The sequence below is a fragment of the Tenrec ecaudatus genome, chromosome 3 (genome assembly GCF_050624435.1).
Source record: "Tenrec ecaudatus isolate mTenEca1 chromosome 3, mTenEca1.hap1, whole genome shotgun sequence".
Taxonomy (NCBI): Eukaryota; Metazoa; Chordata; class Mammalia; order Afrosoricida; family Tenrecidae; genus Tenrec; species Tenrec ecaudatus.
This window is the reverse complement of record NC_134532.1, coordinates 40383271-40455359: the sequence shown is the minus strand read 5'-3', so window position 1 is coordinate 40455359 and position 72089 is coordinate 40383271. Positions and strand designations below refer to the sequence as shown.

Below are 72089 nucleotides of genomic sequence, written 5' to 3'. Positions count from 1 at the left end.
GAACAGTGAGAACGCAAAAAAATCCATCTGAAGAATATCTAGTCATAGTAAACCTCTGGCAGATCCCCTTGAAAAACTTTAGTGTCAGAGGTGATAGTTACCTTCATCATGGTGGATTGGACCATGGCATAACATGATAATTTGTCAGTTGACCCATCTCTTGATCCAACCTGATTTTGCTCCAAGGTGAATTATTTCTCACTTATTCCATGACGAATTTTTTTTGACTGAACTTTAAAATATTGATGGTAGTCTTTCCTTTCTTACTCTTTATTTTCATTTTTATCTTAATATTATTATTATTTTCTTCTTGCTGTTTTATTTTGGTTTTGTTTTTTGTTGTTATTGGGTTTCCAAATTTGTAAAGCACAGAAGGTGCAGATCCATAGAGACAATAACTGATGCAATGGTCTGTTGGGCGCTTTGGAAGCAGAGGAGTAGGAAGGGTGAGGACATTTTGGGAGCAAACAATGACTGTGGGAGGGGGAGGGAACATAAGAATTCGTTATGATATATATGCATATATTATATAACACTTTAAAAATATTTAACTATGTAAGTGTATGATATGTGAATATTATGTACATCTATTTTTAAAACAGAAAGCTTGACCAGTGATTGCCATGGGTGAAGGAGATAGGGTTGTTGCTTAGGGGGAAGTCAGTTTATATGAACGGTGGTGGGATAATTTTGAAAAGGATATCAATAATGGTTGTAAACATGAAGAGTATAATCAAAGACACTCAATTGTACGTATAATAGTGGTTGAATTGGAGAATGTTATGCTGTGTACGTTTTGCCAAAATAAAAATGTAATGATATGAACAACGAAGAAGAAAAATTTTAATCGATAGTGATGATGATTATATGCCCCCCACTTTTTTTAAAAAAAAGAATCATCTTTATTAATACAGTATTTATTTGTCTTCTCTCTGTCAAACTCTGAGCCAATTATTTTCCCCAGGCCGCCCGGGGAGGTGCAGGGAAAGGAACATATTGGGCAGACAGACGTGGGACAGAGAAATGTGGGGGGTGGAGACGGCTCCTTCACATGGCAAAAAGCACGAGGAAGGCCACCATCAGGCAGAAAAGCCCGAGGGCCTTCGAGAAGGCAAAGCCCAGGATGGCGTAGAAGAGTGGCTGCTTCAGAGAAGGGTTCCTGGCATAACCAAGGATGAGGCTCACAAACCCAGTCCCAATGCCGGCTCCAGAGATACCACTCCAGCTCTTCTAGTCCCGGTCCCAGTAAGCTTGGCTGCTGTGTCAATGTCCCTTGAGATTGTGCTGGTTTGGAAGCTGTGACTAGGGATCAGTGAGGAGGGAATGTGGGGCTGCCAAGATGCTGAAGCACTCCTCTGTCAGTGTCTGTGCTGTTTGTGCACCACAGACCAGGGTCACCTCATCAGCTGGGAGGCGCTTCTCACCAGGGGATGGGTGGAGAAGAATTCGGCGCTCACGAAAATTTTTAGGGGATGAGGTGTAGTGGCAGGCTAGCTGCTCCTACTGCAGAGAAGTCTGACATGTATGCCTCTTCTTGATAGGATTGAATTGTTGAATTGTATCATATGTGTTTGAAATTCCAATAACTGTTTTTAGAAAAGAAACACACCACCATCTGTTACATACACAGACCCTCAGTGTAGGGCTTTGGTTAACAGGCTCATGGCCCATTTCCTGTCTTTGTGAATAGCATTCTATTAGCACACATTCTATTAGCATTCTATGTCCTTCTCTACTGCTTGCTGTAGTTTTCACAATCAGTAAGGTTGAATAATTGTCTCCAAGACTATATGACCAATGGAATCATAAATTATGGTTTTCAGCGGTCTTTTTCAAAAAATAAATTTGTTGACCCCTGATCTAGGGGAAGAGTCTGGATGAAAAACAGCAAGGCGTCATGAAATACATTATTCTAAACTATGATGATTGTTCGACAGAATATAACTTTTTTTTGTAAAAATCACTGATAAATAGGTTAGGACTACCAACCCTTGTAGGACAGTGGTGACTTGCCTATCTGTTAAATGAAAATTCAATCATTCAGACCCACCAACTTCTCTGTGGGAGAATTTGTGGTAGAATAATCCCATAAGGAAATACAGGCTTGGAAATCTCATAGGAGCAGTTCTAGTCTGCCCTCTAGGATTACTATGAGCTGGAACTGATCAGTGTCAACAGAATTTTAGTTTGGGTGAAAAGCAACATTTTACACTATATTGTACTTGAATCAATGACACCAAGTTTCAAACCATCAACTTTACAGCCATTAGTTGAGTCCTTAACAGTTAGCACTACCCAGGCAATCCACTGAGTCTGCCTGAAAGATACTTCGACTGGCAGTTACATGATCTCTTGTCAACTTGCAAGGGGTGGAGTCTAGCTTGTCAATCAGGTCCCACCTTAATGACTTCATTTGGAGGTGCGAAGGAGATAAAAAATTCATTGAAGGCTAGATACACTCTCCCTGTGAGGCATTGCTGTTGACAAGCCACATGGAGTTATGCTAATGGCAGCCAGAATCTTGGAGCTGGAGGAGCCACGTAAAGGCCCACGCCAGCACTAAGATGCTTCTAATACCACTGGATCCACAAGACTTTCCACCCACTAGCCTGTGATCTTCTTGCACTCAGTGTTGTATCATCTGTTGCATGAGTTTGAAGAGAAATTTACAGAATGGTATCAGACATATGGGCTAATATTGGACTTATAGGCTTGATCTGGACTGGACTGGTATGTTTCCTCACTGTACCAGTGCTTTTTATGTAAAGCTTTTTCCTATACACGTAGGAGTGTCTATGAATTTGTTTCTCCAGTCTACCAGGACTAATACACTGACCTTTTCAAAATACATGCTGATCACGCCTGGAAAATTTCTACTCCCTATGGAACAAGCTCATTTTTGTTGGCTGTTTTTCTCTCTATGAGAATGTTTTCTTTTCTTACAATACAACTTTGAATTCACAGATATTAAGCGTAGGCACTGAATCATTAAAAAAAAAAACACATAAATTCCTAGTGGGAAACTGAGATGAAGAACCCTGAATCACAATAGAAATCCAGACTAGAAACTCCCTCTCCAGATGCTCATGAGTCACAATCCTTCCTTCTGTTCATGCCCTTACAGAGCCCTGCAACACTGCTCCCTCCCTGCATAGGAGGTTTGTATCTGTACTCATTCTGACTTCTCTCTGTGTGTCTTCCCCACCATTATATATGGACATGTGATTGACTTTTAGACTGTCCTTTCACTGATACAGTGTGTTCTTGGCAATGTCTCTGGAGATGGTAAACCAGCTTTCATGGAATCTGTATACCATGGGATATCAACAGTACTAATAAGACCCACTGCAGGCCTGGAACTTGGCTGACACAGGTCATGGAAGAGCTAAGAAAAGTGAATCCAGAGTTTGCACAGCAGAATCTCAAAGATGTCTTATGCTCCCTCAGGTCTCCTTCAGACTCAACCAGTTGCACATAACAGTTGACATTTGCAAACACTGTATATGACAGGCATGAAAACCATCACACATCTCAAATGCCTGCCACTCATACCCACTCACACACACTTGCTCTCAATAAAATTACTTATTAAAATAGCTGTCTGAAAAAACGAGCTTAGTACAGACTCCATGATGATTCTGTGTTCATACACATTGCAGAATAGGGACTCTTGTAGATTATGGTACTGAGAATCTTCTCCAAGAACTGTATTGTTGGGATTGGGGTGCTTTTTATCAGCAGAAGGAGGGCCTCTTTGCAAATACTGCTCCTGGAGAGAATGAGCCATGTGCACAGATAAAGCAGTCGCAAAAACCTCTTGTTTCAATCCCTGAGTGTTTTACCTCTAAGAGTTGCTCCCAAGAAGAGGAAGAAACTGACATATTGGCAGCGAGGCCTATTATCCCAGGTATATTAATCAGAGTGTGTAAGACAAATTTGAATAAATACATCATGAGACTATATGCGATGGACTATGTGGAGATTTGCATGTGAGTGGTAACTTTGTAATAAAGCTTAAAAGGAGTCAATCTGGGATGAGAAAGTTGGCTTCTCCCTCAGAGAACAAATTCCCTTCCATGATTTTTCCATTCTTCAAGACCAAGCTCCTGTTCTTTCAGGCCACAGAAAGTGATGAAGAAGATGGTTGAGGAAGGAGACATGAGAAGATTGAGGATGACTTTAGGAATAAAGGCAGTGGTCCTCTACTCTCAGGGACTTACATCTTTCTAAGACACTCAGATCAAAACCAAGAATACTTAAATTGTCAGATACACATTTTCTCTTCTGCAATAGATTATGGAAAATTATTAGACATTTAAAAAGTTTGAAGGCCAGTTGAATCCAGCAATCTCATTGAATTCAGTCAAAAGTGACTCCCATTCAATGTGTGCTCTAAATAGGAATGGCTTTTGTGAGTCACTAAGAAGGAAGAGATTGTCTCCTATCTGCACCAGTGAACAACCTCTGCTCTATCCAGACTTGCAAGGTAGAATTCGGATCTTGGTAGTGGGTTGGGGGGTGGGGGGTGGGGGCGTGGGAGGAGGAAGCATTTAGGAACTGGAGGAAAGCTGTATTCTTCATTGGTGCTACATTGCACTCTGACTGACTCATCTCTTCCTGTAGACCCGTCTGGGAGGGGATCTCCATTGGCCGACAAATGGGCTTTTGGCCTCCACTCTGTACTTCCCTCTTCATTCACTGTGATAATATTTTTTTTGGATGATGTCTTATACCTGATCCCTTCGACACCTCATGATCGTACAGGCTGGTGTGCTTCTTCCATGTGGGCTTTGTTGCTTCTGAGCTAGATGGCCGCTTGTTCACCTTCAAGCCTTTAAGACCCCAGACACTATCTCTTTTGATACTCGGGTACCATCAGTAGCTTCGCCACATTTGCTTATGCACCCGTTTGTGAATAAAGAGATTTTCATTGACAACTACACTCCTACATCTACTCCAGAGTCATTCTAGTGAAGAAAGAGTACATGCAACACTGAAAAAAAGTTACCTTTGACACAGAAAGACATGTATTATCCACAAAGTCATCATTTTGAAGTTATTCACACCTAAACTTGCATTTTATACAGGATCTTATCCCAAACTATCTGAAATTCCACAACTAAACTTGTGTGTCAATGGAAACTGGTAATGTCTATGGGTTTTGCTACATTTATAATTGAATTATTAATTTTTATTGTGGTATTACAGAATTCTCTAGATTTTAGATTTAAGTTGTCCATTGCTTAGGATTGTTTTCTAGTCTATGGATAGCATTTTGTTCTCTTATTGGATATTTTGATTCAAAAAATGTTCTTATTCTTAGTAAGACTGGCCATTTATTTTGTCTTCTATTGTGTGTATTTTCTCTAATATGTGTTATAATATGTGTATACCTCCAACTAGGTCCTTCTGTTTGTACCTATTGATGATTTTTATAGCTCTGGATTTATGTTCAGGTGTTTTAAAAATAATTTTACTGGTGGCTCTTGCATCTCTTATAACAATCCATACATCCTTTATGTCAAGCACATTTGTACATGTCGCCATCATCCTTTCAAAACATTTTCTTTCTATTTGAACTCTTGGTATCAGCTCCTCATTTTATTCCTCCCTGCCCCATCCTCCCACTCTCAGAACTCTTGATAAGTGATGGTTATTATTTTCATATCTTACACTATCCACAGCTTTCTTTAATCCATGTACTTCTTGTTCATCACCCTGGGTGGGGGGTGTTGCACCTCCATCTTTGCGATAGGTTTCCAATTTCTCCCTCGGCCTTCCCCCCACCATCATGGTAGAGTTACTCCCATTATGGTACCTGAGGGGCTTATCTGTCCTGAATTCCATGTGCCGAGAGCTATTAGAGATCACTGGTACAGATCTCTGTGTCTAGCCGGTACATGCTGTGGTCTAGCCGGATTTGTAACGTAGAACTGGGGTCAGGAAAATGTGTGTGTGCATGCAAAGCATCAAAGAACTAGAGGAATGAACTGGAAGGGAAAGGACATTTATAGAGTTATAAATACAGGTGCATATATAAAAATATATTTATATATAATGATATGGACATAGATCTATGTGCATATATTTATATTATTAAGGTAGCAGATAGATATTGGTTCTCTACTGAAGTATCCCCTCAATAAAATAGCACTTTGTTATAAAAACATGGCATTTTGTGATGCTCACTTTCCTGACACGATCGCTGAAGACAAAATAAGTGCAAAAACAGTGTGATGAATAAAGCAGAGGGTGCCCGGATATTCAAAGATAGAGCATCTGGGGTTTTAAAGGCTTAAAGCCCACATGGAAGAAGCACACCAGCCTGTGTGATCATAAATTGTTGAGAGGATCAGGTATCAGGGATATTTAGACCAAAAACCAACATTAATGGGAATGAGGGAGGTTGGAGTGGAGACTCAAAGCCCATCTGTAGACAATTGGATATCTCCTCACAGAAGGGTCACAAGGAAGAAATGAACCATCCAGTGTACAGTATAGCACCGGTGAAACATACAATATTCTTCTGGTTCTTTAATGTTTTCTCCCACCCACTATGTATAAGTTGTTTTTGTCTGGTGTTTTTTTTTATTAAAAAACATTTTATTAGGGGCTCATACAACTCTTATCACAATCCATACATATACATACATCAATTTTATAAAACACATCTGTACATTCTTTGCCCTAATCATTTTTTTTAATTTTTTTTAAATTTTAACAATTTATTAGGGGCTCATACAATTCTTATCACAGTTCATACATATACATACATCAATTGTATAAAGCACATCTGTACAGTCCCTGCCCTAATCATTTTTTTCTCCTCTTTTCTTTTTTTACATTTTATTAGGGACCCATACAACTCTTATCACCATCCATACATATACATACATCAATTGTATAAAGCACACCCATACATTCCCTGCCCCAATCATTCTCAAAGCATTTGCTCTCCACTTAAGCCCCTTGCATCAGGTCTTTTTTTTTTCCCCTCCCTCCCCTTTCCCCCCTCCCTCATGTGCCCTTGGTAATTTATACCTCGTTATTTTGTCATATCTTGCCCTATCCGGAGTCTCCCTTCCCCCCTTCTCTGCTGTCCCTCTCCCAGGGAAGAGGTCACATGTGGATCCTTGTAATCAGTTCCCCCCTTCCAACCCACTCACCCTCCACTCTCCCAGCATCGCCCCTCACACCCTTGGTCCTGAAGGTATCATCCACCCTGGATTCCCTGTACCTCCAGCCCTCATATGTACCAGTGTACAGCCCCTGCCCTATCCAGTCCTGCAAGGTAGAATTCGGATCATGGTAGTTGGGGGGAGGAAGCATCCAGGATCTGGGGGAAGGCTGTGTTCTTCATCGGTACTACCTCGCACCCTAATTAACCCATCTCCTCTCCTAAACCCCTCTATGAGGGGATCTCCATTGGCCGACACTTGGGCCTTGGGTCTCCACTCTGCACTTCCCCCTTAATTTAATATGGTATAATATATATACATATACATATACACATATATACACACACTTATATCGTTGTTGTTGTTTTTTGCATGATGCCTTATACCTGGTCCCTTGGCACCTCGTGATCGCACTGGCCGGTGTGCTTCTTCCATGTGGGCTTTTTGGCTTCTGAGCTAGATGGCCGCTTGTTTATCTTCAAGCCTTTAAGACCCCAGTCACTATCTCTTTTGATAGCCGGGCACCATCAGCTTTCTTCACCACATTTACTTGTTCACCTGGTGTTTTTTTTTGTAATCAGTCTTGAGTTTGTTGTTGTTTGTGGGATGAGGTATGCGTCCTGTGTGATTCTTCTGCAGATGGTGGAGATGAAATTTGCAATCACCATTTGTTGAATCGAGAAATTCTTTCCCATTCAATATTTTTTGGCCCTTTGTTGAATGTTTTTATATGTTTTCCAAAGTACCATGCAGTTTTGACTACTGTGGCTGTTTTTGAGGCTGGGTAGTTGGAGGCCTCTTACTTCATTCTTCATTTTTTGCAGTTTATTGCTTATCCTGCATATTTTCCCTGTTCATATGACGGTGATAATTACTTTTAACATTTCTGTATAGACTAAAGTTGCTACTTGGTCATTATTTTGTTGTAATTAGAGATTGTTTTCAGTGACATTTATATTTATATGATACTGATCCTTCTTATCCATGAACATGAGCTATTCTTCTATTTGTGTAGGTCTCTTTTGGTTTCTTGTTGTTCTTAGGTGCCGTGGAATAGGTTTCTGACTTATAGCAACCCCATGCACAACACAAGGAAACACTATGTAGTCCTGTGCTACCCTCATAATTGTTCTATTGTTTGAGCCCATGCATGCAGCTACTGTGTCTCCATTGTGTTGAAGGTATTCCACTTTTTCACTGACCTTCTTATTTACCAAGCATGATGTTCTGCTTCAGCAACTGTTCTCTGCTGACAACATTTCTTATATGTGTCAGATAAAGTCTTGTCATCCTTCACTCTAAGGAGCATTCTGGCTGCATTGTTCTATAGTTTTGTTTGTACACATATTTTATTTCTCTGGATTGTTTTTATCCTGGGTATTTCATTTTTTGTGTGGCTATTGTAAATGACCATTTTCTTTGTTGCTTTTTTTCCCCAGTGCTCTCTTCATTGGTTTACAGTAATATTACTATTTTTGTGTTAATCTTATATTTTGACATATTGTCACACAAACTGTCTCATCTTTGTTCATTTATGCATTGAATATTATGTCTGTGAATAATGAAAAATTTACCTATTGTTTGCCCAGTTGTATTGTTATGTAATATTTCTCACTAATATTTCCAGCACAAAGGTGAATGAGAGTGGTGATAGGGGACATATTTGTCTGACTCTTGTTTGCAAGGAGAATGCTATTAGTTTTTCCACAATTGAACTCAATGTTTGCAGTAAACCAATGGTACATAACAACGATGAAAATGTTCACAACCAAATGTATATATTAATATTATATATATATATATATACACTGGTATATATGTGAACATAAGTTTCTACAAGGTTACAGAAAACTTTATTAAATAAATGTTTTTAATCTTATCCTTATTCAAGGCCAATATATATGTGAACTCAGGGTCTCTGTCTTTTAATGTACTGTCACAAAACACAGATTTTAAAGATTAAAGAGCAATATGGTCAAATCCAGGACTAACGTGAACCTGATCCAAGCAACCAGTACTACATGGAAAATCTCATATGCGTGGGAAATCTGTACAATATTTAAAGAAGACTGATACAGAGTTTATCCTTATAATTAGGTATTGGGGGAATATTGAGGATATCAGTGACTACCAGGATAGTGATAAATTTCTGTGTTGGAAGAAGTACCATAAGAACATTTCTTAGAAATTTGAATGTTGACAGATCAGAAACTGCTCAAGATTTCAGGAGGGGCCAGTCCCTGGAGAATGACATTTTGCTTTCTTATTAGAGGATAAACAAGATGGATTGACACTGTAACAATGTGATAAGACATGCCAAATATGATGAAGATTTAGGATCAGGCAGTGTTTTATTCTGATATACATAGAAACACTATAATTAAGAACAAATTCAATGACACATAACTATTTGGTTTGGATTGAAGAAATGTGATTTCCTAACCAGTATAATGTTACCCAAAAAATTATTGCTAGAAAAAGTATGAAAAATGAAGGTTTAAATAATGAACTGAATTACTGTCCTATGATAACTCTCTTTGTCTGAGAATAATCAGGATTTACAAAAGACAAGCACTAATGTTCATGTCTAAGGTTGTTGCTGAGTGTGAACAGTGAAGAGTGAGATAAAAAAGGAAAGCTTGGATTTCCTCTGCAGCTGCTCCCTGCAGTCTTCCTTTACTACATGCAAGCTGAGCACCAGCTGCAGGTCCACCCCATTCCTGCTGGGGAGGTTTGTGTCTGGGCTCCCTGTGACTTCCACACACTGTGTCCCTTGTACAGTAATACATGGCTGTATCCTCTGCTTTCAGGTCTGTCATTTTTAGAGTGATTGTGTTTGTTGGGTTGTCCCTGGAAACTGTAACTGTTCTTCAACCTGATGGATAGTACCACTGAGTACTCTCCACAGATCATATGCAGAGAGGTAGTTAGAGAATATGGAGGTCAGTGGCTGTGTTAGTCTGGGTACATGTGAGAAACAAATGCACAGAGACTCATGAATAAGAAAACATTCCAACCCAATGCTGCCCAAGCCCACAAGTCCAACATTAGTCCATATGTCTGACACCAATCCACTAAGTCCTCATGATGCCAACTGAATCAGTGAGCGTGTAAGCATCTCAGAGCTGGCAGGGGTCTCCATGTGGCTGCTCCAGCACTCCTCCTTGATGTCTTGCAGGAAGTGAGCCTTGCCAGTTGAAGCAAGGAACTGGCTAAGGCGCTGCTGGTCCAACCATCAGAAAGCAAGAGACCCGAGAACTGGAAAGGCGAGGCTCACAGAGCCATTTACCTCTCCGCCTTTCAATTAAGCTCACATGTGTTTATCAGCCAGGTTGGTGCAATAATTGTTAACTGTCCCAGTGGTAGAGACATTTTCTCTGCAGAAAAGGAAGTAGGTTTTGTTTACAAAAACAAATTCCTCTTAATGCTCCTATGCATTTTCTTCCCTGTGGGTCCCTATTGTCTTTGGATCTTGGGTGATCCCTCAAGCCCAGCCCTCTCCCTCCATTGAGGTTTGTGTCTAGGCTCCCACTGTCTTTCCTTCTGTGTGTGTCTGATTCAGAAATATGTGATCATAACTATAGTGGTCGTAGAGCTAGCAGAGGGAATTTCAGTCCCTGGCATGTCTCTAGAGAAGGATAGTCTGATCTGGAGTGATGTTGGAGGTCCTGCCATCCACTGAACATGTAGGGCACCACTGGATGCCCTGAACTGAATAGGACTTGTATAGTCCATGGGAAGGGGACACAGGACTGGAAGGGAGGTGAGTTCTGTGGATGCAAATTGAGATTCAGAATAAAAGTGTCTGTCTTTCCCTTCCCACACCTGTATCAATATTTACAATTACTAAATGAAACAAAAAAAACAAATTTGAATTCAGAGAAATGATTGACTCTCAAATGAGTCTGTGGTGAACAGGGACAAACAGGTGTTGTGAATTATTATAATGAATGAACTTAGGAAAACTCCTGATTGCATGGATGGAGACAGGATGACATGACTTTGGATAGGTGTACTGGTCTTAAGCTCTTTTAGTGTTCTTTGTCTGAAAATATATAACAATAATAATAAAGTTAGATCCTGCGCAGCACAGGTACAGGAGCAGAATTGATTGTAAGGCATAAAGTGATTGAGGAAGCAGATGAGATGAAGAGAATTCAACCTAGACATAGGAATTACCAATGAATATGGGAAGTTTAGGGGATTAAAGGTGAAAATCATCATATCGTTACAGGGAGGTTGGCTCATAGTGCTGACAGAAGTGAGGAGATCCACAATTTCCCTGAGGGATACTGATATGGACAAGAACCCCTAGACAAAACAGGAAGCCAGTAGTGATGCTCCACCACTGAGTCTTGTACTGTGTGGGTCCTGAGAGCCCCCTGCAGCCCAGCCCCTCCCGCTAGGGGACATTCGTGCCTGGGTTAACCTCTAGTTCCACTCACTGTGCGTCTTTTGCAGTCAGACATGGCTGTATCCTCGAATTTCAGGTTGTCCATTTCATATTGCATGTTCTTGCTGTTGTATCGGGAGATGGTGGATTGGCCCTTGAGTCTGTCTGGGATGTCCTACCAACAGTATAAATATATGAAACCCACAGCAGCCCCTTCTCTGGAGGTACGCAGACCCAGTGCATATGACAGTTATAGATAGTGAATACAGAGACTTCAGAGAGGAATCTCAGAGAAACCTCAAGTCTCCCTCAGATTCCACCAGCTACGCCTCTCCCTGGACACCTGCAAATGCATCCTGGTAATGGAAACCGTAACCCATATTCCGTCTCTCACTCGTGCCCACTTAAACACACACTTGTTATCCATCAAATCATCTTTTAAAATTCCAATAAGTAATGGTGAGCTCAGTGGAAACTCCATGGTTACTTAATGTGCTAAGTCCTGAATGGGGACAACCGGAAATTCCAGTGCTGGGAGACCTCTGGAAGACTTTCAGAGTTGGGGCTGGGTGGTTCTCATCAGCAGGAGGGGCTCTATTTGCATACCCTCTCACAATATATCCATAAGTGAAGTTGAATGACTTCTAAGAGGGTTATTCCAAGTGTATATAAGTATATTCTAGATATCTTGCAGGTCCTATGTGTGTGGTTCATTACACTGAGGCTGCTAAGCTCAAGGTCACTAGTAAGTTTTTTTCCAATCATTTTATTGGGGGCTCATGCAATTCTTATCACAATCCATACATCCATTCATTGTATCATGCACATTTGTACATTTGTTGCCATCATCATTCTCAAAACATTTGTTTTCTACTTGAGCCCTTAATATCAGCTCCTCATTCCCCCCTCCCTCCCCACCTTCCTCTCGCTCATGAACTCTTTGTAGTTCAGAAATTATTATGTCATACCTTACACTGTTCAACTTCTCCCTTCATCCACTTTTCTTTTGTCCATCCCCCAGGGAGGAGGTTATATGTAGATCCTTGTGCTCAGTTCCCCCTTTTTGCCCCACCTCCCCTCCAATGTCCAGGTATCAACACTCTTAACACTGGTCCTGAAGGGGTCATCTATCTATCCTGGTTTCCCTGTGTTTCCATTTCCTATTTTTACCAATGTACATCCTCTGTTCTTGTCAGATTTGTAAGGTAGAATTGGGATCATGATAGTGGGGGGAGGAAACATTTAAGAACTAGAGGAAAGTTGTATGTTTCATCTTTTCTCCACTGCACCCTGACTGGCTCATCCCCTCCCAACAACCCTTCAGTAAGGGTGTGTCCAATTGCCTAGAGATGGGCTTTGGGTCTCCATTCTGCACTCCCCATCATTTACAATGATAAGAATTTTTTTTCTTTGATGCCTGATAATTGATCCCTTCGAGACCTCGGGGTGACACAGGCTGCTGTGCTTCTTCCATGTCAGCTTTGTTGGTTGTAAGATAGATGGCCGTTTGCTTACCTTCAAGTCTTTAAGACCCTAGATGCTATATCTTCTGATAGCTTGGCACCATCAACTTTCTTCAACACATTTGCTTATGCACACAATTGTCTTAATTGATCGTGTCGGGAAGGTGACCATCATGGAATGCCAGTTTAATATAGCAAAGTGTTTGTTTTTTTTTTTTTGCATTGAGGGTGTACTTGAGTGGAGAGTCTCTGTCTTTTGATGCACTGCTACAAAAGACAGATTTTAAGGATTAAAGCAGATGTCAAATCCAGGACTAAGGTGAATCTGATGCAAGCAATATTAAAGCTACAAATACTATGAAATAGCTATTCCGGAATAACTTAGGGAAGCAAAAAATCCACATCTGGGCTCACTCCTACACCTGCTCTAGGATCCTGGGCTTGTGCTGTTTATGCTTGATTTCCCTCTTCTGGTCTGAACACCCCCTGCATCTAAGTTCCATCATCTGTTCTTCAGGGAGGTTTGTGTGAGGGCCCACACTGATGTACCCTCACTGTGTCTCTTGCACAGATATACACAACCGCGTCCTCTGTGGTCACAGAGCTCAGTTGCAGGGAGAACGGGTTCTTCGATGTGTCTGGGTTGATGACTAGATGATCATTTAGAGATGGTGCATAATCTGTTTCACTTTGTTCTGTACTAAGTCCTTCCCAGCCACTCAAGGCCTCTTCCAGGGTGCCGCCTGATCGAATCCCAAGTAGCACTGGTGCTGGAAACAGATTCCCCCTTGGTGGTTCAGATGAGAGTGAGGGTCTGTGAAGGCCTCACTATCTGAGGACAAGACTCCTGTAGCTGCACCAGGGCCAGGTCCCCTGAAGACATAAGAAATAAATATTAAACACCCATCTGTCAGTTAATCTGCTGGGAAGGATTCCATATCCCCCTGACACTGACCCAATGGGAGACTCAGCACCATGAGGATAAAGAGGAAGGAAGCAGACATTTCAGGAGCAAAGTCACCCTGATTCAGCAGTTGCATGTGTCCCCTGAGGGAGAGGCAGCATTTAAACAGGAAATCACGTGAGCAATTTGCCTATGAGTGTCAATGGCTGGATAAGGTCTGGAGACTGTGAACAGCTCATGGGAACATAGGTCCTACCACTCCAAAAGCTATTTTCTCCAAGACTCGCGCCTGTGCATGTGGGACCAAGACAGTGAGCAGAGATGGAGGTATTTTGGACGCCTACACATAGGCTCAGTTTAGTGTCTTCCCAGATGGAAGTGTTTGCTATCTTAAGTTAGCCAGGGTCCAGGTTTATCTGTATTGTTTGATGTGAACATATCCAATTTTCATTCACATTTCTTCTTTCATTTTTTTATTGTGAGATCTGAGAGCTATTCACACACCAGGAATCCTCTCCACTGAGGACAAATCATTGAATCAAGCAAGCAAATCAACAAGCAAGCAAATAATATTTGCTCCCAAACCAAACTCAATGTCATCGAGTCTTTTCTGAATCACAGAGACCCTGTATGGTTAATAGAACTGTTCTGTAGGATTTTTGATAGAGTATCACATTGTATAAATATTCTCTGGGTCAGATAACCTCCTATTCCTGACAAGGACTAACTAGTTATTTTAAATCCATGAACTTTAATTCAATAACCAGATACTTAATTCAATGTGTCACTCAGGTATGCATACCTATTTCCTATGGGTCTGTATTACATGGGACTATGCTGTCATGTTGAGGATTAAGGAGGCCATGAAAATAACCATGGGTCAGGGCTTTCAATCACATTATATGCATGTCAATGCTAGACCGTTGTGAAGGAGGACTGGTGTAGTGCTTCATGGACCTTGATGATAGTGTGGGTGAAGAATATTGAAAATACCAGGCAATGTCATAAAAATAAGCTGATCTGTCTTAAAGGGAAGCACAACCAGAGACGTTCTTTGGACCAAGATTGGTGATACTTCACCTCACACACTTTGGTCATGCTATGAGGAGAGAGCAGTACCCGGAAAAGACTCCATGCTCAGTAAAGTCGACGGTCAGTGAAAAAGAGGAAGCTCCTCAGTGGCATGGATTGATACAACAGGTGTAGCCATGAGATCAAGCATAGCAAGTGTGATGATGGCACAACATCAGTCCGTGCTCTGTTCTCTTGGTCACAGTGTTGATATAAATTGGAACAATCCCAAAGGTAACTCAGTAAACAAAAATATGTCAAAACACACAGCAGTACTCCTCACAGGCTCTTATAGAATAACAGTTCTCAGGGAGTGGGGGAGGCAGGGGTAGATGAATATGTAATGTCATGTTGAATAAACACACAGCAAGAGGAAGTGGATCCCAAGTTACCAATGGGCTGCATAAAAATGAAATGGGGAAGCTTTACTTGGAATAAGCAAGGAGTGAGCCAGAAGAATCCCAAAAGCAAGCTCCTTAAGGAAAAAAAAAACAACAGTGAGGAGTGTGGTTTATAGTTTTAGGTATGTACACAACGAAGGAAATATAGGGGATTGTGAGTATGTACCAATTTCACAGAAACATTCCTGAGTATGCATCAGGGTGGGGTTGTGACTTTTAAAAAGAGATGGGTTTTTCGTAATTCCTCCTTCTAAATGTCTTATGATTTGATGTGGCGATGTTTTTCTGTTCCATGTTAACCTGAACTTGGGACTGTCCTTTATCTGCATGTTTGCCCAATATATTTAGACATAACTGATAGTAGGTTGGTGGAATGGTATACTTTTCTAGAAAGAAATGTGTCAACAGAGTGTCAGGAAGGAAAATACAGAATAAATATCGGCACCATATGAGGTATATATATTTCATTATTGTGCGTCAATATGTCATATCCCAGGGGAGGCTCTTTGGGCAAGTGTGAAATTTACAGTGTTACACAGGGTTAAGCAGGTTGGGCAGTGGACTCATAGAGATTGTCCAATGACTTCATTGTTCTTATTTTGGGATCTGATTCTTCTTAACTAATTTATTGGTAGTAAATACATCCTTGTCACCAAAGATTAGCTACTAGATAAATAAAAATAAAATTTCCTTAAGATGGCAACTCTATTTCCATGTATTGTTGCTTCTCTATTCCTCTCGCTCCGTCCCTTCCTCCATCCTTCCCTCATCCCCTTCTTTCTTTCCTTCCTTTCTAGATGTAGCAGTGATTGATAAACAGCCTTGAGAAAAATGTTCATACTATCTCATCTTCCATCATTCCTGTCAAAGAGCAAAAGGGTTTCTGTTAAAAATTAAAGAGTTTATTTTGGTAACCAAACAATCAAGGATTGGCAATAGTACCTCTAAGGGTTCACAGTGAAGAGCAGAGAGAGATAAATGGCTCCATGAGCCTCGCCTTTTGAGTTCTTGGGTCTCTTGCTCTCTGATGGTTGGACCAGGGTGCAGGTGCCTTAGCCAGTTCCCTGCTTCAGCTGGCAAGATTCACTTCCTGAAAGACATCCCTGAGGAGAAGCCATGTGTACCCACCCTGATGCACCCCTGGGTGCTGAAGCAGCTATGTGGAGACCCCTGCCAGCACTGTGATGCTTACACTCTCTCTGATTCGGCTTTCCTCCTGCAGTCAGCATCATTGCGTGTGCTTTGTGAGATGGAGGAGGACTTTGTGGATTAGTGTCCGACACAGGGACAAATGTTGGACTTGTGGGCTTGGACAGCACTGGGTTGGGAAGCTTTCTTAATGTACACTTACCTTTTATATAAAACTCTCTGTTCATATGAGTTTCTGTGAATTTGTTTCTCTAGTTTACCCAGACTTACACAGTATGCTTCCTATATGTCTATGAGGTCAGTAAATTGTGTTATCCAGATTTATTGTCCAATTGATCTTTTGAGTTGTTCTGTAAAACTCAGTGGGGCATATTTAACTCTATTACTGTAAAATTATGTATTTCTCTCTTTAAGTCTATAAGAGTGTGATTAATATATTTTGAGGGTCTGCCATGGAGTGCATATTTTTTTTCCCTTTGTGCTCTTTTGTACCTTTTATCATATAATGCCCTTGTTTGTTTCCCATTAAGGATTGGGTCTTGAAGTCTATTTTATTTTTTATTTTTATTGCTAGTACTCCATTTTAAAATTGTCACTGGTTAATATTGCTTTTTTATTGCCATTTTCTTGATATATTTTCTTCTATCTTTCATTTTTAGGTTATATTTGTCTTTATGTCTCAAATGTGTTTCTTGTAAGCATAGAATTATGGATCAAGTTTCCTTATCCATTGTGCTTCTCTCTGCCACTTGAGAGGTGCATTGAATCCATTTATATTTCATGTCATTATTGATGTGTCTGCATTTATTGCTGTCATTATGCATTGGGTTATCTTTCTGGTTTTATCCCCCCCCTTTGTGGAATTACTGATTTCCCCCTCAATTTTTCTGCCCTCAGTTCATTTTATATGTTTTCTCTTAATTTTTGTTTTTTTATTATTTTGTAAGTCTTTATATTCTGCACTTGTTTTTCTTTTGGATTAACTTTTTTTCATTCTTTCCATTTTCCTTGAGAATCTTAATAATTATATGCTTCCAAACGATAATATTGGCATAGAAAACGTTTTTGAGATCATTCTAAGAGATGTTTATTGAATAAATACACATTTGTGAGTGAGTATTTGTTAGAATGTAAAGCTTCAAGATACATTAGAGTGTGTGGAGAAAATATCCACTCAACATGAGAATACATTTTTGCATGAAATGTTTCTAATTTTGACTACAAATGCCACTAGTTAGTATCCTGGAGTGTAAACTGAGAGCTCATCAATACTTATTACTCTGAAGCCTGCCTTTGGATAGATGTTGAAAGATAGACAAAGCCAATTACAATGAAGAGAAGGCAGGTTCCAATGCAGGACGTTTCCCAAAAGTTATTATACATGGTGTCTCTAGAGAGATGTGACAAGGTGGAGAAACCACAGCTTCTGAGAGGAAAGCATCACTGACTTCATTCCCTGGCATCTGCCGAAAACAGGACCTAAAGAACATTCTGAGAAAGTAGCTTTCAATTTCCTCCTCTTGTGACACATTTACTATCTTTTGGAATCAAACTTGTCCTTCGAATGAGTGCCCCCTTCATTTTGATTCCAATGAATGATCTTACTAATGACTCTGCCCACCAAACAGGTCATTGCAGTTCACCTGTTCTGGGTGTCAGGGGTCTCTCTGTGCCTGGAACACTGTTTCTGCATCTAGGGAGACAATGTGTAGCAAGCATCACTAAGGGCACTTCACAAATTTAGCCCTAGAAATCACCACAACTATTTTCTGAGACATAAAAATCATTAGTCATTCACTGCCAAGAGTGCACAGAGAGCTATTCAGAAAGAAACCTTCACAGACCTGACCCTGGGCAGTAGGAGGTCACTGAGCTCAGTATATTTAAAATCATGCATTGAATGCATGAATCTGGACATGACTGTATTTCATTGTCAACAGGTTTTGAGTAACGGATAGGGTGAGAATTACCATGATAACCTGTTTTGAAGAAGGAAAATGACTTCCCCTGGCTGTGACGCTTGCACAGTAATACATGGCCGTGTCCTCAGCAGTCATGGAGTTCAACTGCAGGGAGAACTGGTTCTTCGATGTGTCTCTGGTGATTGAGAGTCGGCTTTGGTATGACGGGTTAAAATATGTATTACCATTAAAGCATCTGTGTCCCAACCACTGCATCCCCTTCCCCGAGGTCTGGCAGATCCAGCTCCAGCAGTAACCACTATTTGTGATAGAGAAAGCAGAGACAGAGCAGGTGAGGGACAGCTTCTGGGAGGGCTTCTCCAGTCCTGGACCCAACTCCTGAAGTTGCAACTGGGACAGGACACCTGCAAACAAAAACGATGGTTCCTGTCATTCACTTGAAGTCACAGCCATCCCCATAGATTCAAGTCAGATATCTGAATCTCCCACCTTGGAGAACTGTCACCAGGCAAAGGAGAACACACAGCAGTAGCATCTGTAGACCACAGCTCTACTTTTCCAAAAGACCTACAGCCGTGTCTAAAGAGAACTGATAGCTTTCCCAGCCGAAGGGTGGAATTTACCCTAGTGCCTGAAGAATGATTTGCATGTGACGGAGTCTAGTCTTTATAAACAGAAAGTGATAGAGAACAGACAACCCTCTACCTTCTGAGCCCATCTTAGGGTAACTCTTTGTTCGAACCATATGCCTGTTAGTCTATAATGAGAGAGCACTTGACCTAAGCGGTGAGCATTAAGGGTCAAAGGAAAACCAAGTATTTCTGAGCTCATTGTGCTCTCCCTCCAGCCCCTCAAGGTCTCTGCCCTGCCTTGGACTCCTGTATGTCCTGTGTCCCAGAGAGTGGACAGACTATCATTTGTTGAAAACATCAGGTGGACACCAGGGTATCGTCAACACCCACAGTCTCCATACATCTTTTCTTTCCACACCAACACTTCCTTATCAACCTCCTCAAAGTCTTCAGGGGTTTTCTTTGGTCCACTGCCATCACCAACTCCAGCACTCCTACAAACAACATGTGTCAAGTTTTGATAACTAAGGCCAGTCTTAATGTAAATAAAGACATTCAAGTGTCATAAGGTCGCAGGGAGGAGGTTTCCAATTGGAGAATGTTGGCCCCAGAATAGAATAGTTTCAACTCTTTAACTTCTAATTGATGCAAGACTGTGAGATGAGAGACCCCTGGTTTGCCAGAGCACATCCAAAATTCGGGCAAAACCAGTCAGGAGATCAAGTAGAAACATACAGCAGAGCAGTGAGTGGAAAGTCAAAGCTAACGGGAGCGGAGCAGGGGGGAGCAGAATAAGAATAACAATATTTCAGGTTTGGAACAAAAAGACATCTGCTTGAGACCCAGCAGGCACCCTGGATTAAAGTATTGTCTATCTAGGAAACTAATCCCTCAAATTTAGGGGATGACCATAGACACTATTTAAAATGTCCCTTTCCCAGGGGACTCTGCTGCATCTAAAATGTGTGCATTTCCAACCAAAGTCAGCTGTTGGGAACCGGACATAATCAGCCTGACAAAACCAATTCCATATTGCCTGCCCGGCAGCCTCAACCTTATCTTACCCTGACAAACACCAGATGGCCCACCTTTGTTTATTCCAGCACCAGACATTCCAGCCGTAGATTTGTGTCTGTCCGCCCTGTGTGCTCTACACCCCCCGTCCTCCCTTTTTTTATCTTCCCTTGGAATTCTTTTGTTTGCCTCACCTTTTAAAAAGCTTGTGTAGCAATAAACTGAGACCTTGACAAGAATCTGCTTGGTCTCGCTCCTCTCTCGCCCGTTTCTCTTTCAGGCTGGGTCCCCCTCGGAACTCCTCGAATAACTGAGTCCCGCCAGTCGGGGCAAGTGGCGCCCAACGTGGGGCCCGAGGTGTGGACCCTTGCCGATTGGACCCCCAGCTCCAGAAGAGCTCCCAGAAGAAGACGCCCGGCCAGGCCCCGATGAAGAGATGAAGAAGAAGTCGTGGACTGTCTTCGCCGCTCACGAAGACTGATCAGCCTCGGTGAGTAGAACTTCGTCCGTCCCATAGAGATGGGCCGAAAACTAACTAAAGAGATGGTCTTTATAAAGGACCTTAAAGTTTCCCTCAGAGAGAGAGGAGTAAGAGTTAAGAAAAAGGATTTGATAAGATTCTTTCTTTTTGTAGACAAAGTCTGTCCATGGTTTATAGTGAATGGGCCTGAAATACATCGTGGGAAATGGCAAAAGGTCGGGAGGGATGTAAATGAGAAACTGCATAAAGAAGGACCCGATGCTGTTCCCGCCGCGGTTTTTTCTTATTGGGGATTGATCAGGGACATTGTTGAGGCCGCTTCTAAGGACCCAGATAAGCAACAACTTCTCTCGGTGGCGGAATATTGCCTCCGCCCACTTTCTCACTCGGCCTCCGTTTCTTCCCTTTGTTCGGATAAAAACCCTTCCAAATCTTCCTCGGTAATCATAGAAGTGCCAGGTTCAGAGAAACCTGACTCAGAAAAGCCCGCTGCGGGGGAGCCTGCCCTCACTACCTCCCATTACCTTCCCCTCCCACAAGAGAAGTATAGCCTCAAAAATTTGCCTGCTACCTACCTTGTGTTTTCCAAAGCCACTAATGACGAGCCCCTAGACCCAGAGGACGTGGCCACTCTGTAGGAAGAAGCGGCACGTTACCATAACCCTGACTGGCCCCCTGTCCTTTTAGCCAGACCTCCACCTTATAACAATCAGATGTGCGCCCCCGCTCTCCCAGTCTCCGCCGCCTTAATGCCCGCCCTCTCTGAGGCAAAGGCAAAACTTTGCTCCCAAGTCGTTGAATTAAAGGAAGTTTTAAACCTCCAAAAGGATTTCGCCCGCCTTTCCGCGGAACTTTCTGTAAGGTTTATTTGGGCGCAAAACAGAACCAGAGATCCAATTAAGAAAGTTTTAGAAGCAGGCTTTATTGAGAAGCTTGCGTGCGGGATCAGCAACTCAGGGCATTGAGTTATTGAAGCCGTGCAGAGGGAAGTGTGAATGGTGTTTTTATACCCCTTTCTGACAGGCACAGGGGGAAAAAGGGGGATAACTATGCTTACACAAGGGATTGTAAGAAAAGGAAGTAATTGTTAAAATTTTCTGGTAGTTGGGTGGGCGTTGGGCAAACTAGCTGAGCAAGCGTCTAGAAGTTGGGCAAGCTGACTGAGCAAGCGTCCTATTAGTAAAAATATGCTGGTTTTATACAAGGGAGGGGGTGTCGCACGCTCAGTCTCGCCAGCAAGAAGGACGCGCCACAACAGGATTCTTCCACAGGTGTTTAATGCGGGTTCGATTTGCAGATGCGGAAAAAGACCCTGAAGCCCCAAACTACTGCTGCTTATATGCGCTCTATGGGGACGTGCTGTGCATTGATTGGTGCGTTCGCCAGAACCCTTATTAGCATACTCCAGGGTGGAGTTATGACTACGTCATCTAAGCAGTGCGCATACTCTAAGTGGTTGTTTACCACTTAACTGGGCCACCGCCCTGACTGCCCAGCGCCATCTTGTAATGGCGGCGAGAGCTGCGGCTTCCCACATCTCCTCCTTTCTTATTTATTTTAGGCCTAATCCATCGATCCATCCCGGAGCCTCCAGCAGCCCCAGGAGATCAAGATGGATATAAGAACCCAAATCCGGTCACCCTGATGCGTGCAATGAGCAGAGCTCCGCATGGTGCAAGGGCTGGCCAAGATCCAATTTCTGTCACTCTTCCCAGTGCAATGGGGTCTTCCCTTTGGGGTTCGAGAGCTGACAACTTATGGGGGTTAGTTTTCTTTTAACAAAGAAAGCCAAAGATCATGGGAACCACCACGCTCAATCGCTAAGAGCGCCTGCGCAATGATGACCTTGTCACGCCTTTGCTGAGCTTTAAGTTTGCAGAGCAACCATAGCAACAACACTCCTCCACAGCACATTATTGCAGCAAATGTAAACACCCCCACCCACTCCTTAAAGTAGGAAAATGCAGATGAAAGCCAAGAAGAAAAATTTTCAAGGGTAAGGGGTTCCAAGTGTGTTCCATTCAATCGGACAACTTGATTCAGGAGGTCTTCTTGCAGCTGGTTCAACTCTTTGGTCCATTGTCCTGTGAGATACTGAGAAATATTAGCACTCAATGCACTAAAATTATCATATAACACTGGAGTGATGCAAAGCGCTGTGGTGGAAGAGACACAGCTTAATTGTACCATAGTGGTAAACTGGTTGATTTGCTGCTGGAGCAAATCTGTTTTTTGATTTAATAATAAAATGCCAGAGGTCAGATGGGCATCCACACGCTGACATTGCAGTAACGCTTCAGTGGTTTGAGACACAATACTGTTCTTAATTCCCTGTGCTACCGGGGCCCATATCACCATTAGCGTCAATAGTAGCGCTGGATGGATCGCTGTCCTCTTCATTCTTTCTGCTCCCACGATCTTCATCCTCCTTCTTAATTAGTCTCACCAGTCTCTCTGTCACCCAGATGGGGTTTTCTTCTTCCTGTGGAAAAACACAAATTGCTCCTCTGGACCTGATTAATATGGGGTCCGGGCCATACCATTTGTTGTCTAGGACATTTTTCCACCGGGCCATTTCCTTTGGTGGCTTTGGCCATTGCCCGTGTCTGTCTGCAGCTGATTGGCCTTTCTCATCCAAATTTTAAAAATTTAGGGTGAAAAGGGTTAGAGATAAAGCCATTCTAGGGGTAGTGACCGTCACGGTCACTATTCCCCCTTTTTGCTTTGATAAATATTGCTTTAGAGTGCGATGACATCGTTCCACAATTCCTTGCCCTTGGGGATTGTACAGCAAACCCGTGAAGTGCTTCACTTGCATTTGCAAGCAAAACTGTCGGAACTTGGTGGAAGTGTATGCAGGCCCATTATCTGTTTTTAACATGGTGGGCTTGCCCCATGCACTCCAGGCTTCTAAGCAGTGTTGAATTACTTGGCTGGATTTTTCCCCCGTTAGGGGTGTTGCATGTACAATGCCAGAACTGGTGTCCACTGACACATGCACGTACTGCAACTTTCCAAAAGCAGATACATGGGTAACGTCCATTTGCCAGATGTCGAGAGGACGGACGCCTCGAGGGTTTACCCCGACCGAGGGTTTGGAAATAAATTCTGCACACTTGGCGCACTGCAACACAATAGTGCGAGCCTCTGCGCGAGTAATTGGAAACTTAATGCGTAGGGTGGCAGCAGGCACATGATACAGCTCATGAAAGTCTTTAGCAAGTTCAAAGTGGGATTTAGTTAACACAGGGAAAGCTCTTGTAGCTTGATCAGCCAAATCATTACCTTTTACCATGGGTCCCGGGAGCAAGCTATGAGCACGTATATGCTGAATATAAAATGGGTGTTTTCGTTGCAAAATACATTTTCTAATTTGAGACAAGATGTCTGCTACCTTGCTGGATTGCTTAATGTAGCCAGCAATTTCCAGCTTAGACACCGCGTTGACTACATAATGGGAGTCAGATATGATGTTAATTGGCTCCGTGAATTTCTTAAAAACTTCTAAGACCACCAAACATTCTACTAATTGGGGTGCATCAGCTAAAAATTGTAATGTAGTCACTTGATCGTTTATTACATAACATCCTTTGCCTGTTCTAGAGCCATCTGTGTAAATGTCTAAAGCTTCCTTAATGGGGTTGTTAACAGTGACACGGGGAAAAATTACTGGATGAGCAGTCACAAATTGCAACAAGGAATGTTTAGGATAATGGTTGTCTATTAGTCCATTAAAACTGCATTTAAAAATTGCCCACTCATCCATAGTGGCGCACAGTGTAGAAACTTGCTCACTAGTATATGGGACAATGACGCTGCTAGGCTCTCTTCCAAAATGCATAATAGCTGTCTTAACACCCCTTAGGGCCATTGTGGCTACCATAAAAGGGTAGTGTTCAATAGTTTTGGAAGGTGAGGAGTGGGCATGGATCCACAACAAAGGCCCAGTCTGCCACAAGACCGCAGTAGGCGCGCAGGCAGTTTTTAGAATGCACAGCTGAAAAGGAGATTTTATGTCTATTCTATCTAACTGCGCTTCAGAAATGGCCTTTTCAACCTGTTCTAATACTTTCTGGGCTTGAAGAGTGATTTCTTGAGGAGAAGTAACAAGGCTTTCTCCTTCCAAGATATTGAACAATGGCTTAAGGTCAGCAGTGGATACCTTTAAATATGGGTGGAGCCAATTGATATCTCCTAGCAACTTTTGAAAATCATTTAATGTCTTTAACTGATCCTTCCGTATAGTCAATTTTTGAGGTATTATGTGACATGGGCTTATTGTGGCTCCTAAAAACTGTCCAATTGAAGATTTTTGGACCTTATCTGGTGCTATGGCTAACTGATGGGATTCTAATTCCTTAACTACCTCTCTGTATCCCTGCTGCACATCTGGCTCCTCTTCTCCAGTTATTAATATGTCATCCATGTAATGGTAGATTTTTAACTGACCAAATTTTTCTCTGACGGGTGCTAGGGCGTGGTCCACAAATAACTGGCACATAGTAGGACTATTGGCCATTCTCTGTGGCAAAACTCGCCACTGAAAGCCTTTGTCAGGTTCTTCATGATTAATGGAGGGTAGGGTAAAGGCAAATCTTTCCTTATCTTTCTTATGCAAAGGGATGGAGAAAAAACAATCCTTAATGTCTATTATAATGACGGTCCAGCCTTTAGGTATTGCAGATAGCAATGGGCGGCCTTTCTGCACAGGGCCCATGAGTGACATTTGGGCGTTGATGGCTCTTAAATCATGCAACAATCTCCACTTCCCTGATTTTTTCTTAATAACAAATATGGGTGTGTTCCACGGGGACACGGATGGTTCTAAATGTCCTAGTTCTAGCTGTTCCTTAACTAGCCTTTGTGCCGCAATTAATTTTTCTACTGGGAGCGGCCACTGTGGTACCCAAACTGGCTCTGCTGAGAGCCACGGAATGGGTAGCGGCTCCGCAGTGGCCCCTAGGAAAAACCCAGACCTGTGCGATCTTTCTTCACTGCTACCTCTATTGGTTCAGGACGACCCTGTAGGTGTTTCCCAACTCCCTTTCCCGGTACATATCCCATTTTTTGCATAAGTTCTTGACTTATAGGTGAGTAATCATTGGTTAGTACTAATCCTAGGTCTGTCAACATGTCCCTTCCCCACAAATTTACAGGTAAGGGGAGGACATATGGTTGTAACTGGCCTGATTGTCCTTCCTCAGCTTTCCAGTGCAACCATCTGGTGCTTATCATAGGCATGGATGCATACCCGAGTCCTTGTAGAGACTGTGAAGATTGTGTTACCGGCCAGCAGGAAGGCCACCATTTGGTGGATATAATGCTTTTGTCTGCCCCTGTGTCTAATATACCTTCAAAGGTTTTCCCTTCAATGTCCAATGTCAAAGTTGGGCGTTGATCTAACTGCACTGAGAAAAAGGCCCCAGCTTCTCCTGATGATCCAAAGCTCATTTTTTCTCTACTAACTTTAGTACTTGGGAATAGTGCATGCTTGCTAGACAACACCAAGAGCTGCGCGATACGGTCTCCAGGTGAGATGGCATATATTCCTCGTGGGGAGGAGCACATTGCCTTTACTTGTCCTGTAAAATCCTGATCAATGACTCCTGGGTGCACAATTAAGCCTTTTAAGGTGGTGGAGGACCTACCAAGCAGCAAGCCCACGGTGCCTTCTGGAAGGGGACCATAAAAATCCGTAGGGATGGGCTGGCATCCCTGCTGTGGCGTTAGTACTGCTCTGGTGGTGGCACTGAGGTCCACCCCTGTGGATCCCGCAGTGGCCCTTTTGGGAGTGGCCTCCCCAGTGGGCGGAGGCCGTCCTCCTGGATTGCCCCATACATTTGCGGGCCCTGGGGATGAGGGCCCCGCTTCCCGTTTTTTGGCTCCTAGTCATTTTGCTCTAGGGGGCGCCCCTTGCTATCTTTCACAGATCTGCATTCGTTGGCCCAATGTCTACCCTTACCACACCGAGGGCAAACTCCCGGGGTCCTTTTGGTCCCTATCCTAGTTTGACTCGCGGTGCCAGTAGGGCAATGTTTTTTAATGTGTCCTTCCTTACCACAGAGAAAGCATTTTAGGGGGCCTCTTTTTAGGGCCACCAATACTGCAGCAGCCAATCCTGTATTTGTCAAAGGACCGCCAACTTCCCTGCAAGCCTTCATCCATGCCTGCAGTCCTTTGGACTTCCAGGGTGTTATAACTGTTCTACATTCTTTAGTACACTGCTCAAAAACTAACTGCTCAATGAGAGGCATGGCTGTGTCCTGATCTCCAAAGATTTTTCCTGCTGCTTCCAACATACGGGCGACAAAATCTGAGAAAGGCTCAGTAGGTCCCTGTATAATTTTAGTTAAGTTACCTCTAACCTCTCCTTTATTAGGCAAGGTCCTCCATGCCTTGCTCGCGGCAGTATTTATTTGTTGATATACCTGTATTGGGAAGGCTGTTTGATTGTTAACCCATCTTCCTTGACCTGTCAGCATTTCAAAATTCCATGCGGGTTGCCCCGCCGCGGCATTTTCCCTAGCCTGAGCCATTAATAGGTCCTGCCACAAGGATTTCCACTCCAAATACTGTCCTGTTGTCAAGACTGCTTTTGTAACAAAAGTCCAATCAGCAGGTGTCATAGCATTGCCTGTAAGTCTCTCAATCAGGGACTGAGTATAATTTGCATTGACACCATAAGATCTTACTGCTTCAGCTAAGTCCTTCACTTGCTTATGCTCTAAAGGCGTATGATAACGAGCATTATTCTGGTCCTCAAATACTGGGTACATTTGTTGTATTGCTCTGCGGGTACCGGGTGGGCAAAAGGAGTATCCACACCCTTTCTGCCTGTTCTCGCTATAAGGGGGTGGTGCGGACGGGCTCACAGCGGTTACATGAAAAGCATTATACCGTCCCTCCTCATAGCGAGCGGCTGCCTCCTCTAACTGTTCCTCTTCTTCCTCTGATAACTCAAGAAGCTCTAGTTCTCGCCATGGGTACAAGGGCTCCGAATGGCGGGCACGGCTCTTCTTCTGTTGATCAACTTCCTCTTTTAATTTTAACTGTGCAGCCTCCTCATTTTTAACAGCTTTGTGCTGCTTCCTACGAGCTCCTTGTTCTTCCTCCCGCTCTGTTTCTGACATGCTCTCCTGAACATCTTCTAAAGCCTGCTGCCCTTGGCGCAATGGCTGCTCATACTCTTTGTCCTCAATGCATGCTTTCACTAGCTTCCAAATGGGTCTAATCCCCGGCTTCAGCCGTCCGGCTTCAGCGGCTCGGTCTATGTCTCTCCCTAGCTTATTCCAGCTCGCGGATGTTAGCGAGCCTGTGGAAACAAACCATGGTGCTATCTCATCTATATTTTTTACAAATTTACACAAAGTCTGTTCTGAAATTTTTAATCCTCTCTTTCTCAATAGGGCATCGAGAGCTATAACCATAGTCTTTATTGCCGTGTTCCCCATGTTGCCTGCTTATGTATACAAAGACTTAACACACGGGCGCGCACGGATTTATCTACACCCGATTTATGCGCGATAAAGAAAAGGCGGCTGGCTGTTCGCCGTTAAAACCGAAAGCGGAAGTATTCACACGCCAACACTCAAGCACCAGCAAGTGGCTTAACAATCATTCAGGCTCATGTCTCTCAGAACTTACCGTTTCTTCCCACGCCGTGCGGTTCTGAATCCTCCCTGATGACAGGGGGTCTCCGCTCGTGCCGGAGGTGGTCGTTCACGAGTTTCGGCACCACTTGTCGCGCGCTCAGTCTCGCCAGCAAGAAGGACGCGCCACAACAGGATTCTTCCATAGGCGTTTAATGCGGGTTCGATTTGCAGATGCGGAAAAAGACCTTGAAGCCCCAAACTACTGCTGCTTATATGCGCTCTATGGGGACGTGCTGTGCATTGATTGGTGCGTTCACCAGAACCCTTATTAGCATACTCCAGGGTGAAGTTATGACTACGTCATCTAAGCAGTGCGCATGCTCTAAGTGGTTGTTTACCACTTAACTGGGCCACCGCCCTGACTGCCCAGCGCCATCTTGTAATGGCGGCGAGAGCTGCGGCTTCCCACAAGGGGGGGGTAGGTACAGGGTAAGTTACAAGAACTTAACATAGTTCCAAAATCAAAATGGAGTTACTTGTGCTAAGATCCTTCATCCCAGACTCCACCCTATAGGGAAAATGGACGATGTTGTCTTTCCGTAACTGCTTCATGCTGACCATGGACGACGATTTAAGGGGGAGGGGGGCTTTGTAAGGCGGAGTACTGGGATTCTAGGGTCGACGCACGATGGGGGAATTCATATCCAGGCTCCCAGACAGTTTCATATTGGGGTTCATGCAGCTGCAACATCATTTGGTGAACTGCAGCTTGGGTGATGTTGCGGAGCCTGTTTTGAAAAAACTGGATAAAACACGGAGCAATTAAAAATAAAAGTGTAATTAAAATTATGGGTCCTATTATGGGGGCTAAAAAGGAGTACAGAGAAGTGCTCCACCAGGGAATAGTTCCATCTGTTGTTGGCCTGGTGCTCTGTAACTCACGGCTTAGTTTGTTAAGGATCTGGATATTGGTTTTCACAATTCCCGACTCATTGATGTAATAACAGCATTCCTCCTGGAGGAAGAGGCAGGTTCCTCCCTTTTCTGCCGTGATGAGGTCTAGAGCGCGACGGGTCTGTAAGGTAACTTGAGCAATAGAGGTTATTTGTTTTTGTAAGGAGTCTAAAGATTCTGCGGAGATAGCGAATGTCGATTGGAAGCGTTCAGCTAACTGATTGGTTGTGGTGATGGAGTGTCCCAGGGTGCCACCACTCAGTCCCACCGCGACTGGTGAGTACGCTTAGGGAAAGGCCTACAATAACCGGGAGAAAAACTGCTTTTTTACTGTGGGGACTATGTGTCTGGGTGTATTTGTTCTGGAATTTAGCTGGGGTGTAGACAGTGAGCTGCGGAACTAAAGTGACAGGTAGGCACAAGAAGGCAGACCTGCTACTGATGTTAAGAAGTTTGGTGAGTGTATAATTGCACCAGAAGAAAAATTCTGCTGGTGCTGTTATTGGCTGGGAGGATGGCATTGTGGTGTTGCACAGTTGAGTGGATGCATTGGGGTAGCAAAACGGCACCTGTGTGTACCCTGGTGTGAAGTACAGAGGGACATTGGGGATAATTATGGGTTGCATGGTGGAGACCTTAAGTGCAGATGACCACCTGGGAACTGGGACTGCTGCTAGAGGAGGGCATTCCAGGGCTGCGCACATGAGGCAGGTGGAAAGGTTGCCTAATTTAGCAAGGTTGGTGATGGCCAGTCCCTGCTGTAGCAGGGCGATCCAGGAGAAGAGAGACTTGGAAGGTTTAGAAATTTGGTTAATGAGTTGATGTTTTGGGATCTGAATATTACGGTGGATGGTGGATTGGACCTGGGCTAACAACCTTTATATGAACAGTTTAGCATTAGGATATGTGCTGTGGGAGTTAAAATACCAGCCTCCCTTGACTGGTTTGGTCTATCTGTTGTTGTACGGGTCAGGGATGGTTAAGGGGAATTGTATTCCTGACCAAAAGAACAGGTGGGATTTGGTTACAGGGTAGGGGCGAGCATGGTGAATATTGCAGGACCTTCAGGGTACCCTGTGTTTTGTTTTACCCATTTTTGTGCACAAGCGGGGTTAGAGGTTTGGTCATATAGAAAACAAACGATGGGGGAAGTTGGTTTTGGGAGAAGGTGTGCATTCAGGGAGTTGGAACTGTGTTTGAACAAGGTGAAATTAAGGTAGACTGGGCCAGAATAACTAGTGACCAGGCAATCAGCTGTGGCTAGGAGATAACTTTTTCCTGTGAGTAGGTGATGCTGGTGATATTGGGGGTTAGTTACATTTTCAGTGAGAAAAAAACCTCCAGGCGAAAGGGGAAGTTAATGCTAGGCTTAGCTGGCTGGTTTGGTGAGGCGAGTGAGGCGGAGAGACATAGGACCAGTAGACTGAACAGACCACTGGGGAACATGATTAACTTTGGTTACAGGTTTGACTCTGGAGAGGTATATCCAAGAGTGTAGACCTACTACTTTGACAGCCGAGAGAGTGGTGAGAATGACAGTGTACAGACCTTCCCACTGGGGTGCCAAAGGTTTGGGTGTTAAAGATTTAATACGGTGTCTCCAGGATGTACTGATTGGGAGGTTGGGAGAGGCTGGAGAAGATTCAGGGATAACGGAGTTAACGTGTGGTCTAAGGAGGTTGCGGAGTAAAGAAAAATATGGAAAATATGAGGCTAATGGAGGGCTGTCACTGGGAGGGAAAGGGGAGAAAAGGAGGGGTCGCCTATAAAATATTTCAAATGGACTGAGGCTGGACAGCTCCAGGGGGAATGGGGAGGGCGCGCGCAAACGGGTAAGAGCAAAAGGTAATAGCTTGCATAGTGTAATAATAACATCCTGATAAAATTGCTTTACGCACAAACAATTTCTTGGGACTAATCTTATTTTAACACTTTCCTCCCTTCAAACGTCCCTCCGAGAAACTATTTTTTGTTCACCTTGCCAGGCAGCACACCCTTGCGGGTCCGCTAAAGAGCATGTCCCTAAAACAAAGAAGGCCAAACCTGCCCAGCTCTTGCTCCCCGTTCTCACCCGCTCCACCAGGTCCTCCCCGAGGTCCACCCCTGATAACCCTCAGGCAGAGTCCGCCGGCTCCCCACCCGTGGGCTCTGGTAACGAGGACGGGGAGGCGAAAAATGATAACACGTCGGGGTCTGAGAACGAAAACGAAAGCGGGAGCGAAGATGAGGAGCCGCCTGTACAGGGGACTGGCTCTAAAACTCGGGAATTCCGTAAGATCCACCTTAAAAACTTAAAGGAACTCAACACCGCAATCCGAACTTACGGAGCCAACGCCCCTTACACCTTAAGTGTTTTGGACGCCGTCTCCCGCGGGGGCCATATGCTTCCCGCCGAGTGGATGCAAGTAGTGCAGGCTGTTTTGACTCGAGCCCAATTTTTAACTTGGAAAGCCGATTTTTTTGATAGATGTCAGTCTATTGCCGCCACTAACCTCAAATCCCCTCGATCACCTTCGGCTGCTTGGACCTTTAAAAAGCTTAGTGGGCAGGGCATGTATGCTGCTGAAACACGCCAGCAACGCTTCCCAATCGGTCTCTTAGCCCAAACTGCCAATGCCGCCCTTGGCGCGTGGCGAGCGCTTCCCACTTAAGGTTCAGCCATTATCCCCCTCACTAAAATAACTCAAGGGCTGCAGGAGCCATACAATGAGTTCGTTAGCCGCCTTTTGGAAGGGGCTGAACGGACCCTCGGCCATGAGGCTGCTAGTGATAAGCTCATTAAACAGCTGGCCTATGAAAATGCTAATTTATCCTGCAGGGCGGTTATGCGTGGCAAGGCTAGAGATAAGACCCTTGATGAAATGTTACACTTGTGCCAGGATGTCGACCCTTTTTCCGCTAAGGTTTCCCAGGCCATTCATCTTGCAGTGGGCGCCGCCTTGCAGGTCAATAATTCTTCGAAAAATTGTTTTAAGTGCGGCCAACCGGGACACTTCGCCCTGTCGCAGCCCCCTTCTTCACTAAAATTACCTCCCCTGCGGAATCGAGCGCCCGCCCCGCCATCCCCACTACCCCTTGCCCCCGATGTAAAAAGGGAAAGCATTGGGTTACTGCCTGCCGCTCCATTACCGATATCAACGGGCGTCCCTTGCCTCCGCTCTCGGGAAACGGCCAGCAGGGCCAGCCCCAAGCCCTTGAACCCATTCCCTTTGTTCCGGCCTTGGGGAACAGCCAGCAGCCCGACCCTCCCTGTACCGGGCCACCCCAGGAAGCGCAGGAGTGGACCTGTGTACCACCACCCCCACAATACTAACCCCCGAAGATGGAGTGCGAATTATCGACACTGGAATTTTTGGCCCCCCACCACCAGGCACCTTTTTTTCTGATTTTGGGATGCTCTTCAACCACCCTAAATGGTATTACTGTTCACCCCTCATTGGTAGATCGTGATTATGCAGGAGAAATAAAGATTTTGGCAAGTGTTTCTAAAGGTATTGTTTCCATCCTGCGAGGGCAGCGCCTGGCCCAAGCCCTATCGCTGCCTCTGAACACTTCTCACCCGGCGATCAGCAATACTCGTGGTGCCTCCCGACCGGGCTCCTCTGACCTTTATTGGGTCCAGGCCATTACTAAGGATCGCCCAACACTTACTCTTAAGATCCAGAGAAAGGCCTTTGAGGGCATCTTAGACTCTGGAGCAGACTCCACTGTCCTTTCTCAAAGCTCCTGGCCTTCTGCTTGGCCTTTACAGGCCTCTCTAACTCATCTGCAAGGGATTGGGCAGTCAAAAAATACCCTGCAAAGTTCCCAACTTCTAACCTGGGAGGATAGCGAGGGCAATACAGGTACAATTCAGCCTTTTGTTGTTCCCGGCCTGCCCGTCAATCTCTGGGGCAGGGATGTTCTTTCTCAAATGAAGGTTTTTATGTGCAGCCCTAACGAAGTCGTCTCCCAACAAATGCTTTCCCAGGGTTATTTGCCCGGGCAGGGATTAGGCAAACTAAGTCAGGGAGACTCAACGCCCGTCGCAGCTGTCCCAAAAAATGATCGCACAGGCTTAGGATTTTCTAATCATTTTTTGTAAGGGCCATTGCTCCTCCTGCACTCCAGGCAGAAAAGATTACATGGAAGAGTGATGAGCCTGTCTGGATTGACCAATGGCCCCTCCCATCACATAAGTTGTCCGCCGCCACACAGTTGGTGCAGGAACAGCTGGAGGCTGGACATATTGAACCCTCCACCTCACCCTGGAATACGCCTGTGTTTGTTATTAAAAAGAAAACAGGGAAGTGGCGGTTGTTGCAAGATTTAATGGCAATTAATAAAACCATGGTTCCCATGGGCGCCCTACAACCAGGTCTCCCTTCGCCAATAGCTATTCCTAAAAATTTTGTTAAACTAATTATTGATCTTAAAGATTGTTTTTTTTTCTATCCCTCTTCACCCTGAGGATTGCAAGCGTTTTGCATTCAGTCTCCCTATAATTAATTGCGTAGGGCCTTCCCCTCGTTTTCAGTGGCGGGTCCTCCCACAGGGGGGGACCACAAGCCCCACCCTGTGTCAGAAATTTGTGGCTCAAACGGTTGACCCCTTCCGCTTGTCATTTCCTAACATATATTATCCATTACATGGACAACATTTTGTTGGCAGGGCCCTGCGAGCAACAGCTCCATCAGGTGGGACAGCAACTCATCATTGCCCTCCAAAATAGTGGTCTCCAAATTTCCCCAGAGAAAATTCAAGTCCACCCCCCACAATTATTTCTGGGGTTTGAATTGTTACCTAATCGAGTTTATTCTCAAAAGATCCAGTTACGTACTGATGCATTGCATACTTTAAATGACTTCCAAAGGTTACTCGGGGACATTAACTGGCTCCGCCCTTACTTGAAGCTCACTACCAAAGAACTTAAGCCTTTATTTGACATTTTGCGGGGAGATGCTGATCCCTCTTCCCCTCGCGCGCTCACCCCTGAGGCCCAACAAGCCTTAGCCCAGGTCTAGCAAGCCATTAACAATCAAAGCATTGGTTATTTTTCCCCAGAATTGCTGTTCAATTTTATTATTTTCCCCACCCCCCATTCTCCCACAGGGTTGCTCTGGCAGCTCAAGCCTTTATTTTGGGTTTATTTTCCCGCTTCCCCTAACCGAGTATTACCTACTTACCCTCATCTGGTTGCCCAACTCTTATGCCTTGGCAGGGAAGCTGCTTTAAAACTGTTTGGTAGAGATCCTGAGACTATAATTGTGTCGTACACCGCCGCCCAGGTCCAGTGGCTCCTCCAAAGTGATGATGATTGGGCTGTTAATTGTACTTCTTTTCAGGGCTCCATAGATATTCATTATCCGGCCGATAAATTAATCCAGTTTTTCCAAAGATCCCCTGTTATTTTCCCCCATTGGACTAAGATGGCTCCAGTTGTGGGGGCCCTGTTGGTTTTCTCTGACGGATCGTCTTCTGGAATGGCCACCTTTAGCATAAATGGGCAGGTCTCTCAATTTCGGACCGAGTTCTCCTCAGCTCAGTCAGTGGAATTAAGCGCCATCATAAAAATTTTTAAGACCTTGCCAGATAATCCTTTTAATTTGTATACTGACAGTGCTTATGTCGCCGCTTCTGTTCCGCTTTTAGAAACGGTCCCTTATATCCACCCTACAACTAATGCCTCCTCCTTGTTTTCCCAATTACAAAAATTAATTTTTGCCCGTACAGCCCCGTTCTTTATAGGCCACATCCGTGCCCATACTGGATTGCCGGGACCGTTGTCTGAAGGAAACAATCTGGTTGACCAAGCCACGCAATTAATTGCAGCCAACCTCTCTATAACTCCCCTTGAAGCAGCCCAAAAGGCACATGATTTACACCACCTTAATGCCCATACCCTCAGGCTCAAATATTCCATTACACGGGAGCAGGCCAGACAAATTGTACGACAATGCAAAGGCTGCTTGATCCTTTTACCCGAGCCTCACAATGGGGTCAACCCCCGTGGGCTCGTGCCTGGAGAGTTGTGGCAAATGGATGTTACCCACCACCCACCCTTTGGCAAACTTAAATATATCCATGTTTCGGTCGACACGTTTAACGGCTTCATTTGTGCCTCCCTTCAAACTGGGGAGGCCACCAAGCACGTCATTTATCACATCCTCTCTTGCTTGGCTGCCACCCCTCAACCCAAGGTACTTAAGACGGACAATGGCCCTGGATATACCAGCTCAACTTTTAAACAATTTTGTGCACAAATGGGCATCCACCATGTTACTGGCATCCCTTACAACCCTCAAGGTCAGGGCATTGTGGAGAGAACGCACCAAACTTTAAAAGACATGCTTTTCAAACTACAGTCAGGGGGGGAGTCTGGCAACTCCAAAACTCTGGCAACTCCAAAACTCTTTTAAACCACGCACTGTTTGTTTTAAATTTCCTCACTTACGATGCCAGTGGCAAAACGGCTGCCGATCGCCTTTGGCACCCAGCCATAGCCGGAGGCTACGCACAGGCATTATGGAAGGACCCCCTGCTCAATAAATGGCAGGGACCAGACCCGGTCCTCATTTGGGGAAAAGGACACGCGTGTGTCTATGACTCCAAAGCACAAAATGCCAGATGGCTACCAGACAGGCTGGTCAAATTAATGGACCAACAGCCAGAAATAACGCCCTCCAGGGAGAAAACAACACCCTGAGAGATGCTCCTCTTTTTTGTGTGTCTCTACAGGCCTGGAAGTCAGCAGGCACAAGTGTAGGGTTTAAGTGGGACCTTCGCATATATAAAGCTGGGCCAGACATAGGACTTACCTTTAAAATAAAATTAACTAAATCACTTCCCAACGCCCAACGTCCAGCCGCTGTTGGGCCTAATCTGGAGCTCCACAATGGTCGGGGCCATGGCCAAGCCCCTGTACTAAGGCATAATCTGGCTGCTCCTACAAAAAGCCCCTCTGTCACCCATTCCTCAGCATTGTTTCAACCTACCCTCCCCGTAGGGCCCCCCTCAACCGCGGATCTTTTGTTGGCAGTAGTTAACGCCTCAGTGCACGCCCTTCAAAAATCTAACCTTACTTTTTCAGATAACTGTTGGGTGTGTTATTCCTCCCTTCCCCCTTTTTATGAAGGAATAGCTCATTTTGGCAAGCCAGTATTCACGAACTCAACTACTGAGCTTCGATGGAACCCCGAGGAGCAGCAGGGCCTCACTCTCGGACAGATCTCAGGGGCGGGACTCTGCCTTCTAGGACCACATATGCTACCACCCAAAGAATTAGTTGATATTTGTAACCAAACCCTTGTAGTGAATGCTTCTTTTACGTACGTTTCTTCTACAAATCATTCCTATTTTGCTTGCTCCTCAGGATTAACCACCTTCATAATCACCGCCACTTTTTAAAAAAATAAGAAATATTGTGTTCAAGTTTTACTTTTGCCCCATTTAACTGTCCACAGCCCCGCATATTTTTTGCAGTTTTGGGAACAAAAAACGCCTCCCCCCTCAAGAGTCAAACGTGAGCCCCTCACTGCACTCACCTTAGCTGTGGTCCTCGGCCTCGGAGCCGCTGGGGCAGGTACTGGAATTGCTTCATTGATTACCACCAATCAACAGTACACCCAGTTAAGTGCAGCTATCGATAAAGATCTTCAAGACTTACAGGCGGGACTTGCCAATCTCAAAGATTCAGTGAGCTCCCTCGCCGAAGTAGTCTTGCAAAATAGAAGAGGGCTAGATTTGCTTTTCTTGCAAGGTGGCCTATGCGCCGTGCTTAAGGAAGAATGTTGTTTTTATGTGGATAAGTTAGGGTTGGTGGAAAACAGTTTGCAAAAGGTCAGAGATAGCTTGGAAAAAAGAAAAAAGGAAAGAGAACAGCAGGAATCTTGGTATAAAAATTGGTTTTCTACTTCCCCTTGGCTCTCCACTTTACTCCCCAGCTTGTTGGGACCTCTTGTAGGTCTTATTCTACTTTTAACTTTTGGCCCTTGGGCCTTTAGCAAGTTAACCAGTTTTGTTAAGTCACAGATTGACGCCGCCTTATGCTCGAAGCCGGTCTCCGTTCATTACCATCGAATCGACACCCAAGAGCTTGATGACGTGACATCCCACGAGGACCTGTCCCGGGAAACAGAGCCCCCGGGATTACGACTCTCCACCCTTGTATCTGAGGTCACTCTGCCTCAATTCTGGCCGCTCAGGGCCTGGAATTGGGCTAAAAGCCATTGATAACATTGTCAGTGCATACAAACATCCGTTTTGTTCCCTCCCCTGCGGCGCGTGACCGGGTCATGGTTGCCCTCATCGGGGTGGCATATTTGACCAAATTGTAAGACCAAAAGCGGCATATTTGTCAATTGTAAGACCCCCCCCGCCTTCAGTGCTGAGTTTGCAGCCAATGACGGATAAGGACTGGGGGCACTCTTTACCAACCTAGGACAGGCGTTGGCCGCCAAGAGGGCCTCCTAGCCGATGACGGGTAAGGACTGAGTTGCGCCCTAGCCACCTAAGACAGGCGGAATTCCCTGCAGGATGGTCACTGCACGTCATACCCCCCTTTTTTTTTTTAATACTGTAAGGAAGGGGGAGATGTTGGGAACCAGACATAATCAGCCTGACAAAACCAACTCCATATTGCCTGCCCGGCAGCCTCAACCTTATCTTACCCTGACAAATACCAGATGGCCCACCTTTGTTTATTCCAGCACCAGATTTGTGTCTGTCTGCCCTGTGTGCTCCACACCCCCGTCCTCCCTTTTTTTTTATCTTCCCTTGGAATTCCTTTGTTTGCCTCACCCTTTAAAAAGAAGCTTGTGTAGCAATAAACTGAGACCTTGACAAGAATCTGCTTGGTCTCGCTCCTCTCTCTCGCCCGTTTCTCTTTCAGGCTGGGTCCCCCTCGGAACTCCTCAAATAACTGAGTCCCGCGGGTCGGGGCAGTCAGCCTCTCCATTTATTCACTGTACACAGCTCCCTGATAACTGTTCGGGGATGTGATCTTTGAGCTTATTCCCTAGACTCAAGGAAAATAGCTCATCTTACTGACTATGGAATCAGTGGGACTGTCTCTAAACATGCAGTTTACAAAGCCATTCCCCATTCAGATTCCTTCCTCATTTTGCTCCCTCATAACAAATATTATTTTCCCCAGATTAGAGTTGGCCACACTCATTTTCTGGCCAGTTATAATATTTTTAGATATCTGTATAGATGCATATATCAATGGTGTGAGGATATGAGCACAAGCTTGTGGTCACCTGGAATTCTCTGGCCCAGAATTTGCAGATGGGAATCAGCTATTGCTTTGCAAAAAAAGAATCATAAATTTCACCAAAATCCAAGAATTCAAGCACAGGACACTAACATTGATCATTTGGAGGCCATTGAGTTAGTTTACTTTTCAAATGAAGACTAATATGACATCACTTTGTCATTTCAGCAAACTCCCATCTCATAGCATCTGTACTTCTTGTTGGTTGACCAGTTTTAAGTTCCATCCTGTGACGTAGCTGCACATTAGTCCAAGTCACCTTCCTGTCTGACTGTTACTGCCATGCTCATCTCAGTTCATTTCATGACAGTGGTTAGTATGGGAGTGCTTCAGTGTCACCTGATGACATTATCTGCCTGCACATAACTTTCCTGTCAGGTCTACTAAACATGTCCTTAATGAGCTCAGGAGTACTCCCTGAACTATCCAGGAACATTTTTGGCCTCTGAACTCAGATGTACTGGGCTTGTTTTCCAGTGCACCAAATATGGGGTTGGATTTGGTCAGTCATTTACTCAGATGCACTAAGTACCTCAATATTCTGGGATGTCAAAATGATCTAAAATATGATCAAAGGAATATACAATCAAATTTACACTGGCTGTGTTCAGTTAAATGGTAAATAAGAATAAAGCTTTGCAGCTAAAAATTCTGATTTTGTTTCTGTTTTTCTGACTCTATATCTAAGAAATGGCATGGAGGAGATTGTTCCATTCCAGATCTTATCTAGTGCCCAATTGAAAAGCTCAGCAGATTAATGGAGCCTTTTCTTCCAAGATGGCTTTGTCTTAAGTCTGGCATGCTGGCCTGGTTGTAAGCTAGGAATGCATACAGGGCTGAGGGCCAGGACCTTGTTCTAGCACCTGGATCTCTCCTTTGGACTGAGCTTCCCCCCAACATGGTGCTTAGGTGTCTCCTGTAATTCATGAGTTAAATAAAATGAAAGTTACATGAAAATTTATTGATTTTCACTTATATTTAAATTAAAGTTATGAAATGAAATTATTTAAATTAACATGGTCTCTAAGAGCTGACACATTATGAATACGTTCGGTAATTATATTCACTCAGCCTCACAAGGGAACATGTAGCGTTTTACTCAGGAATAAGCACCTCTCCTTGCTTCAAGCATAGGAGCACACTATTCCAAGGGCTCCAAATGTGTCCTCTGAAACCAATCACTTCTTCTGTCTTGATTCCCAGTCAGTGGCTTAGGATGGTAGCAGGATTTAGGACACCAGTTTTTTAGACCCACCTGCCAACTCTGATGAGCAATTATGGCTTGAGGATACCATTGTGCTCTTGCTGGTCTACCCTGGACTGAGCAAAATTTAGGGAAGTCTTGACCATCCTATATCCTCTCCTCCTGGTATCAGTTACTGGGGACAGGGTTGCATCAGAGCTGACAGGTCCGTCAGCTTTGCCTCGTTCCCTCTGGATGATGTGCCTCCATGTGTGGCTTTTGGTTTTTGATACAAACCCACACATCTAGAGAGATCCTCAAGGGAAATGGTGAGCTAGAGAGGAAGCCCCACACACAGACAGCAAGCCAGCTTTTAACTCCTCTCTGTTTGGTCTGCTGGAACTGAGCCCTGGGTCTTAGGGTCCTCAGCAATCATTCTAGTCCAGTATCCCACTGTAGGGAGATTTATGTATAAACGTTTAATGATTCCCTTTACTGTGTCTGTTTTGGTGATACAGGTTATGTCCTTAACTTTGAGCCTGACTATTTGAATATGGGGAATGTTCTTGTCATTGTCTCTGGGAACTGCCAGTCAGCCACCCACTGAGCTTATGTAGGATGTGTACCAACATTAGTACTAGTAATTGAGACCCACTGCAGGCCCTTCCCTGGAGCTGGCTGATGCAATCCATGTCATAACTGCTGCTGGTAAATGCAGAGACAGGACAAGAGAGACAGGAGAGTCTCAGGCATTGTTTAGTCGGCCTTGGGTCTACCCCAGACTCTACCAGCTGCTCTTTACCCTAGACATCTGGAAACACAAAGACATCCTGTCCAGGAAACTATCACACATATCCACTGTTTATCTTGTTCATCATATTTTCTTCCTTTTTTATAATTGCCACCAGGGAACCTTAGGTCAGCAAACTCCACTGGGACTTGTGCATAATCACACCTGCTCAGTGAATGGGGAGACCTGGGCAGTCCATGGCTGTGCACTCTCGTTCCTCGAATTTAAGGGTTAGGCTAGGCTGCTCTTCATCAGCAGACTAATGCGCTCTTTGGGAGATGCTTTCATTATAAAGATAGCTGAGGGGAAGGTTGTCCTGGGGCAAATAGCTGCGAATTATAGTGTTTGGAAAAACATGATATCTGATTATATGAGATTACGGCACTGATTAATCCACACAGACACCAAGAGGAACATAGGGAACAAAATTTCCCCCATAACACAACTCCTGTCATCCATAAGATAATTGCCCAAGTGTACAAGCGATTGACACCAAAATAAGGATGACATCGTCACATATGGAAAACTACTCTAACTGGTGGAAAAGATGGGTGTCGGAGGGAGGATGAGAAAGGGTCAGAAATTTCTCCTGGGCCCATAATTCCCCTGAGGGAGAAACATGGATACTTTCAAGGTCCCAACCCAGACTTTGGTTCACAGTGCTCCCTTAAAAGTGATGCAAAGTCAGAAGATTAGATTAATCACCATTCGGTTTAGCAAAGCCCCATCACAAAACTAACCATCATTAAATATAATAACCCTGAATGCACCTGATAGTGCTGGAAAGGCAAGTGGGGTTTGGGGGATTTTTTATTTCCTACACATATATAGTATCCCATTGTGTGTAGGTACCAAAGTTGCTTTATCCAATCTTCTATTCATTGGCTTTTGGTTATTGCCAATTTCTTGATATTTTGAAGAGTACTTTGATTAACATGGGTGTTCATATTTCTATCTTTAATTTGTGATCTTAGTATACCCACTAAAAGCATTGCTGGAGTGCATGCAATTTATTGTCCCATTTATTTGTGGTATCGCCATATCACTTTGCAGAGTAGTTGGACAGAACTACCAGCAGCAGTGTCTGAGAGTTCCAATTTCTCTGCTTCTTCTCTGGTACATATTCTTTCTGTTTTTCTTGCTTTTCATGAGCTACCATTTTCAGTGTAAAATGATATTTCTACTTTTTTTCGTATCTGCATCTTCTGTATGGCTCATGATCAGGAACATTTTCTATGGTTGCTGCAAGCCGAGCACTCACTTGATCAGGAACATTCTTAATGTGTCTGTTTGACATTTGGATGCCTGTTTTGGTTAACTGTCTAGGTATAATGTTTTACTGCCTTTATTGTTGATTTATTTGGAGTTTTTTCTTATTAAAGTTTTGCATCATTTTATATATTTTAGAGGTATGTAATTGCCCCTATGTCATTGGTCATGATGGTTTTCCAGTCCAGGAGATAAGTGTTAATTCTCTTATTGAGTTATTTTTATGTCAGTTCTGTCAAAGGCACTATATAGTTTAATGCAATCCTGATACAATTACCCTCATTTTTCTTCAAAGAAATCGAAAAAATGATTACCAACTTCATATGGAGAAGGAAGAAGCCAAGAATTACCAGAGAACTCCTCAAAAAGGACACAGTGGGAGGACTTGCTTTACCTGACTTTAGCACATTCTATACAGCCACTGTTGTCAAAACCACATGGTACTGGGACAATGACAGATACTCAGACCAATGGAAAAGAACTGAAAACCCAGAAATAAAAGCATCAGCATACAGACAACTGATCTTTGATAAGAGCCCCCAAAATATCAAATGGGAAATAGATGCCCTCTTTAACAAGTGGTGCTGGAAAAAATGGATATTTATCTGCAGAAAAATGAAGTTTGACCCTTATCTCACTCCATGCACAAGAATAAACTCAAGAGGGATCACAGACCTTGAAGTTAAACCCCAAACTATTAGGGCCATCAATTAGGGATTTGGGACCAACTTGAGAACTTTGGCACAGGGAATACATAGGCTATTAGAAATAGGGAAGGACACAAACAAACTGGAGGCACAAATTGACAAATGGGATAGACTGAAGATAAAACACCTGTGTCAAAGAAAGAATTCACCAAGAGAGTAATAAGAGAGTCCACGAACTGGGAAATATCTTTAGCAATGACATATCAGACAAAGGCCTTATTACTAAAATCTACAATACTAGCCTCCCCACCAAAAACAAAAAAACCTGATTGCCCACTTGTGAGGTGGGCAAAGGACCTGAACAGAAGTTTCACAGGGGCAGAAATCTGAATGGCCAACAAACATATGAGAAAATGTTCCGGATCTTTAGTCATAAGAGAAATGCAAATTAAAACAACAATGAGGTACCACCTAAAACCCTGAAACGTAGCCCAATTAAAAAAATCAGAAAGCAACAAGTGTTGGAGGGGCTGTGGGGAGAAAGAAACTCTCATCCACTGTTGGTGGACCTGTAAGGTTGTACAGCCACTATGGAAATCGATTTGGCGATATCTAAGTAGATGGAAATCAAGCGACCATATGACCCAGCAATCCCCCTACTGGGCATATACCCAGAAGAGGCAAGAAACAAACCAAGGCCAGACATCTGTGCTTCAGTGTTCATTGTGGCACAGTTCACAAATGCTGAGTTGGAAACAACCCAAATTTCCAACAAGTGACGATTGGATTAAAAAGCTGTAGTATATACATACAATGGAGTACTATGCATCGCTAAAAAGCAGTGATGAATGTATAAGCACAACACTGCATGGGAAGTACTGGAGGAAATCATGCTAAACAAAGTAAGTCAAGGACAAAAGGACAAGTACCACATGAGTCTGCTGAGGTAAGCTTTAAAAAAAAAAAATCAAAAGGGGCATAGGGAAAAAGCTAGTATATACAAACATTCCTGGGGTGAGGACCAGGTAATATGGCAGGGACCAGACCAAATACAGGGGTACACATGGTAGACAACTAAAAAATAGCTGGGCAAAAGGAAATAAGTAATAAAAAAAGAAGTGTGTAGCAGGGGCACAGGGCACTAACCCACCCAACGGCAACCAGATTTCAACCCAGTGCTCTAAGATGTGAATGCAACATGTCGGCATTGGAGTAAGGAACCAGTGGAGAAGTCTGGGAGTCCAGCCCCAATTTCAACTATTAAGTGGACACCTGACCCTCTGACCAGAAAATTTTACTTCAGAGGACGGCATTGAATCTGCAGCTTTCGGAAAAGGACATATCTAATCAGCTCACATGGGACAGATGAAGGGGGAGGAGGAGAGAGTGGAGCACATCTGGCCAACCAGGGCATGAGGATAATGTTCCCAATTAGAACAGCCAGTCCACAGAGAGGACCACATGGCCAGCCCCACTATGAGACATGAAGCCCCTCACTGACTCATAGCCCTACAGGGGACAACACCGGAGACACAGTGTGGAAATTGCACCGTTCTGATCCCACCACACCTAGGCAAAACTCTAAGGGGATGCAACAGAACAGCAAGGGAATGGAGCAACGAGGTCCCCAGGGTATGTTGAAGGTGGACTTTGGGGCCAGGGCATGGTGTCCCAGCAGACTGGACTTGAAAACACTCCTAAAGGCCAACAAACGATCGTTGAACTAACTACAAGCTTTTCTTTCTTGTTGTATTTTGTTGGTTGTTTTTTTTTTGTCATCTGTTGTATATTGTTGCTTGGTTTTACTCTGTATTGTTTTTGTGGCATGTTATTATCGTCTCAGGTCTGTCTAAATAAGATAGGCTGGATGAACAATCTCGAGGAGAAAACAATGGGACCGACAGTTCCAGGGGACATGGGAGAGGGGGAGGTAGTGGTGCTAACAAAGTCAGGGACAAGGGAACAACAAGTGATCCAAATCAGTAGTGAGGAAGGTGGGGTAGGCCAGGTAGGGCATGATCAAGGGTAATGTAACCAAGAGGAATTGCTGAAACCCTGGTGGGGACTGAGTAGGGTGGTGGGATGGGGAAAGTCAAAGGAAATAGAGTAAAGAGCTGGGAGGCAAAGGGCATTTATAGAGGTCTAGATAAAAACATGTACATATGCAAATATATATATGAGGATGCAGAAATAGATCTATGTGCATATATTTATAGGTTTAGTATTAAGGCAGCAGAAGGACATTGGGCCTCCACTCAAGTACTCCCTTAATGCAAGAATACTTTCTTCTATTGCATTGGCATTCTATGATGCTCACCTTCCCGACACAACCTCTGAAGACAAAGCCGGTGAAACAAACAAATATGGTGAAGAAAGCTAATGGTGCCTGACTATCAAAAGATACAGCATCTGGGGTCTTAAAGGCTTGAAGGTAAACAAGCGGCCGTCTAGTGCAGAAGCAAAAAAAGTTCACATGGAAGAAGCACAGCAGACTGTATGATCACAAGGTGCCAAAGGGATCAGTTATCAGGCATCAATGAACAAAAAGTCATATCATTGTGTGCTCACCTCCATGATACGATTGCTGAAGACAAATAGGTGCATAAGCAAATGTGGCGAAGAAAGCTGATGGTGTCCGGCTATCAAAAGAAATAGCGGCTGGGGTCTTAAAGGCTTGAAGGTGAACAAGCGGCCATCTAGCTCAGAATCAACAAAGACCACATGGAAGAAGTACACCAGCCTATTCGATCATGAGGTGTCGAAGGGATCAGGTATCAGGCATCATCAGAACAAAAATCTTGCCATAGTGACTGAGGGGGCGGGGAGACCCAAAGCCCATTTGTAGGCCACTGGAGATCCCCTTACAGAAGGGTTTCGGGGAGGAGACTCAGGGTGCGATGTAGCAACGATGAAAAATACAACTTTTGTCTAGTTCCTAAATGCTTCATCCTCACCCCACTATCATGATCCCAATGCTACCTTACAAGTCTGGCTAGACCAGAGATGTACCGTGGTACAGATAGGAACCAGAAAGACAGGGAATCTAGGGTGGACGATCCCATCAAGACCAGTGGTGAATGGTGATATTGGGAGTGTAGAGGGAGAGTGGATTGGAAAGGGGGAACTGATTACAAGAATCTACATGTGACCTCCTCCCCAGGGGATGGACAACAGAAAAGTGAATGAAGGGAGAAGTTGGATAGGGAAATACATGACAAAGTAATAATTTATAAATTATCAAAGGTTCATGAGGGAGTGGGGAGGGAGGGGAAAGAATGAGGACCTGATGCCAGGCCCTTAAGTGGAGAGCAAATGTTTTGAGAATGATGAGGACAATGAATGTACAAATGTGCTTTACACAATTGATGTATTAATGGATTGTGATAAGAGTTGTATGAGCCCCTAATCAAATGATTTTTTAAAAAGAATTTGTCAACTTGTTTTTAAGGACCTGTGGCATTTTGTGACCCCATGAGTAGGATTTCAATGTAGATTCTGAGGGAAGAGCAGCGACTCCTTTCAGGAGGAACACTAACTATGTGTGTTGTAAGTGATAGTGAGACAGGGCATTTGGTAGCTGATAACTGTACAAGGAACCCCGTACATATTGAGGTGATTATATTGTCTGTAGAAATCTTAACTAGAACTATGTTCTGTGTGCTGTGACTCGTCAATGGCACCACTACCAGCCTGTGCTGAAACAAGGACACATAAGGTTTTCCATGTAAAGGATGTGGCTATTACTCCTTGAAACTGCAATTCCTGAGGGCATTTATATCTGATCCAGTGGGTCTCATAGTACTTAGCCCTGTGGCTCTCAGTTTCCTAATATGTTTGGAGTAGTTTTACTCTCTAGGCACCAGGGTAAGTCTATATGTGGCCATGTAGCATTGGCACTTACCAATAGTGGATAATCAGGGTCAAAGTTTTCAGATACAACAGTGCGTACTCAGAAGCCTTGACCTACAAGATCCTGGTGTTATTTTGTTGGGTCTCAACTTGGCCCAAAATTTTGTTATCAGCACTCCCACTTATCTCTTGAATATGTGCCTTAACTCTGTAAATGAGAAGTGTGACATTTCATCTACTGCAATCTCCCCATATTAATCCTACGAAATATTTTGGTCCTTTCTCCTGAAGGACAAATCACCCCTCCTTCTTCCCCGCCCCCAGAACTTCCCTCTATTTTATTCAACAAAACACATTATTGATATATGACATTCTTGTCTCCTTACTATAGTACATGATCATGTCTGGATTTTTTTATGGTTTTGTTCATTTAAAACTATTTTAATAGTGTTATAGGCATGTAATCCACATATCACACAGTTCATTAGTTCAATCATAACAAGAAGATTTGTACACTCATTACTCAATAAAATTATTTTTGAACATGTACTCCCGACTCCATGGTTAAAGCACTTTTAAAATAAGTTGCATAATCATTATCATTTCTAAAGAGTACTCCCTTCCCCATCCCACATGCATCGTTTGCTCCCTCAATACCTACTCTCCCTAACTCCCACCCTAACCCCTACAGCCCTTATAAACCCTTGCATTAGTTCTTATGTCTATGCTTCTACTCCTTCTGTGCTTAGCAACCTGTAAAACAAACAGAAGCAGTATAAAGAGAAAAAAATACGTTGCAAGGATAATACAATAATATGACAGAGATAAAAATACCAATAGTTGGTAAGAAAGAAAAGACCAACGTGAATTGGTATGATTTTTGTAAGAGCTCCCAATAAAATGGTTTCGGGGGGTAATTGTCATACATCTGAGTGTAAGTTCGAGCCCCTGTCCCAACCACCGCTTTTTGAAAAAGAGATAGGGAAGTGTCCATTTGGGATGGTGTCTGGGTTTGAAATGAGTTCACCTCTTTGTGATGTTTGGTTTCAGATGTATTCATAATAGTGACTTTATTAGAGAGAAACCAGGCTACTGCCAACAACAGGTTGCATCAAATTGGGGCCAACTCATTTTTCAAAGTTTACATTTGCAAACCCATAAGGGCTGCAGCGACCTGCCCAGCTCCTGGAACACAGGGAGGAGGATGGTGGGGGATGGAAGAAAGACAGGAGACCTGATACAAGAAGCTGAGGCAGGTGGAGCCTTTTCCCTGATGAGGAAAGAGACTTCCTCGCAACTGCAGCGCATTAATTTATACAGGCACGGCATAAGGAATTTCATGGCTAGTCGAGGAGTGTGGGAAGCTGGGAAGAGGAAGCATAGTTGATGGGCAGATCATCGTGCTTCAGCGGTTTTACAGGGAACAAGAGGGGAACTGTCAACTGTCTCTTAGGTGAAGGACACGGCCCTGTCTCCGCCAAAGGAAGTGATGATCCTGCCCTACTAGTCCAAGAAGTAGACAGTTTTGCCCCCAAGAGTTTGCCTCCAGCTTCTCCCAACCTCCACCAGTTGCATCTCACACTGCACACCTGCAAACAGGGACATTCTGGTCAGCAAAACCCTCTGTGTCATCCACTGTGTCTCTCCACCATGCACATTCACACATGTTTGTTCTCTGTAAAACCACTTCTTAACATAGTAACAAGGAAAACCTGGATCATCACTCAAAGGTGACTTGTGTTCAGTCCTGATAATTGAATTTGGACACCTGGGAATTCCAGAGTTGAGGCACTTCTCCCAGGGCTGGTGTGGTTTTATCAGCAGAAGGAAGGGTTGACACCAGTAAGTGAAGTGCATGACTTCTGAAAAGGTCATCACAAGAGCAGATGAATGTCCTAAGTATCATGGGGAGTCTCAGGGGTGTTGTTTATGATGAGTTAGGCTGCTAATTACAAAGTCAGCAGTATGAACCACCAGTGGTTCATTGGGAGGAAGATGAGGCTTTCCACTTCCACTGAGATTTGCACCCTAACACACCTACAGGGGCAGTGCTACTCTGTCTCCTTGTGTCTTTTGAGAGGAAATGACTTAACGACAGTGATGGTTTTTGGATGTGCTTTTGGAAGGACACTGCATTCTGGGTAAAAGAAGGTATGTATAATTTTACTAAACGGAGAGAACAGATCACTTTATTGCATTTTTTAATAAATAGACAAAATATGGGTAGAGGCACTGTTACCATCTCAACTTTATAGGTGTAAAACTACAAATGAATTTCTTAAAATTTCAGCTGTGTATCCCCCAGAGACTCACCTCATGCTCTTTGTCCATGTTCTTTGAGCTTTTAGGGGAAAAAACTAAGATTTTGAGGTAAGCTACTTCAGTGCTATAGGGTGAAATTTGTAAGATTTTCATAGGAAACTATCAGAGGACAACTCTTCATACCTAAAAGAATAGGTGAGCACAATGTCCCAATGGGGAATAAATCCTCAATTCTTCTATCCACACATGTGCCCATCATTGCATGTTTCCATTTTCTTAAAAATTCATAATATGTTCCATGTTCTATTTCCTCAGTTTAAAAAAAATCTTTGAAGATTAACGATTTATAACAAAATTTACTCATCATAAGCTTCTGAGTTAACTTTTATGTCTTTAACTGACCCAATAGATAGATTATACAGCCCCCGTTAGTCTTAATTATTGGTGTTTTTCCCCACACTTGTGCCTCTGGTCTTGGGCCACAAGCCAGGTTTGTGATAAGACAGACTTTAACCTACTTTGTCATTTATGCTTCTTGCTTCTGCTGTCATATGTTTATTTCTCATTAAATGAAACTTTTAAATAATAGTCTTATACTTACTTAAAAATGACTTCATTTTTCATGCTTAGATCTTTGGATATTTTTAGTTGTATGTCTGTGTGTGGCGGGTGGGGGACATGATCTGATACACGGATTCATTTTTCGGCACATGGAAATCTTAATTCTTTTTTTTATTATTAGGGGCTCATACAACTCCCACCACAATCCATACATATACATACATCAATTGTATAAAGCACATCTGTACATTCATTGCCCTCATCCTTTTCGATGCATTTGCTCTCCACCTAAGCCCCCTGCATCAGGTCCTCGCTTTTCCCCTCCCTCTCTGCTCCCCCCTTCCTCATGAGCCCTTGAGAATCTACAAATTATTATTTTGTCATATTCTTGCCCTATCTGGTGTCTCCCTTCACCTCCTTTTCTGTTGTCCGTCCCCCAGGGAGGAGGTCACATGTAGATCCTTGTAATCGGTTCCCCCTTTCCAACCCACTCACCCTCTACTCTCCTAGTATCACCCCTCACACCCTTGGTCCTGAAGGTATCATCCACCCTGTGCCTTCAGCTCCTATATGCACCATTGTACAACCTCTGCTCTATCCAGTCTTGCAAGGTAGAATTTGGATCATGGTAGTAGGGGGTCGGAGGAAGGAGTAAGCATTTAGGAACTGGAGGAAAGCTATATTCTTCATCGGTGCTACGTTGCACCCTGACTGACTCATCTTCTCACCTAGACCCCTCTGTGAGGGGATCTCCAGTGACTGACAAATCGCCTTGGATTTCCACTCTGCACCTCCCCCTTCATTCACTATGGTAAGGTTTTTTTTGATGATGCCTTATACCTGATCCTTTTGACATCCCATGGTCGCAATAGGCTGGTGTACTTCTTCCATGTGGGCTTTGTTGCTTCCGAGCCAGATGGCCACCTGTCCCCTCACCCCCAGCCTCCAAGAGCCCAGACACCATTCCCCCTGATAGCCGGGCACCATCAGCCCTCCTCACCACACCTACTTATGCACCCATTTGTCCTCGGCGATCGTATCATGGAGGTGTGCAGCCAATGATAAGATTTTCTGTTCTGTGATGCCTGATAACTGGTCCCTTAGGAACCACGTGATCACACAAGCTGGTGTGTTCTTCCTTGTGGGCTCCACTGCCCCCGAGCCAGATGGCCGCCTGTCCATCCCCAAGCCTTCAAGATTCCAGACGCCAAATCCCCTTCACAGCCGGGCACCATCAGCCCTCCTCATCACACCTACCTGTTTACACGCTTTGGCTTCAGCAATTGTATCGGGAGGGCGAGCATCACATAGCGCCAATCCAATAAAAGAAAACATACATGCATTGAGGGAGTGCTTGAGTAGAGGCCCAAGGTCCCTCTGCCACCCCAATACTAAACCTATAAACATAGACACATAGATCTATTTCACCATCCTCATATATATATTTGCATGTACACATATTTGTCTAGACCTCTATAAATGCCCTTGCCTCCCAGCTCCCTTCTCCACCTCCCTTGACTTTCCTCCTGCCACACTACCATGCTCCGTCCCCACCAGGGCCACCGCTACACCTCTTCTTCACGTTACCTCACCCTTGGTCATTCCCTAACAGGCCTGCCACTCCCCCCTCACCATCAATTTGGATCTCATGTTGTTCCCCCATCCGTGGACCAGTCAACACCACCTCCCCACCCCCCCACCTCCCCCCATCCCAAGTCCCTCCAGAACTGCTGGTCCCGCCATCCCCCCTCCAGACAGTTCATCCAATCCATCCCATCTGGACAGACTTATCTTTATGATACACCTCCTGTGATCCCGCAGTCTTGAATTTCCCTCTAAGCAACTCTCCTCGGCTGGATTCTGTGGAGTCCCCCTGGTATATGTCACTCCGTCGCCATCTTCCCGGAAGTCCCGGAAATCTAATTCTTACAGAATCATTTATTTAATGGTTACTTCACGTAAGAGGATTTAATACTCTTATATTAAATACGTTTACCTCAGTTGTATAAGCATATAATTTTTACTTTAAAAGTTACTCCATTGGTCTATATGGAGTTCCTCTGTGAAGGATTACACTCGATTCTGCTCACCAAATGACAGGTGATTCACACTCACCCAGAGGTGCCTGAGAGTAAGGTCTAGTGAATCACTTCACAAAGATGCCTGGAAAGTAAGAGGAGGAGGGACTGCATTTGTCTAAATGGTGAGATTCTGTTTTGCAGGAAACTGTGGATGACAGTGGAATCCCCAATTATATTCATTGGTATATAGTATTTATTTTGTATTTATTGCACATTATTTTCCTGATTGTTTGATAGCCATACAGCTAAACTGAATAAGGAATGGTATATGTATTGAATGTTAAGCATTAAATAATTTAACACTTTGTGAATGTAAAACTCTATATTACTATTTTAGGGAATTACTTGACTAAACAGCATTAATCTAAACTTTCTGCACCTCACTTCATCAGAGATGTTGTTGGGTGCTTTTGTGTCAACTTTAATCATCATGGTTCTGTGTCCATCAGAAAAAATACATAAACTGCCACATCTTGGACCGTCCCCACTTGTTCCTAGAGAACAATTTTGTAGCCACTCTCTGTGTATCTAATTAACTATTTTCCTCTATTTTGCTGACACTCTGTCAAACAGGATGTCCTTCTCTAGGAACTGGATTCCCTGATCAAGGGTTCAAAATATGTGAAAAGTCCCACTATTCTCAATTCTAAAGAGCATTCTGAGATATTAGTCTGCAATTTCTACCTCTTGTGACAAATTTGCTATTTTTTTTATCAAAGTTTCCTTCCATTGAATGTTTGCTTTTTTATGACTCCAAAGAGTAACCTCAACCACAAAGGTCATTCCAGTTCCCCTGTTCCCTATGTTAGAGATCTCTCTCTGCCTGAAACACTTGTGTCTGCATAAACTGAGACCATGAGTAACAAGCATCACTAATGACATGTCACAAGTACAGCCCCAGGTGTCACCACATTAATTATCTCAGACATAGAAAATCAATCAGTCACTACTCACATTGCAGAGGGAGCAAAGCAGTCAGACACCTGACCCTTCAAGTTCTGATTAACAGACAGAATGATAATAACCATGACAATCTGTATGCTAAGAAGGAAAATTGATCATATGGGATGCCAATGAAGGGTCAGGGTCACTTTTAATATTTGGACTGCAAACAGAGAATGCTAGTTTCTTCTATCAAGCTTGCAGTGAGGAGAAATTTAGAGAAAAACTGTCCAGGGGATGCTGAGAGCTAAGAGGGGAAGCCTTAATTCTAACACATAATCCTCCCTGTCATTTTCTGTGCCTGTCTATGGCTTTGTGTATGTGCTCAGTGGGTCCTGTGCGCCCCCTGCTGCCCGTGTCTCCCCTTCAGTGGAGGTTTGTGTCTGAGCTTACACTCACATCCCCTCACTGTGCTCCTTGCACGGTAATCCATGGCTGTGTCCTGAGCGTTGATGGAGTTCAGCTGCAGGAAGAACTGATTCCTCAGTGTGTCTCTGGTGATAGAGAGTTGGCTTTGGAAGGATGGGTTATAACTTGTACTACCCTCATAGCATATTACTCACATCCACTGCAGTCCCTTTTCTGAGGTCTGGCAGATCCAGTTCCAGCAGGAAATACTGGTGATGGAGAAAACTGAGACAGTGCAGGTGAGGGACTGCTTTTGGGAGGGCTTCACCCATCCTGGTCTCGACTGCTGAGGCTGCACTCCTGTAAATAAAGATAATTGGTCTCTGTCAATTACTTGCAGTTACAACCATTCTTATAGACCCAGGTCAGATATCTGAATCTCCCACCTTAGGGAACTGTCACCTGGCACAGGAGAACAGAGCAATAGCACACAGAGCTATAGAACACAGCTCTGCTTTGCCAAGAGACCTAGAGTTCTGCTGAAGATAACTGACAACCTTCAGTGCCAAAGAGTGAAATTTTAACCTAGTGCCTGAAGAATGATTTGCATGTGTGAGTTTTAAAAGTTTGGCATTGAATAAGGAAGACCCCAAAAAATCTGTCCATTTGAATTGTGGTCCTGAAGAAGAAAGTTGAAAGTACGGGCGACTGCTCAAAGGACAAACTGTCTAACTTGGAGTGAAGTGAAGGGGTATGGAAAGAAGAAGGCCTTCAAGTAACTGGACTGACAGTGTCTACAACAATGGGCTGAAGCATGGGGACAATTGTAAAGAAAGCGCAGGACCGTGCTGTGTTTTGTTCTGTTGTGTACAGTTCGCTATGGGGTTGTAACCAACTGCATGGCAGGTAACAACAACAAATGTGTGATGGTTGTGATTGAGTCATTGGAATGACAGAAAGCATGCTGGCTGGGAAGTAGGTTGACCATAACACAGATTCGTGTGTAAGCAGAATGGTCACAAATGTGATACCGTGTCTGTAAACATTTGTTTAGGATCTGATCCTGTGATTGTAGAAAGGTAATGAGTCAAGAGGTAGTACAGTGGAGAGGTCTGACTAGAAGATCTTCCAGGCTGTACTGACCTGGAGTTAGACCAGTGAGCAACAGAGAGACCCCACTGGCAGAAAACTGTCCAATGCTCTAATCAAGAATTGTATCAACAGGGAATATTTCTGTTCCAAGGTTTATCTGCTTCGAAAGCTCCCCTGGTTAGCCAACTACATACAATTTGTATCTTGTTACTTTCAAATTATTATTTTTCTTTCAACAAATACCTTTTTTGGGGGCTCTTACATCTCTTATCACAATCCATATGTTCCTCTAATGTGTCAAGCACATTTACACAAAAGCCACCATCATCATTTTCAAAGGATTCTCTTACCACTTGAGCCCCTGATTTCAAATTAATTTTTATCCCAATGTATAACCCGTTTCCAGCCTCCAATTAACTACATACCTGTGAGTGTGGTGTGAGTCTGTACAGCTAGTGGATGGAGTTATCGAACCCAGCTGAGCAGGGAGTGAAGTACAGGGAACTGTTGAGTTTAGAAAGAGTGAAGGAGTTGGAGAACAGTAGTGGTATATCTGACCTCCAGCTTATAGTAATCACCTTTATGCTGATTGAAAATCTATTCCACTGTGAATTACTCAAATAATTAAGCTACATCATAAATGCGTATCTCCCCACAGGTTATTACAAATTCCTTAAATTTTTTTCAGTTTTCATTCCTAAATAAATTAGCAATAACTTAATGGCACTACTTTATGACGATTTAAAAATACAAACCTTAAAATTTACAATCCTGTTTTTTTATTTATATTGATCACATTTCATGTGTTACCTAGACATGTGTTACCACCCTACCAAATTGAACATCCTCAGACCAAGACTTCCTGTTTTATAGCTATGACTATATAATGAAAATATAAAGTATAATGGGAATTGTGTATTTGCGTATATATACATATATGTTGAAAAAATATATGAAAATCCGTGAAATCAACATTTAAATGATCCCAGGCAATAAAATTTCAAAACTAGTTGATATTTCACAGCAGAAAGATTGCATCTATATTTGAAAGTGAGTGACTAACCTCATGAACCAATGTGGAGTGATGGATTGCTTTTATATGGCTTTTCTGTCCACTGCTTTGTCCTTCCCAATAAAAGAATGGGTAAGGCCATGCAAATAAGGTGTATGAAATTAGAACAAGTGGGAGACACACATACACCCACCCACCCTTAACTCTTTTACGGAAAGTAACGCACACATGCTTTCCTTTTGTACGGATAGTATCTAAGCATGGCGGCTTCCATCAAGTCTGTGAAGGGCGGGGCCGGAAGTGCGTGTATTTCGGCCCTCGGCGGCCGCCATAGTCACGCTCTGCGTTCCGGTCGTCCAGGAGCTGGGGCGGGAGTTTGAGGAGGGTCCTGTGCACCGGCGGGGCGGTGGAGCCTTTGGGAAGTAAGTGTAAGTTGTCGGGACGACGGTGAGAGAGGAGAACAAGTGTGTTTCTGTCTCTGAAACAGGGCGAGCGACGCGCCGACGTGCGGCGTCAGGACCCGGGCTCCTGAGGGCGAGGCGGAGCAGAGAAGCTCCGTGGGCAGCTGGCGGGAGCCATGCTTTCTGGGGTCCGACAGGGAGAGCGCCCACCACAATCGCCGGGCTGTCCTGCCCGTCAGGGCCAGAGGGCTTTGCACCTCTCCCTGAACGACAGAATTCACTGGATGGACAACCGTTTATAATTGTATGAGAGCTTCTTAAGTTCTGAGCGCTCCAATTTGCAAAAAGTGGTGGCCTCAGTGGTTACTGTTTAGGCTGCTAACTGCAAGGTCAGCAGTTCAGAAATACAAGCCACATCTGGACAGAAAAGCAGGGTTTCTACTCTTGTCAAGAGTTACAGTCTCTGGAACCCACCCGGGGCAGGTCCAACTGCTCCTAAAGGGTCGCTGTAATCGGAATCCACTCGATGGCAGTCAGTGGGGTTTTAGGTTTGGGTTGCTGATGACAGTGATAACTCAGTGTCCATTTGCTGCGTCCCCACTTTGATTAAGCCGCCATTAAATTCTCTCTGATCATTAACCAAGGATATAGATCATCTCCCCCTCCGGAAGAATGCATGAGAAAGTAGATTGGCTGCACTCCTCTGCAGCCAGCCCTCTTTGCGGGCCTGCCTCGGTGTATGCCTGATGGAGGTCACCTTACTGAGGACAGAACAAGGGACATTGTCGAGTCTTGCTTGACTGGCTTTGTATAAAGGTCCTGGAGCAGTCTTGTAAGTTCTTCTATTGAATAAGGTACATGTCCTAGTCATGGTCCCTTTCCTGCTTCTGAAGTCCCACCTGTACCTGTGATGTATTGATCTGCCACCAGTCATGATCTGTGACATGCCTTTTGTTCTATGCCCTGTTATCCAGGGTCCAGGCTGTGAATCCTCAGGTGTTATTTTGACCTCGTGCTAGTGGTCTCCCTTATACATCCGGTGTGTGTGTGTGTGTTTTGTTTTCTCTTAAAGTTCAGTAAATGTTCTCCTTAAATTATATTTGACATAGGGGTAACTTTTGTACCCTAACACACAATTTGGATCCTAAATAACTCAAGATACAGTTCTACTTGGGGACAGCATCTTGACAGCCATACCTGCAGCTAAAGTGCGGCCCTGCAGCCCCTTGGCTTCTGTCCTGAATGGGCAAGTGTTACAAAGGTCTTTTAGTTCTGCAGATAAGTGCCCACTCTGTCCCTTAGCCTCACAGACCTCTGTGTACGTTGGCAGATCTGGTTCCCCAGATAAATACTCAGATGTATACCACTTCACGTATTAACCTCCTGCCCATAGGCACTCAGCTCTCTTATTCCGTGGCCTGGCAATTGCACTGCTCTGTCTCAGTCTCTTGGTTCTGCTGCCACCATGTCTCTGTTGCTGCTTCTCCCCATCACTTCCTCTCTTGTGTCACAGCTCTCTGTCTTCTACATTGAAGAGTTTCAATGCAAGAATCTGAGATCCAAAGGCCCCTTCTCCTGGCTCTCTCTCTCATTTTTTTTTTTTGATGGTAGTGAGATCCCAATTTCTGTCTGAGAAATGCCTCAGTTAAACCTAACAGATGTCCAATGTGACTCATTGCCAGGTTGGGTTGTCAGGCAGCTTATTTGCATAGCCCCAAGTCTCAAGGGTATCAATCTATTGTTTGGCAATTTTCACAATTCTCTTAAACCAAAAAAACCAAACTCACTGCCATCAAGTTAACACTGACTCATGGCGAGCCTGTATGACAGGGTACAACTGCCCCATGTGGGTTTCCAAGACTGTCACTCTTTAATGGACTAGAAAGCCATGTCACTCGTGAAAGAAGAAATCCCATCTTTCTTTCTAGGAGAAATTGGTGGTTTCCAACTGCTGACCTTGCTATTAGAAGCCCAACAGTAACCACTATGCCACCAGATCTCCTTTTCCTCAATCACATTGACGGATGACACACCCACCTAAATATTTGGAAGGAGTTAAGGGGCCATCACTAGAAAGACGTACAGGCAACTAACTGCATTGAGTTACTGCAAATAATGCTACAATAAAAATGTTCTTTGTCTTGGAGTTCAATAGTGCACTCACTATGGGGGAATGTATACATCTACATATATATATATGAATTTCAAACTAATAGGTGATATATGTGTTTAATATGGAGCTGTGGTTTTTGACAAGTGTTAAGTGTAGGACTGCTAACCCATTAGCTGCCTGTAGTGCCTCTATAGTCTCGGGAACACTGTGAACCATTCTCCTGTGTACTATCGTTGCTTATATGTGTAACTGTACTTGATGGTGAGTTTTAAAGTGTTTCTAAAGTGATTGTACAATTTACAGCTCTAGAAAAACAGCATTCAGTTTTAAATAGTTCTTTATATAGCCCATTTCAAATTTTCCAGATTCTTTAATTAACATAATCATCATAAAGGTTCATTGATTTGTCATTCTCCTTGAGAGTCACACATTAAGGAATTGATATTTCATGTGTTTTGAAGTAGCGGTCCAGGTTTATTGTTTCTTATTTTTGACATGTGTATTTGATTACCCAATCTCTATTTATTATAAAGTCATCTTTTACACATAAGTCTGAAAATTATGAGTTTTAGCTTTTATTGCTCATGGTATTAAGATGTTTTCTGTCACTCAATAAGGAGACCGTTAACAGTATTGGGGACTGTGTTAAGAAGATGGACAGGAACACTTACAGCATCTGGACCTAAACTACTCACATTGTATCCTCCCATCAGCCTGCAGATTTTCACCAACCAGCAGCTTAGAGGAAGAAGGAAGAAGTGCCTGGTTTGGGTATTATTATTTCTGGGATGTCCTCCTGAGAGGCTGAAATTCGTGAGCATCATTGGAGCTGATACAGATAAGACAAACATAGAACATCCCAGTTCCTGGCAGTGTTACAAGGACCAAAGAAAATGAGCAAGGCTCAGGTAATTCTGATGCATTTTTTCCTTTTCTGTATTACCTACTAGAAGTGTAGAAGCCTGTATAGTACTGATTCAGTTCACTGGAAAGTGGAAATTTGAAGGAGTAGAAGTTAGAGATGAACTTTGACTCTGACTTCAACATTGGGATGGAGAAGATTAGGAATATGTTGATCACAGGAATAACACTAAACTACTGACATTGAACATAATACATCACTAAGGATTCTTTAGATGATATTAGCTTTCAACTGATATTTCATTATTTTATGGCCAACCCATGAGAATCATTCAAATTTAACACTATGCTAAGTTTTTAAGGAGAAATCAGATCACTTCTTTAGGAGAGTCCATTATTCCATGGGTTTTTTTGTCTGAGTGAGTTTCTGTAATGTTTCTTTCTGAAGGTGGTGTTGAATAATATCCCAAACTGCAGCATTTTCATTAATGCCTCTGAAATGGGCCTTGTAGGAATACTAATTTTAAAATGGTTGATGGCTTCTCACTTCCTCTAATTAGAGATGTAGGAGAGCGAACCAACCATCAGCATCAGCCCTGATTCATGTGAGGCAGAACTTAAACGTAAATCTTCCCTCCAATGGTTTCCAGTTCTGACAGGAGTTATCTTTACACAGTTCTCTCCTTCGCAGATCATTATTTTTTGCAGTGGCCACATAGAAATTACAGGCCAGAATCACAGGCACAAGTTTTATTAAGTAGCAAAATGTAACTTGCTAACAGAATCAATAGGAAAGACATTGGGATCCATGTTAAGGAAACATGTAGGCAGATTTGCTCTTCTTCAGAGCAGGCCTGTTCTCTGTGTCCCTCTCAGACATTGTGCCTTCTGAATGTAGGCTCATTTCTTGGTTCCATCTTTATCAGTTCATCTAGATCAGCTCGTTATTGAGATTGTCCTTTTGATCTTGTCGGCCTGTTCCTCGATCTTGGCTGGAAAGCTCTTTGTGGCTCTGTCACTGTTTCCCATGTGCCCTGGTCATTATCTTCATTGGTATAGATCTTGATCCATGAATATTACAGTTCATTTTGCAGGACCAGCAGTAGACCTTCCCTATGAGGTAGAGCTTAAGGATGCTCCATGATTTGCCTTGCTGTATCTCACAAAACTAAATAGCCATCAAGTAAATAAATCCCTCTTCAAGATGTGGAAGCTGGTGAGTCCCAAATCCATAGGTCAGTTATCACTCTGGAGCAGTGGTTCTCAACCTTCCTAATGCCGCAACCTTTTAATACAGTTTCTCACGTTGTGACCCCAAATCATAAAATTATTTTTGTTATTACTTCATAAGTATAATTTTGCTACAGTTATGAATCATAATGTAAGCAGGATGTGTTTTCATTGTTACAAATTGACCATAATTAAAGCATAGTGATTAATCACAAAACAATATGTAATTATATGTTGTGAAATATTTCTTTCTAATGCCAAAAAATGAAATTTTGTTTTGAAGCATGTGTAGCATGGGTAATAGTCTTCACACCCGGTACTCATGTGGGCGTATCTGCATGTGAGTGGACTTGCCTGAATAACGATAGAGGAGTGGTATCTTGGTTCCTAAGACCATTGGAAATATGTGTGTTCCAGTGGTCTTTGGCGACCCCTGTGAAAGTGTCATTCGACTCCCAAAGGGGTTGAGAGCCATAGATTGAGAACTGCTGTTCTGAAAACTTCTCCTCATTGATGTGTTTGCGAAGGCTGATGAACCAGATCATAAGGTCAGACAACAGTCCACTGCCTCACAAGGTGAAGTTGTTGAATCTGGTCAGATAATAGGTTGCAGGGGCTGAGGAACCCAAATGGGAAGGTCACACAGCAAGCTGTTGACTCATGGAGTGGAGGAAGCTCTCAAGTAAGTTCACACAGGCGGCTCGCAGTTGTCATTCAAAGAAATGGCTCATGAATTTCTGGAAGCTGCAAATCCCTAATCCATGGGTTCCTTCTGAACTGTGTGGCTGCAGGGGCTAACAAACCCAAATCAACAGCTCAGATGACAGGCTGATGCCTCACTGTCTCCTCTCAAACCCTGCCTGCAGGCAGTTCTCTCTCTCCCTCTTAATAAGATGGCTTCTTGGGCCAACCTAGCACTTTCCCTGCCTAGGCAAGATTAGGAAGGCTCCAGAGATCCACCCAACAGAACTAGGAGGGGCCCCTTGGGGAGCATGTGGTGAAAGATGGCAGTTCAAGAGGACCTTGTAATTAAAGTTAAGGTAATTCGGTCCAAAGGTGGCTGAGGAGAATTTGTCCTAAGGTTGTCAAGAGGAGCTTGTCCTAAGGTGGCCTTTAAGAGCTTAGAAAGTTGTTCTGCACTCAGGAATGGAGATTATGTCTATGAACATTCTGATCTTGGTTCTGAGTTATGGCTTCTTGTTTCTGATCCCGAGTTGTACCTTGTTCATTAATAGACCACTTTGATCTATTGAGAGTTGTGTGACCACAGCAACAGATTATCAAACCCGTAAGTGAGACAGAGTGGTGTGGAAGGACTGACTTTTTTTAGTGTTGACAAAAAATGTTGGAGAGGTGAGGTATGTTTGACCTCCGCCATCTGCCCTGTTCCTGATACTTATTGCAACCGAAAGGACCGAGCCTCTTATAATGGTGATGCCTGTAGAAACCCTAATTCCATTTAATAACAAGCAGGTGTTTATCTACTTTGTGTGATTATAAAGCTGAGCTATTGCTAGAACATTCAGATAATGTCACTGGAGCTCAAAATTCTAATTTTATGAGTGGGTGCATTATTTTCGGACACTGGGGTCCCCAACACTCCAAAAGTGATCCTCAGGAGTGACATTGCAATTGTGGGAAATATTAAAAGACAGAGAGCAGACAGCCGGACACAGGGGCTCTCTTCCCATGTCAGGCCTGAGAGAGTGAATATATTTTCCAATGGGTATATATAGTGGAGCTTACAGACCTTTCCATAAGGTGTTCGTGTAATGCAGTTCGCATGTACATAGTTAATGGGTCATATCTTAAGCGGGTAAGATTGTAAACAAGCAAGATGCTGAGTTACCATCTTGACCTAGTGTTAGTTGACTTCAAACCGGCCCTGTGCCCTCTCCAGGGATTTCCTACATTTATGTTGGGCTGGCTCTACAGCCTGATTGTTCAGACCTACAGATAACTTTCAGTCATAATTAAGTAGCCAGGCACAGAAATGATTCATCTACTATGGGAGCTTCTTTAAATCTGCTCCTTAATGTAGAGCTAGCTATTGTTGGGGGCACATTATTTGACCTGGAGAATGTATATTTGAAAACATTTATTTCTCAGAACACTGGAGATCTTTCTAAAAATAGGCCTAGTTTTCTGGGCCGATGGTCGTGAATGTAGAAATAAGGTAAGTATATTGTCTACCATGTCCTCAGTTAATGACACATTATGGAATGAGCTACCACAATAGTTTTTTTTTACTTTTTTGCTTTCTTTACTGTAAGATATATTTTTAAAATCTTCAAGTGTAAAATACTCCATTAAATAAACTCCCCTTACTACAGGAACCACTGACATTCAACGATGTGGCTGTGAAGTTCACCTGGGAGGAATGGCAGCTCCTGAACCCTGCTCAGAAAACCCTATATCAGGATGTGATGTTGGAGAACTATCACAACCTGGTTTCCATTGGTGAGAAGAATTCTCAAGTCATTGACCTCGTCACTGGCTTTTCCTGTCTTATGTGTTAAAAACGTTGCGGTGTTTGTGGTATTCTCAAAGAGGTAGATTCTCATTGCATTGTCTCATCCTAGGTTAGTGGGTTAGGTCTTCTACCCTTGAGAGAACACTATTTACTTTGTTCCTTTGAACGTTATTTTCCTAGAAATACAAAAGTGCATGCTTTGCAAACTTTACGTTAATGTTGGTGTGTAGGATTCAGTAATTTCTCATAACAGGTTATCTACTTGTCACCCCAGAAGCTTTCTCTCAATTGGAACAAGAGAACTGTGTTTGGTATTAGAAGCAAACTATAGTGGAATTTTCTCAGATGCGTGGTCAAAATACCTTAAGGGGAATTGGCTGGGGTAGTTGATTGAACAGGGAGAAGGCCTCCTATCTATAATAGGGGTCCGAAAGTGCTACTTTGAATGTGAGAGTTCACTTGTCCAAGATGTTGAGAGAAGTACACCTGTAGCTCTAATGAGATTAGATTTCCATTTTCTTGTTTTATACTATTGTATGTTTGCTTCCATAATTTTCTTTAACATTCTGAAATTTTCCCTTCTTTTATGTTTCCACTTTACTATGAAAATCTTTCTTGCATGCCTCTCCAAACAGAAAACTCTGAATTTGTAACTGTCCTCTGAATACAGCACATTCCTCCCCTACTGAGTCAGAATGGATTGCCATTTGCAGTATGCAGCACCATCTTGGATCTTGAGCTCCCACCATAAACGGGTCTCCTTTCTGCTTCCTTAGCTTCCCCCCTTGGAGTTTCTTTAAAGGTTTTGGTGTCCATTTTCTCATTCGTTGTCCTGTTCCTTTAAAGTTTTCATCATGCAGGTGATATCAGTTCTTTTTTTGTTTTCTTAGAGAGATGGTCAAATTGCCTTCTCTGCTGGAATTCTTTAACAGACATGTTTCTCCATATTTTATTCCTCTCGTTAAAACACATTTATGACTTCTGTTATTTTTAGGTATTTAAAATCAGCTTCCTAGCAAGAAAATTGTTATCAGCTTAGAACATACTTTAGCACTGTACCTTCAATATTTTTGTACCTGTAAGATTTTTATTTTAAGTTGTCTATTCCTCTAGTAATTTTCTAAGTGGAAAGGGCATTTTTAACATCGTGTATTCTTGCTTTTTTCATTACGCACATGTCTGCTATAGATCCCTTAGTATACAGTGTGCCTTCCTTAGGCCCACTACTTCTTAACAGGTCCAATACACTACAGATGACCGTTGCTGCTTGTAAAGAACATTTTTGCAAGATATTCCAATAGATTTTATTAGTTATTCAAACAATGCATAGTATATTCAATATTGCTCTCTTCTCTGTCTTTTGAGTAGCCTTTTGGTTTCCATATGGAAGTTGGCTTTCATGTCATCCCACATCCCATCTGGTCTCTGTCATTAGTCTTCAGTCAGTCTTTTATTCCCCAAGTTTATTCTTTACATTCTTTACATAGTCTCTAAGCTTTGTGCTCTAGTTACTTTGGATAGCTTCTACTTGGATTTGAGCAATTTATAATCTGTTCCATAGTTAACCCATGGGCGTGTTTTGACTAATAAGCGTCTCCACCATTTTTTTCTTTAGATGTGGTTGATTTGATTTTCATTTGTTCCATTCCGAAAGATCCATATGTGTAGTTTCCATTTCTGGTGTTTAATACGGAATTTGCTATGAATTCATCATTAGTCTCAAAATTTTATCAGTAAACTTGCGCGTCATCTCTATTACTAAGATCACATTTTCCAACTACTGATACTTTCCCCAAATTTTACATTCATCAGTGTACATGATTGTATGGTTGATCAATGTCAGGCTGAAAAATTCATGTAAATTTTGCAGTATATTTTTTAAAATATTTTATTGGGAGCTCTTATAGATATCATAACTTCCAGTAGTTCAATTACATGGAACAGTACTGTACAGTTGCTACCACAGTACATTTTCTTCTTAAATTCCTTGATGTCAGCTCTCCTTTAACCCCTCTCCCCTCAATTTCTTTATTGTGGAAAACAGAACCTGGATGAAAGTGTGATGAGCCTTATCTCTACACTCCTGACCATAGGGCTTGGGAGACCAGTACTAGTGTTGGAAGAAAACTTCCACAAGCTCCAAAGCTTGAACTGCTAATGCACAATCTTCAGATAGAGTTTTCCCCAGAACTGCCCTCCAGTAAGATGTTAGTGTACAGCTGCTACAGGCGCCTGACTTCTTGCTACTCAGCTGAAAGATGCCTAGCTTTAAAAGCAATCAGGTTCCCTTTGTTGCTGTCACTCAAGGAATCAACTATCCCTTTGTCTCTTTAATGCCCCCTGGATTGGTCCTAAGGGACAGTTGTGTAATTGAAGGGCAGATATAAATAGGCTTTGTATTCTTTCACCAGTTTATGTAAACTCAGGGCATGTAGCTCCCATCCCCACTCACCCCCCCACCCCACCCCCGCCCATGCACACACAGGCAGACACCTACCTACCTAACAAGGTAGGCGGGATCTTTACCCTGGGGATCCCTGAAATGATTGGATGAGCAACTTAAGACCAGTGCTGAGGGTAGCTGGAGTAGAGTAACTGTCTCCTGAGCAGGGAGAACAATAACAACAACATGTCTGCTTTCGTAGTTAAAGCTGCTGGCAGATAGTAATTAGTCATATACTTGTATGAAGTATCATTAAGGTAGCACTATAATGAGAGGGTATTGTGGGGATGATTTTTAATTAAGAGAATGTGACTGGGACTCTTCTCCAACTTACAAATCTGAATGCTTCTGCGTTTGCTTTAATTGGTGCACAAAGCTAAATAACACTTGTACTAACTGGTCTTGCTTGCAGGCATATGAATATTAGCCTACCACTGACAAAATTATACATCAGGGAAGATATTGCAGTGTTCTTTTGGATAATGAATGTGATGCCAATCTTCTTGATTTGTCAATCTCAGCCGTATAAACCACTTGATTATCTAGTTAAGAAGAGCTAGTACCAGCCTATTAAAGTTGAATAATACATACACTATCAATTTTTTACCATTCCGTTTTGTCTTGACAACTTGCAAATTTTTCATTATAATATTGCATGTATGCCATTTTCCAATTATTAGAGGATATTTGCAGCTATTTTTTCTCATTTTTAGTCATGCCATGTCAAGCACTGAAGGTCCCCAAAGCTCTTCCTCCATCCACATCATTACTGTTGACTGTACTTTGAGGATTTAGTATTTCCTCAGTGTTATTTCATTGCCATCAAACCTGAGGGGTCCATGTTTGATCACCAGGTCTTCCTCGCAGTCCCTATTTCTGGAGATTCCACTAAGACCTGTGCACCATGGATGGCCCTGCTTGTCTTTGAAACACTGGGTGGCAGTGCTTCTGGCATCACAGCAACCTGCACGCCACCACAGGACAGCACTGTAAGATGAGTGCTGTGAGCTAGAATACAGGCTCCACAAACATAAAGAATGTGTTTCTGTTCCATAATCCCTTTCATATATACCTGTAAAAATGGTTTTCTCCCAAGTAGAATATTCAGCATGTTTCACATTCCCAATTTTGTCTAGTACTTAATTGTTTTTCAGTTAGATTGATGCAATGAATACATCTAACCTCTACCAACTGGAATTAGCAAGTCTTATCACTCCTGTGGTCTATTGGCCTCATGTCTTCTTTCTTTTATGTTTGTTGTATATATTCATGTACCTCTTTAAGCAAATATCAAATCTGTGTCCATTTATCACTTTCATATCCAACCTGATTTCTATAATAACTATTTTTATCATTTGGATTTTACATGCTTGTATTTTGTCCAATGGGAAATAAACATTAAGCATAGTGTTTTTTATATCATATAAGAGGGTTGTCACTAAAGATCTACTTTGTATCAATGCGTATTTTAAGGGCTGTATTGTAAACCAAAATGTTGAAAATAGTCAATGTTCTGTTCTTTTATAGAAATCCAGGAAGATGATGATCATTTGCTTGAGCACTTGCAATGTGAAAGATGCATGGACAGAATAGAACAATGCTATAAATTTAATACCTATTCTCAGCATAAAAATAATTTTCCTCCAAAGGAAGCTTATGAGATGTTTGAATTACATGAAAAAATTGTAAAATCAGATTTAATCATTCTAGAATTAAATCAGAACAGAAGCAACAAAATACAGAAGTCAGTTGTGCTCAGTGAAGATGAGAAAACTTTTCTCCACATTGAACAAGAGCAATTTTGTACTGAAAGAAAATTCCCTGAGTGTGAACCACCCAGGCTCATGAAGTCACAATGCATTCAGCATCAGGAGTCTGGTGAACTTGAGAAACCACACGCAGGTGATAAATGTGGGACAACCTCCATCGAGGACTCTCAATGCAGTCAGCGTGGGCAAAAACTCAAGAAAGTGTTCAAACTCAATGAGCATTATCAAAAAAGTCATGAAGGACAAAATCTATATAAATGTTTGCAATGTGGGAAAACTTTACACAGTGTGTCATACCTCAAGGGACATCAGGAATCTCATGTGGCAGGCATGTCCTATGTATGCAGTGAATATGGGAAAGGCTTCACCAGGAAGAGTGATCTCACTGCTCATCAGCAAACTTATACTGGAGAGAAGCCCCATGTATGTTGTGAATGTGGCAAAGGCTTTAACCAGAAGAGTTCTCTCACTTTTCATCGGCGAACTCATACTGGAGAGAAACCCCACATATGTGGTGAATGTGGAAAAGCTTTTATCAGGAAGTGTATGCTTACTGTTCATCAGCAAACTCATACTGGAGAGAAATCCCATGTATGTGGTCAATGTGGAAAAGCCTTTCTCAGGAAGGATGGTCTCACGGGTCATCAGCGAATTCATACTGGAGAGAAACCCCATGTATGTGGTGAATGTGGCAAAGGCTTTATCCAGAAGGCTTCTCTCACTGTTCATCAGCGAAATCATACTGGAGTGAAACCCCATGTATGTGGTGAATGTGGAAAAGCCTTTATCAGGAAGACTTTTCTCACTGTTCATCAGCGAACTCATACTGGAGAGAAACCCCATGTATGTAGTGAATGTGGAAAAGCTTTTATCAGAAAGTGTAAACTTACTGAGCATCAGCGAGCTCATACTGGAGAGAAATCCTTTGTATGTGGTCAATGTGGAAAAACCTTTCTCAGGAAGGATGGTCTCACTCTTCATCAGCGAACTCATACTGGAGAGAAACCCCATGTATGTGGTGAATGTGGAAAAGCTTTTATCAGAAAGTGTAAACTTACTGAGCATCAGCGAGCTCATACTGGAGAGAAATCCTTTGTATGTGGTCAATGTGGAAAAACCTTTCTCAGGAAGGATGATCTCACTCTTCATCAGCGAACTCATACTGGAGAGAAACTCCATGTATGTGGTGAATGTGGAAAAGGCTTTATCCAGAAGACTGCTCTCACTGTTCATCAGCGAACTCATACTGGAGAGAAGCCCCATGTATGTGGTGAATGTGGAAAAGCCTTTACCTTGAAGTGTACTCTCACTGTTCATCAGCGAACTCATACTGGAGAGAAACCCCATGTATGTGGTGAATGTGGAAAAGCTTTTATTAGAAAGAGTAAACTTACTGAGCATCAGCGAGCTCATACTGGAGAGAAACCCCATGTATGTGGTGAATGTGGAAAAGGCTTTAACCAGAAGAGTTCTCTCACTTTTCATCGGCGAACTCATACTGGAGAAAAACCCCACATATGTGGTGAATGTGGAAACGCTTTTATCAGGAAGTGTATGCATACTGTTCATCAGCAAACTCATACTGGAGAGAAATCCCATGTATGTGGTCAATGTGGAAAAGCCTTTCTCAGGAAGGATGGTCTCACGGGTCATCAGCGAATTCATACTGGAGAGAAACCCCATGTATGTGGTGAATGTGGAAAAGGCTTTATCCAGAAGGCTTCTCTCACTGTTCATCAGCGAAATCATACTGGAGTGAAACCCCATGTATGTGGTGAATGTGGAAAAGCCTTTATCAGGAAGACTTTTCTCACTGTTCATCAGCGAACTCATACTGGAGAGAAACCCCATGTATGTGGTGAATGTGGAAAAGCTTTTATCAGAAAGTGTAAACTTACTGAGCATCAGCGAGCTCATACTGGAGAGAAATCCTTTGTATGTGGTCAATGTGGAAAAACCTTTCTCAGGAAGGATGGTCTCACTCTTCATCAGCGAACTCATACTGGAGAGAAACCCCATGTATGTGGTGAATGTGGAAAAGCTTTTATCAGAAAGTGTAAACTTACTGAACATCAGCGAGCTCATAATGGAGAGAAATCCTTTGTATGTGGTCAATGTGGAAAAACCTTTCTCAGGAAGGATGGTCTCACTCTTCATCAGCGAACTCATACTGGAGAGAAACTCCATGTATGTGGTGAATGTGGAAAAGGCTTTATCCAGAAGGCTTCTCTCACTGTTCATCAGCGAAATCATACTGGAGTGAAACCCCATGTATGTGGTGAATGTGGAAAAGCCTTTATCAGGAAGACTTTTCTCACTGTTCATCAGCGAACTCATACTGGAGAGAAACCCCATGTATGTGGTGAATGTGGAAAAGCTTTTATCAGAAAGTGTAAACTTACTGAGCATCAGCGAGCTCATACTGGAGAGAAATCCTTTGTATGTGGTCAATGTGGAAAAACCTTTCTCAGGAAGGATGGTCTCACTCTTCATCAGCGAACTCATACTGGAGAGAAACCCCATGTATGTGGTGAATGTGGAAAAGCTTTTATCAGAAAGTGTAAACTTACTGAACATCAGCGAGCTCATAATGGAGAGAAATCCTTTGTATGTGGTCAATGTGGAAAAACCTTTCTCAGGAAGGATGGTCTCACTCTTCATCAGCGAACTCATACTGGAGAGAAACTCCATGTATGTGGTGAATGTGGAAAAGGCTTTATCCAGAAGACTGCTCTCACTGTTCATCAGCGAACTCATACTGGAGAGAAAACCCATGTATGTGGTGAATGTGGCAAAAGCTTCATTCGTAAAGGAAATCTCAAAACTCATCTACAAATTCACAGGAGAAAAACCCTATGTATGTGGTGAGTGTGGCAAAGGGTTTATCCAGAAGACTTCTATCACTGTTCATCGGTGAACTCATACTGGTCAGAAATCCCATGTATGTAGTCAATGTGGAAAAGCCTTTCTCAGAAGAATGCACACACTGTTTATCGGCGAACTCATACTGGAGAGAAACCCCATATAAGTAGTGAATGTGGCAAAAACTACATTCATGAAGGAAATTTGAAAACTCATCTATAAATTCACAGGAGAAAAACCCTATGTAGGTGGTGAGTGTAGTAAAGCTTTCAGCCAGACGCAATGCCTTACAGCACATCAGAGATTTCACAAGGAAAGAAGCCCTTTGCTTGAATTAAATGGAACATCAAATGGAACATCTTATATGTGGACGTCAGATCTCATTAAACATGAGAAATTTTCAACAAGAAAACCTTTCATTGGTGTTAGTGTAATAAAATTTTCAAAATAAAGGAAGAGGTGCTGGAGTTTGTCCTGAGCCAAGTGTGTGAACGAACAGTTGTGGCTTACCACATGGGTACCCATGTTCTGTGTTGCTGTCCCTCTACTGACTTGGCCCACCATTTTGGGGGCAGATGACTTTCCAGACTTCCACAGAATGTATGCTCTTCCAGCTTTCAGTGCCTGAAAGAGAGCTGAACCTGGTGTTTTTGGATAACAGATGTACCAACCAGTAGAGTGCCCACCTAGTTGCCAGTTGTGCCTGCCGCACTTGCATGTTCTTTCTTACCTCCCCCTCCTGCCGGAGACAGCCCAGAATTACCATAAAATAAAAATAAAGAAAAGAGAGGATGTGTGGCAACAATTCATCCTGAGGATGAATGGACCACAGTGAGCTTCAACCTCCACAACCCTGAGATAAGAAGAACTAGATGGTGCCCAGCTTCCACTGCTAATTACTCTAAAGGGATCACAAAAGGGGGTCCTGATTTGAGTGGGAGAAGAAAGTGGAACAAACCAAAATCATAAAATAGATCAGGCTTACTGATCTGATGTAGACTTGGAATCCCCAGATTATGTCCTCTGGTGACTCTTCACTCTTGGATCTGTACTCACTCCTCTGACTCAGATTTCAGCCCAACAATTTACAGGCTCAGAGGGGAAGAATTACATCTGAGAGGTATACACTCCTTAGAACAATCAATGATACTAAATCAAAAGGACAGCATTTGCTTATGGATAAGAACTTTTGAAAACAAGAAGGAATAGGAAAGAAGGATGAATAATATAAAAACACAAGGAGGGCTGAAGTGGGAAGAAGGTTGGTATGTCTCGGGAATTGCAATCAATGTATGAATGTGGCAACCACATACATGGGGTTTCTCTTCAATTTACTCTGTAAAGTTTTGAATCATAAAAAAGTTTTTTAAAAAAATGAAGAGCTCATGTCTCATCAATGCTTTCTTGTAGGATAGTTACCAGGTAGCTGTAATGAGTGTGTAACAAACTTTTACCTGTGTTTCTAAGTTTTCTTGACATAAATCTACAAAATGTAAAAGCCTTAAATTCAGTCAAGATGGGAAACTCTCCACTGGTAGTCATATGACATCACATACCAGTGATGTCACGCAGAAGGAAATCTCTGGCAATATAGTGATTTCGCAAATACCTCCTTGGTTTCTCTCTGTCAGTAAACTACATTAGGATTTTAACCTCTAAGTCCACTGCACTTGGAAAAAGTAGCAGAAAGGGCACAAGCTCAAGGAAGTATAATCTACAGACATAGCTATTTATGTAGATTTTGATATTGAGATATATACCACAGTAAAATACTGGTAAAAAAAATCTGGCTCAAAGACAATAAAGATATTCCACAGGGTTTAGGCTGCTTTCTTTACTGAGGAAAGGGGAAGTATTTAAATCAGGCTATTCGGAGGGCTTGCTCTACCTGAACTTTGCACATACATTACGGCTACTGTAGTCAGAACAGAGTGGTACTGGCTTAATGACAGATATTCAGACCAATGTAAAAAAGCCGAAGACCCAGAAATAAAAACATCAGCATACAGGCAACTTATCTTTGATAAGGGCCCCAAAAATATTAAATGGGAAGCAGATGCCATCTTCAATAAATGGTGCCAGAAAAAATGGATATCTACCTGCAGAAAAATGAAGCAAGACCCTTACCTCACTTTGTACTTTGTACTTCTTTTTCTTTTGAATTCATTTTTTTTGAGAATTTGTTAATAATTATTTGTTTCCTAACACTAGTATTGGCATAGACAATATTTTCTAGGGTGTTCTAAGAGGAAATTATCGCACAATGTGCACTAGTGAGTATTCATTAGAATGAAAAAATTCAAGATATATCTGAGGGTGTGGACAAAATTTGAGACTCAACATGATCATTTTTTTACTGCATTAAATATTTCTAACTTTGACAACAAATTGCAGTAGGTAGTATCTGGATTGTAAACAGGTCTGAGCAATACATCGTGCTCTGAAATCTGCCTGGTGAAAGATAGACAAAACCCATTCCAATGAAAAGAAGGCATGGTCAGATGCATGAAGGTTCCCTAGACTCTATGCACAGTGGTCCCTGGAGAAGTGCTGACAAGGTAGGGAAACCACAATTTCTGATAGTAAAGCAAGCCTCACTGCCTTCATTCCCTTGTCTCTGCTGAAACCGAGTTTGTGTCTGTGCTCACAATGACCTCCCATCACTGTGTATCTTGCACAGTAATACATGGCTGTGCTCTCAGGATTCACAGAGCTCAGTTTTTAAGTAAACATGGTTCTGGGCAGTGGCCCTGGTGATGCTGACTCAGTACTGGAGAGCTGGATTATACTTCGTTCCCCCCATTCTCCCATATTATCCCAATCCACTCCAGACCCTTTCCTGGAGTCTGGTGGACTCAGGTCACATGATAGCTGGTTAAAGAGAATCTAGAGACAGCACAAGTGAGAGACAGGGTCTGTGAGGGCCTCACAAGTCCAGGGCCTGATTCTTGTAGCCGCACCTGGGCCTGTACAGCTGGGGATAGTGAGAAACACAGTGAGTCATGTGCTCGGATGCTGCACTCCCTGACTTCATGTCTGACTCCCTGAACCACTCACCTCCCTGAGTTGCCAGAAAGAGGAAAACCCACACATGCTTCTTGTTCATGTGGATAAGATCCGTGACACCCAGAAAATGCTCTCCTGGTGAGAAGGAATATGAATTTAAGTCCATGCGTGCTGTGGTTTCATTTGGGTTCTAGTCAGGCATTTGCGTGTGGGAGGTGCATGGTATGTAAAGGTGGAAAGGGCTGAATGAGGCCCCTGCCTCTGACACTCACACTAGAAAAGCGATGCTGGTGGAGTCCTTGGGAGAACACCGCCCTCTCTGAGGTCTTCACTCTACCAGTCATGCGGACAGCTGTGCAGATTGTAAGTTGAATGTAGCTTTACATCCATTACCATCAGAAGTACACAGATGATCTGGTGAAATTAAAGACAGTCTATCCTTACCAAGCAATGGAATCAAGACTAAGCCTACCTGAATCTTGTCATTCCTTTGACCATGTAGGGAAACAATATATGTCATCCCTAAAACTCCTTTCCCCTATAACGTT

At 43.1% G+C, this 72089-nt stretch overlaps 1 protein-coding gene across 1 annotated transcript; it reads left to right on the top strand.

Moving 5' to 3' along the window:
- The first annotated feature begins 30538 nt into the window (after positions 1-30538).
- LOC142442231 (uncharacterized) lies at positions 30539-69370 on the top strand. Its single transcript, XM_075543508.1, has 6 exons — positions 30539-30574; positions 31080-31495; positions 37077-37239; positions 66301-67727; positions 67809-68280; positions 69197-69370. Exons 1-6 carry the CDS (start codon positions 30539-30541, stop codon positions 69368-69370), a joined length of 2688 nt encoding a protein of 895 aa, XP_075399623.1.
- Positions 69371-72089: the final 2719 nt, after the last annotated feature.

Bases quoted from the DNA above. Each gene is read 5' to 3' on its own strand.
- LOC142442231 (XM_075543508.1), top strand. From the start codon at position 30,539: ATGATTAACTTTGGTTACAGGTTTGACTCTGGAGAG. The intron at 31,496-37,076 runs GCAAGTAGTGCA...TTGGGCCTTTAG, and splicing joins ATGCTTCCCGCCGAGTGGAT to CAAGTTAACCAGTTTTGTTA. The intron at 37,240-66,300 runs GTATCTGAGGTC...TTTCTCAGGAAG, and splicing joins GATTACGACTCTCCACCCTT to GATGGTCTCACGGGTCATCA.